At 40.1% G+C, this 72,089-nt stretch overlaps 1 long non-coding RNA gene across 2 annotated transcripts; it reads right to left on the reverse strand.

The window, feature by feature from the left end:
• Positions 1 to 29,894: 29,894 nt before the first annotated feature.
• LOC139704720 (uncharacterized) lies at positions 29,895 to 58,330 on the reverse strand. 2 transcript variants are annotated; one of them, XR_011706665.1, is made up of 3 exons: positions 58,258 to 58,330; positions 31,252 to 31,330; positions 29,895 to 30,766 (listed from the first exon to the last, which is right to left on the reverse strand). It is a non-coding gene; the product is annotated as an uncharacterized lncRNA (long non-coding RNA). The 2 variants fall into 2 exon arrangements; XR_011706666.1 differs by lacking the exon at positions 58,258 to 58,330 and adding an exon at positions 32,239 to 32,302.
• Positions 58,331 to 72,089: the final 13,759 nt, after the last annotated feature.

The following is a 72,089-nucleotide window of genomic DNA, read 5'->3' on the forward strand; positions in this document are numbered from 1 at the left end:
AGCCCACTCCCTAATTCTAGGATCAGGGCTACACAAATGTCACACACTATTCTCGTAAAGGAATGCATAAAGTAGGGTTGAAATTTAATTGAGAAACATAGGGGAAATTCCTCCTGTAGGGCTGAGTGGAAAGAGGGGTGTGCAGAATTCTAATACCATGTGTTAGAGTCTGTAAACAAGTCAGGATGGCGCCTGGCATTTTGCCAGAGAAATGTTAGAGTCTGTAAACAAGTCTGGATGGCCCCTGGCAAAATGCCAGAGGGAGTGGTTTGTGAAGTAACGCCAGCGAGCCATTAAGTGTGGAGATTTCTTATTGGTTGACTGATGTATCTAGTTTATGCTAATTAAGATAAGCTGTGTGGAATGTATAAATACCGCTCCTGTCCTACAATAAACGGTTCCCACTCCTGCTGTATCAACATACACAAGTTGTTCATCACCCACCCCCCCCCCCCCGGGTTATTTTGCCCAGCCAGCCGGGCTGTGGCAACCATGGTTTGGCCTATTCAAATGTATAACCAAAGGGGCTGGGGATGTGGCTCAAGCGGTAGCACACCCGCCTGGCATGCGTGCGGCCCAGGTTCGATCCTCAGCACCACGTACAAACAAAGATGTTGTGTCTGCCGAAAAAAACTAAAATAAATAAATAAATATTTTAAAAAAAAACACAAATGTATAACCAAAAATATACATAAAAACGATGGACATGAATGAAGCCCCCTCCCCCTTTTTGTTTAGTGGAATTACTGGTGGTATTTCCTTTTCTCTTTGTGAATTTCTTCTAATTTCTTTTTTTAAATATTTATTTTTTAGTTTTTTTAGGTGGACACAATATCTTTATTTTATTTTTATGTGGTGCTGAGAATCGAACCCAGTGACTCACGCATGCTAGGCGAGCATGCTACCACTTGAGCCACATCCCCAGCCCCTCTTCTAATTTCTTCACAAGGATGGAACAGGGTGGGATGGGAAATTTCCCATTGAGCTGAAGGATTTCTTGTGCACTCTGCCTGACCTGACTGTCCCATTAGCCTGTTTCACCAGTCACCAACCAGTGCCACTTCTAGGAGTTACCCAATGCTCAGCACTTAAGGGGGAAAATCTTTAAACAGCCTAGAGGCCTCAGGCACCCATCTCCACATATGTGAGTTATCAGAACTGCCCACTCACACATTTTTCCAGTTCTCCTCCTGCTTTGTGCAGAACAGGGCAGAGTTTATGAAGAATGCAGTAACATCCTCATTATACAGAAACTAGTCCTTAAAGGTATAGAAGGTCCAGTCCTGAGGGGAGAAATTGAATAGTTCAGTCAGATGCCCAGATTTCTTCTCTGGGATTTCTGCATGCCACTGAAGTTCTTAAAATTTGATCTGACCATTGGCACTACTTGTTGGGGAATGGTACCCTTCTTTAAATTGCACATTGAACAACTTCTCAATTACTGTCTTTAGACAGCTTTTGTTTTATTTTCATAGTATGATTTGTGCATGCATGGTTAATTAGAAGAATCATTTGGTCCAATAGCTCATTGACAGAATAGAGGCTTCCATTGGTGATATCTGAAAGACTGATAGCCAAATTAATGTTTAATCATTCATTCATTCATTCCTTCAAACACAAAATTCAACAACTGGTTACAAGATGCATAATGGACCTGGAAATCCAAGTTATAATCTAAAGGTGTTTACTCTCTGCTTTATTCAGTACTATTGCCCTTTGTTACTGCCAAAATAATCCTTTATATATATATTTCAGTTTCAAAAATAAGTCCTGTACACGCTGGCCAAATTTTAAAAGAGATCAGAGCAGGATCAATGGAAATTCTTGGTCTCAGTCAATTGAATTGTGAATGATTCAGTTCTTGTGAGTGGCTCCTTGAATTGAATAAATCAATTCTATCCAATTTATAACAAAGGAGGGAATCTATTGGTTCCCATAACTGGGAAGTTCAAGATTATAAATAAGAAAATCAAGTTCAGTTGGATCCAAAGTCTGGAATGCTAGCATAATGCCATCCTCTCCTCCATCTCTGTCTCTATCTCTCTCCCTATAGTTAAAACAATAGGGCAGGCAACTAAAAAAACATACCCTTACAGCTTTTGTTCCAAATTAAAGAGGCGCACACATCACTCTCAGCATTTGTATAGCATATCTCAAGAAAGATATTAACTTTCCTCACATAAATTAGGCCATTTCAAGTTTGGAGATGGAGGGTCTGGACTGGCCTGCCAGGATTTGGTGCCCTCTTCTGCATCTTGGATCAGGTAGGGTACTGGTGGGACAGGAAGCAGCTCCAGGATCTACAGTCATGTCAGGAACTCATGGTGTGGGGGAAACACAGGAAAGCCAGGAGCCCTTGAAGACCTAAAGAAGGGGAGGGAAAACCAGATGCAAAAATAATTTCTCAAAGCAACATTGTAAAATGTACCTTAAAAGGGATTAATTCTGTTGCAAATAATTTCAGAAAACTAAACCTGAAAATAGATAAGAAAGCTGAGCTATTTAACACTGCTGAAATCGAAAATCACCAAGAAAACCTAGTGACTCAAGAAATTTTACTCCAGAAAATACCTTCACAGCAAAAATCCAGGAACATTGCTGTAATCTTGGTTACAATGTTTATTTTCATAAAACAGGGTTCAAACAGACTTGAGGTCAAAACAATTCTTCCTGGAACTGAGGTATTTTAGTTCTCCCAAAGTAGTCCAAATTTAATTAAGATTGGAGAAAGAGCATCTGGATCTTCCTGTCTTGTCTTGACCATGATTTAGCCTCTAGGCCATGGTGTTTTCTCAGAAGATGACCCTTCCTCTCTTCCCAACTGGTTTTGTCCTTAAGTGGCAGTGGAGAGGGGGAGGGACTGGAATTTGTCATGGGTCCAATACCACCTCACATCTTTTCTCTCCTTGGGGCCTCTGCACAGGAGGCAAGAAAGAAGACCTGCACTCCACAGAAGTATCCAAAAGGTTCTTCACAGTCCTAAGACCCCTGAAGGGGATGTCTGTCACCAAGTGAATCTTGCCTGTCCTGTTTTACAGTTTCATAACTCGTAATGAGCTTCCATCAGTTATCTTGTTTTATGGCTGCAAATAATAACATAAATTGGATGTCTCTCCTCTTTCTCTCTCTCCTCCCTCTCCCCCATCCTCCATCACAGTTTAGAGGACTCAGGACTGGTCCATAAACCAAAGCAGATCATTACACAACCCTGCCCCTTCTGACCTTGTGTGACCTCACCGAGTAACAACCTATGCAGGAAGAATACTCAACTACAGAACCTGCCTCTGCTGCCCATTTTGAATCAAAGTCAGCAGAGCTGTCTCCTCCTCAGAGATCCGATCATGCCCCTTTGACAGGGCTGGTCTCCCTCTGGGTCCAAGGAGGGCAATTTCCCTGATGTCTTTTAAAGCCATTCATAGCATGACTTGTCCAAATCCCTTGGCCTCCCTGGGCTCATTTGAGATGTGATTTCTGTAGCCTTTCCAGTCCTGATGGCCCATGATGCTCCATCCTCCACCATGCTCTGAGGTATTTCCTATGGCCATGACTCTTTCTGGTGTCTTTTGGTGAAAGGCCAGGTCCTAACCCCACCCCCCGAGGGCATGTCTGCAATAGCAGGAACAAAAGCTAGGAAATGGGTGGGACAGGCACCAGCTACATCCACTTTAAATTGTTACAGTTAAATCAGAGCATCCTTAATAACATGGCCATTCCTTTCTCTTGCTCCCCTCTGGGATTAAAGCTTATGTGCTGACTGTCGAAAAAATCAGTCATTAACGGCCAGGAAATGACTTCCCCATCCATCAGAACAATGCTCAGCCATGTTTCAGCCTTTCCCTGTGTAATTATTCTCATCCACCACTGATTACAGTTTATAATAGCCATAATTCTCTTCAAATCAATCATTACTTTACTTTACCGCGGGGTTACCAGTGGAAACATGAGGGAATGCAGGTACCCCCCGGCTGGGTTTTAGTTTTTGGAAATTGCCTGCTTTCATCTGGATCTCATTTAATCATCAGGATGTTCAAAGAAAAGCGAAGATTCTAATTCAAAGGCATTTTTTTCCTACTCACCCTTAACTCTCCTCATTTTTTTTAAAGAGGAAATGATGGCTGGTTAAGGGAAGATAATATTGTGCAAAATATGCCAATGATGTTGTTCAGAGAGATAGGTGGGGGACACAGTGGGAATTCTTGTCACAAATCTGCATGTTCCTTTGGCAATTTACTTACCTGAATATCGTGTACACTACTCATTCTACGTGACTTCCTGGTAGACTCAAAAATTGCCTTTTCTCTGCATGAACTGATTAGAACAAAAATTCCTACCATGGAGTCAGAGTTTTTTTTTTTCTTATACATTTTGAAGAGGTATGACAACCAGTCATTTACAGCTTAGTAAGAATTTGAGCAAGTTTAGTTTTATTTCACATTTGCCAAACTATGTATCATATATTATGGCAGTGTTTTGGTGATTTATGAAAAAAAAAGAATATGATTTAATCCTTGCATCCTAGGGTTGACTGACACGGTAGCTGGAGGTGGTAGGAAGATAGATACATAAATAACCAATTCGGCATTCATTATGTGTACCTTGGTCTATGGAGTACAAGGTGCAGGTGCGGGGGTAGGAAGGAGGGGTAATTTATATCTCAAGGATCTTAGAATTCCTACAAGAAATGTGATTGGAGATGAACCTGAACACATGGTGGGAATGGGGCAGCTTCCTGACTTTGTGCCTGTCCTTACTAGCCCACTGTTGGTTTATTAGGGAACCCATGAACTCTTGTAAAGCACCTCACACCCTCATTCACCAGGTTAGCCTGGTACGAGACATGAAATACTTTATGCAGCAGAAGCCCAGGGGGCTGCAGTCGGGGGGAAACTTTCTAGGTAACTGCTAATCTGGAAGTTATTTTCATTCTCAAAAAGCCAGGGTGGTCCATATTAGTGGTTTCCAGCTTTTTATTTATTTATTTTTTCATGAGCCAGTAACGTGTTTTTTAAAGTTGGGTGGTAGATGCGGGGAATAACATGAGTTTGCCTACTTTTTATTTTTCCATGTTAGTTCATTAAATAAAACCACTCCAATCTCTTCTCTTCATTTTTCAATACCCAAGAGACATACTTTTTTTTTTTTTTTTGGCAGGGGGTAGGTGTGGTACCAGGGATTAAACTCAGGGTCACTTGGCCACCGAGCCACATTCTCAGCCCTATTTTGTATTTTATTTAGAGTCAAGGTCTCACTGAGTTGCTTACTGCTTTGCCTGTTACTGAGGTTGGCTTTGAATTCATGATGCTCCTGCCTTAGCCTCCAGAGCCACTGGGATTACAGAAATGCACCACCGTGCCCAGAGAGGTATATCTTTTTTTTTTTTTTTAATTTCTTTTAGTTGTAGATGGACACAATATCTTTATTTATTTTTATGTGGTGCTGAGGATTGAATCCAATGCCTCATACATGCAAGATAAGTGCTCTACCACTGAGTTACAACCCCAGCCCCATAGAGGTATTTCTTGATACCAAAAACATAAGCAAACCATAATCTCAGCTAAGGAAAATCCTTCCAAAAATCTTTGCTGATTTAAAAAAAAAATTAATTCTCCTGGTTCTTATGTTGCAACATGGTGCACAAAGATGTGTTCTTGAAGGGCATGTGTCACCTGAGAAGTTTTGATCCAGGGATTCCATTCTCCACCCTCTAGAAGAGAGCCCAGATGGATGCCATCCTGAGGTCATTTTGCTGAACACAGGTTGGAAGAAATGGAAAGAGCTGTCTCAGTTCCCAGCATTGCCCCAATTGATCAGGAAGCAACTGAGGACTATAGTCTTGACCCACATTCAAAGTGGGACATTTGAATAGCAGGAGACAGATGTTGAGATATCTGTCTTTTCAATTAATGATTTCTCCCTGTTATGGAGAGATGCCCAGTCTGTTAGGATTTTTGTAGAAAAGGACTCATGTGACATAGAAGGCCAGCTAACAACACAGAATTCAGACAGAAAAGTTTTAAAAGATTGAAACAGGAGCTACGCAGAAACATACTCTAACCTAACATTTTCATTAATTCCCAGATTAGGCTCAGAGGGAAGAAAAGACATTGTGGCTATTACTTACATGGAATATCTACTATGTGCCAGAGTTCTATGCTCAGACCTTCACTTACATAATCTCATTTAATCCTCAACACAAGTTTCTGAAATAGGTATTGCTATAGTTTGGACCTGACATGTCCCTGAAAGGCCCATGATTTGAAGACTTGATACCTGGTCCGTGGTGCCATTGGGGATTCGTGGAAATTTTACATAAATTTTATTTATGGAAGGAAGTCAGGTTGCTAGTAGGGACAAGGCCTTGTAGGGGATAATGGGAATCCTATTCACCCTCCCCTTTCCCCCTCTTCCTTTCCCTCTCTCTCTCTCCCTCATTTCCCTACTTCCTTGACCTGAGTAGCTTTGCTCCCACATGCTCCCTACCATGATGTTATGCCTCACCACGGGCCCCAAAGCAATGAAGCCAGCTGACCATGGACTAAAACTTCTAAAACTGTGAGCTGAAATAAACCTTTCCTCCTTATAAATTGTTAATCTCAGATATCTCAGAAAGCTAACAGTACTCAATGCAACTTTTTGAAGTTGGAAAAACCAAGTCTGAGAAGCTGAAATTCTTTGACCAGAGTCACACAGAGGCAGGGACTGAATTCACCTTTCTGAACTGAAACTGCACCAAGTACCTCCCTGTAGCACCTGTGGTCTGTAGTGCATAGTCACCTGCCTATACGGTATTGGTCTGCAGTTACATATTTAGCAAACTGTTTATAGCATGCTCCATAATGTGGATCTTCTCAATCTCAGTGAATCCTTAGTCTTTCAACCCAGAACTTCATAGAAATGACAATCTTTAGGTATTAGGGTCTAGCCTCAAGAAAGCAGACCAAGAAAGCAGCAGCTTTTGTTGAATGGGCACACTGGATCCATCCCCATCTGAGAAGAATGTCCTTGCCAGCAGAACTGGATGGCTAATGATTCTTAGGTTCTCAAGAAAGTGTCTCGGCAGGCCTGCAGTCACTGGTCACTGTCTGCTGTGCCTACTGGATTGGACACAAACTCCCAGGAACACCAATCACCTTCTTTCCCCTTGAGCTTTGCCCCATCTTTAGTCCCAAGTAGTTCAGAGCAGCCAGTGCCAAAAAGAAACCCAGGGAGAGGGGAAAGTGTGCATGTTAATTCCCGTGGCCACATAATGAGGATTCCGTTCATTTAGCCTGAATTCCCTGGTGTCCCCTTCCTTCCTTTGCTCATTAACTCTCCCAGACTTGCCTGGCGGCTGAATCTTAAGAGGCCAATGAATGCACCCGCTGTTCCACAAACACGTTGGCCATGGTCCTCGCTTGCTTGCATCGCCCCCAGGAACATGCATGCGCCTTAACACCTGCCCTTCAGGGGTCTTCATCCAGATGCAGTGGAGCACAAACTTCTCTAGAGAGGACGATTTTCTCAGTGTGAAGTTCACTCTTGAATCCGGAATCCTTATAGCTGGTGCCATGTTTCCCTTCTCTGTGTGTGCGCGTGTTTGCAAATATGTGCAGCTCCTCCATCTCACCCTCTCCCAACACAACGGACACACTTGTTTAACTTGCAAGAGACCTAACTCACTTGTAGTTGAAATATGTCATAATTCTTTTCAGTCATCTGAGTCTCCAGTTCCAGATAAAGAGCTAGAAGTGCAAGCAATTGTGTAGGGATGGGAGGGGGCTGTGACTTGGGGAGGAAGTATGAGCTAGAAGTTCAAATCCGTCTGAGCAAGCTTAGACTCAACAGCTGACATTTCCATTCTCAACTTAAGCAAACTGTGCTCTCCCATTAGGAAAAAAAAAAATCACATTTAATCTCTGCTAAATACTTCTGCCAGAGTGTCTCTGAAGCACCTGTCCCAGTGTGTGTATGTGTGTGCTGAGTTAATTGACCCCACTAACTAAACTCTATAGAGGGAGGCATGGTTCCTCTCTGTCCTGTGGACCTGCTCCACCTGCCACTCTAAGGTAACTGTAGCACTAAACGTGTTGTTCAGATTTTTAGGGAACAGTGGTGACTTCCAGCTAGCTCCTATACTTAGAAGAGTTCTGTACTTCTAAAATGTCACATCATAACATTCTTAATAATCTAGTTATGGGTGCTCTGTGTTTTCATTTTGCATAGTTAATTATGTAGCTGATCCTGTTGAAAAGTGTTTCAGGGGGAAAAAGGGGGAGGGGGCTAAAAACACCAAATACAAATTAACTGTGTGATCCTGGACCGGTTATTTTACCTTTCTGAGAATGGGAATCCTCTCTCTCTCTCTCTCTCTCTCTCTCTCTCTCTCTCGTTCCCTCCCTCCCTCCCACCCGTTCTCCCTCTCCCGCTGGGCTAGAATTTGGTGGTTCTCAGTCCAGGCTGCACCTTCAAATCAACCATAACGCTTTGGAGAAATACCAATGTGTTAGAACCTATTTGGAAAGAGGCCTAGAATCAGTGCAGTTTTGAAGTTTTATGTGGAGTTCTGTAGATGATTCTGATGTAACATCGGGTCAGGTCTGAAAATACAGGTCTAAATAATTTCTAAGATCTTTCTAAGCTCCATCTTTTGTGATCTGTGTTTATGTCCTTTAGCACTTGTAAAACTTCACATGGCTGCTGCATGCTAGTCATGCTTGTTTTAATTTAAAACTAACATTTTAAATTCGTTATTGTCTAGTAAAACTGACACTCCAGGAAGATATGTCAACTTAATTTAGTGTTAATTTGTATATACCTCATGGCTTTGTGCCCTCTGATGTGTGTGCAGCCCACTTTGAGAAACTCAGGACTAGACTGATATTTAGGACCTTTATTTCTTCATTTTTTTTTTTTTTTTTTGCATTTATGATCCGTCGCCCAAAGATCTTTATTCTATAGACAGCCATATCCATGTGAGAAGTGAATTCTTTGGAGGTGTGCAACCTGGCCTAACATCAGTAGCTTCGGGTTTGTGTGGAAGTTCAAGGTCTACCCCAGACAGGTCAAACCAGGAGTTTTTAGTTTAATTCCAAAGAATGAAACTTGAGTTCTCACTGTCTAGTCACCTTGGGAAACACCAATACTGTTGAATTGCTGATGCCAAGCTCTACTCTGGGATCACTCTACACCAAAACAGAGCTAAAGGAAGTTTGCCTAATAGATCCCTTATAATTTGAGGGAACCCACAAATGCTCAATGTGGCAAACTATATTCTACTCACCTAAACAGGTGCCCTCTAGAGGGTTAGTACCTTATGTGCGCAAGACCACCTTCCTTCTCTGAGAATTTTTGTGAACTGATTCTCTCTAGAGTGAGAATCACTCTATGATATGACAATGGCATATTCTTGGTTATTTCTGAGTGTGTCATGTTGTGAGGGAAAGAAGGGCAGCTCTGTCAGTGGCCTTCCCTCAACCCAAAGGAATATGACTTTAAGGTGGAATTTCAGGCAGGAGTGGCGAGTATGGAAGGGTATGTTAGAACTAAAGCTGGCTTCCTGGACCCCCTCAAAGAACACAGCCTTCTCTGACAGCTGGTCATGTTTATCATTTCAGCAACCAATAGTGCTATGGGCAAGCAAGTCTGTGAGCATATGAGTGCATGTATTAAAAAACCAACCAACCAAATAAACAATCAGAAACCCAAGGATGTCATTAGAATTCCTATTCACATTGCTCAAAGCCACAAAGATGAATTTAGGATGTTCCAGTAAAACCTGGCAGATCAACAAGGAGTTAAACATAAATGCTGTGAATAAGAGAAAAGAAGGAAAAGCGACTTGGCCCTTGGAGGGAAATGTGCACAAAGGGCAGGCCCCGGGTGTCCCAGGAGCACCTGAGCCCAAGGAAGAAACAGAGGGAGATGTGAAAGGTTTCAAGAGAGAGATGAACCAGGGTCCTCCCAGAAGAGGGAGGAGTGAGTGCTAAAATATAGTGTGGATCCTGGTTCTAGCCACATCCACCCAGAGGACAAAGTGTGTCCCACTAAAGGGAATGTCATTTTGTAATTAGTCTCCGAAGAGTTCTCTCCTGATTTTCACGAAGATTGTTTTACTAGACAATAATGAATTTAAAATGCTAGTTCTATGCCAGTGGTGGTCCTGGAACCCATCCTCCGTAATAGGTGGTCTCTCGGGAAACCATTTCCCAGGCTTCCCCGGTTTCAGGTCACCAGTTACTAGTCGACTCCTGTCTGGAACAGACAAGAAAGAAATGACCTGTCTCTCTTTCCTGCAAGGATCAGCCCGTAATTTAGAACACTGAAAGAAATCCGAGTGGAGGGCTTAAAGGGGATCTCTAGAAACCCACAAGCCAAGGAAGTCACCCTTTTTCATTTTGCTAATTTAATGTGAAAGTGAAATAGGTTCCTTTGCAACCTTGACAGCCAGCGTTGTGGGGAGGTGTCTAATGTAGGACATAAAATGGAGACGTGAATCGATGGGGCTCATTAATATTCATAGACAGCAGATTAAGGTTGGTGGAAAAAAAATTATTTATGAAACAGGGGTATTGTCTTCCTCTCACCAAAAGGATTTTGTTTAGAGAGGACAGAATTGGGTGACAGGGCGTTGACAGATTAGGTATGAATGTGCAGATTTCTTGGTTTATCTCTCCAGGAAAAGAATCTAAAGCATTTGCAAGCAAAGAATGTCTGGGGCTGAGCACAGTGAGTTCTTGGACACCACATGCAGTAGGTGTAATGAGGTGTCTCAAACGTGAGCTTCCAAAACCTCTGTGTGATGGAAAGCCCTGGGAAGGAAATGAAGCGAAGGGCTCAGAGTGTGGTTATGTAACAAAGGAACAGACTGGGAGCAAAATGGGCTTTGCTGATGTCAGAGAGAGGTGAGAGGAGAAAGCAGGGTAATGGCGGGGGTGGGGGGGGTCCTTTGTATGCATGTGGGGGAATGGGAGATAGCATACAATTGAATAATGTAATAAATACGTAATTTACAATTTCTTGTCTCACATTAAATATGTATTTGTTGTACCGCCTAAGAAACCTTTGTGCTATTTCTGACTGTCGTTAGCATGTGCTGTTTTACAATCTAATAAAGCTGAGGGTGAGAGTCAACTAATCAAGAAGTGGACTCAGATCCTCAAGTGAACTCTGTTCAGGATGTTTTGTGCTGACCCCATGTGAGGATTTATTGCTAGTCCCTTATCTCCATGAACCCTTACCCCTTTATTTTTTGGATCCTTTACAAGGTTGTGGAAATAAGTTTCTGTGATCTGCTGAAATTTTAAAATGACAAATGAAAATTATTTTAGAATTAGGCATCAGGAATGGCAGTGAGAACCTTAGAATGGCCCCTGAATTGTCCACAGGTCATAAAAATCCATGGATATTTAAAAAGGAGGTGGAGAGTTTTCTTTTCTTCTTCTTTTTCTTTTTTTTTTTTTTTTTTTTTTGTACTTCACAAAATCCAGCAGAATGTGCATGGGCCCATCCCAGAATAGTTGGGTTGGTTGCCCCAGTGTCCCAAAGATGACTAGATAAAGGAAGGGAACATCTCATCAAGCTTATCTACTTGAAAGGTTTAAATTAACTAAGATCTCGAAACCGGCTTTCATTTTATATTTTATGTTTTGTAAATACATATAGAATTGAAAAACACATGGTTAGGACTTTGATAGGCCAGTCTTGGAGTACAGGTCACTTAAAACTGAGTCTAAGCAGAGCTCTATGTAAAATAGCACCATAGGGACCAACAGGAAGGCACATAGTTTGACAGCTGGAAGAATCCTTTTCCATGATCTACCCTCATCTCTTATAACACATGTGGGTTTCCAAAGAAAACATATTATATTACAATACAGTTATCAAAATACTTTTCAAAAAAACAAATCTGTGGTGTAATCATGTATGTGCTTCCATAATAACATCATAAATACCAGCAACTAGGAGCTGGTCTAAGACCTTCTGCAATTTCAGAACTGTGATGAGCACATGTGATTCTGTAGGATACTGAAACCTGTGATTTCTATTCATGAATTCACAGATGCTGCTAATAACAGTTTATTGCTGGTACTCATGATTGAGAGGAATACAAAATTTGAATTAGAAGTCAGTGAAAATGATGATATGTATTTTCACATCCAAGATCACAGACCCTCCAATTCTATATGTGGGCCACATGGGGCCCCAGTGAAGAATCACTTCATTGTACCACTTTGGAGGGCATCCTGGAAAAAGTCCCAGGGTCTCAATGTGTCTCATCTATTGCCATCAGTTCATAATTTAGGATTGTTTCCAAACTCAACAGCCAATGAGCAGCCAAGTAATATCTAAGGACCATTCTCGTCACTCTATGAAGTGCGCATAGTGAATTGCCCTATTTCTTAGATAGACAAGAGCCTGAATGTAATAAGGTTCACTGTGTTTGTGTCAGCTGCAATCCAGGTATAAGAAATGATGGAGTGCTGTCTTGAGAAAAATTTGAGGTTCTTTCTCTGCTGGGAACCAATCTGCTACAAGTTAGCATGATTACACATGTCTGCTCATGAGCCTGGACAGAAGGACAGGTCATTTGATGAAATGAATGCCCAGCTCTAAATGCTGAGCTCTTCTTCCTGGACATGTGGTCCATCACTTGATTCCATTTGTGGTCAGCAGGTACCTTGGCTTAGGCAATCCAGGCCAGGTGGGTAAATATTCCAGCCATTATGTGATATTGACATCCTAAGCTAAATAAGCCAATGCAGACATTTCATGTGGCTTTTCCTTTTAAAACCCAAATCCTATTGTTTGTTAGATGGCATTTCACTGGTATCCTATTGTAATGCTATCAGGAAGCTAGTATGTGGGGAAAGAAATCCTATATATAACATATAGGATTACCTTTGAAAAGTGACACCTCTTGTTTAAAATTCCGTTAAGCTCTGCTGTTTAATTGACTGAAGCCCTACAGGTGCACATGGAACTAACTGAAATCCACAGAGAAGTTTCCAGACTCCACCAACATCCTAGGTTCTAATCTTCTCAGAACGAGACAAATTGTTTCCCCTGCCCTGTGGCTTACAGTCCATGGCAGCAGGACTGTTTTCAGGGGACTGACCAACAAGAGAGCTGCCCTCCGTCTTGGGATTCGGTTGACTGGGCTGACTTTGCTTTTAACTAGTTAGCAAAACAGCAACAAGCCTGACCTAGACCAGCAAGGGATGAGGACTCCTGGCTCTTTTCCAAATTGTCCTCCTCTGTGCATGATACAGAGGATGCAAATGTGACGTGTATGTTTATGTGTGTGCATAAATACTTCAGTGATGCATATAATCTGTATGCATGTCTGTACACACACATGAACCCCATATGTCTGTATCCACATAGATATTCATCTCCCTTGTCTCCTTGGACTCACTCTCCCTTCACTGTTCAAGATGCGAAGGTAAAGAGCATTTGTCTAGCTCATATCTGGTGGGCAATAACTCCAGTTTCCTGCTCCAAGGTCACCAGGATAACTTGACCCACTGGCTTCTACTTTACCTTTCTTCAAGATTCCATTCTTTTTTCTTTTTTTTGGTCATTGCATTTTTTTCTTTATATTTTTCTTTTACTGATTTTTAAAAAAATAAATGACAGCAGAATGCATTACAATTCTTATTACACATATACAGCACAATTTTTCACATCTCTGGTTATATATAAAGTATGTTGATACCAATTTGTGTCTTCATACATGTACTTTGGATAATGATGCCTATCACATTCCACCAAGATTCCATTCTTTTAACAGCCTTTTTAGCAGTGAAGCTGATTCCTGATGCTTCCAAAGCCTGAAATGACTGTGTGTTTTTCACGTTTGTGGGAAGCTGTCCTCCATCCAGTTCATCTCTTCCACTTGTGAATCTGAAGTACCCTTGGTTTTCTTGTTTGGGGCTTTTTTTTTTTTTTTTTTTGTACCTTGGATTGAACCCAGGGGCACTTAACCACAGAGCCACATCCCCACCCCTTTTTTTTTATACTTTGCTCCACTCAACAGGCAAACACCTCATTGAATGCAGGAGGTAGGTGGAGATGGTGCAGGGTGGGGACAAGTAGGTCTGCCACTCCCCTCCTCTTTCACCCTGAGTACATTTCACTCACTGAATGCAAAGCTCTTTCCTGTGACCCTAGATCTAGCCTCAGAATCCTGCTGAACACAGTGAGACAATAGATTGGACACATGAGTAAAGACTTACTTGCAGGCCTTTCATTAAACCCTTGACAATGTTGCAAAGGAATGAGGGTAGGCAACTAACAGACCACCAGCGCCTGGTGCAGTGAAAGGCTGGATCATCCCCTCCCGCCACCCTCACCTCATCCCAGCTAATGCCATAAGGCCAATAAGTGTAATTAAGCAACCAAGTTAGATTCTGCTGTGTGAGAGCTTCTCTTAGGCTGGGGCACAGTGGCACACACCTGTAATCCCAGCAGCTCTGGAGGCTGAGGCAGAAGGATCGCCAGTTCAAAGCCAGCCTCAGCAATTTAGTGAGGCCTTAAACAACTTTGCAAGACTCTGTCTCTAAATAAAACCTAAAAAGGGCTGGGGATGTGAATCTGTGATTAAGTACCTCTGGATTCAGTCCCTAGTATCCCCCCCGCCCCCCAAAAAAACCTCCTCTTGGGCCACATAAAATGTTGACACTGTCCTTTAACACATGTGGTGGTAGCTGGTGGTAAGGAATTCCTGGGAGAAAAGAAGCCAGAAGAAATGTGGGCATGCCCTGCACATCCCCTACACAATTCCCTAGTCTGTTAATCAGGTCCTAATACTGCAGGGAAGGGCTGGTCCACCAGGGTCTCTCCTGTTCACTGCATGGCCTCCAGGCCATGCAGTTGCTGTGCTGTTTAGTCCATAGGCCTGGCAGAGTCAGCTCTCCCATTTTCCCCTCACCTTCCTGCCTTCTCTTCCTGTGCATCATTTGTCTAACCTCTGTATTACCTCAGTCCATCCCATTATCCCAAGAGCTTCAGATGCCTTAGTTTTAAAGTACATAGACATTATTTTGACCATTCACGTTTTATTATATTGGTTCAGTATAACCAAGCTCCCTCTTCCCCCTGCTCTTCCTCCATCTCTCTTAACAGCATTCCTGCTCCATTCGGCCACTGGGAGGTGTTTTCTTGCTTAGCGGAGGTATCCATTTATAGTTCTTTACACAAAAATTCAGATTCCCTTTGTCATAGGCTGACTCTTCTGGGCCCAGACTTTTAGCTCCAGTCTAAACACACGGCATTGCCCACCTCCAGCCCCATAGAATCCTCCAATTGTCAGATATTGAAGGCTGCAGAAGTAGCCCTGTTGCTGAAAGCAAGGTGACTTGGGGTCAGCCCCCTAAGCTAATGCTGGTCATGTCAGTTGCAGCTGTATCTTCTGCTCAAAAATCTTCCCTCTCAACCTGGAAGCATAAGGGCTTCATCTTCCTCTCTCACCTCTCACTCAGCCAATGAGGGAATCTGAGAGGTAAGTTTCTATTCTCCATGAATCTTCCTGGACACCATTTGCCTGGGGCCTTCTGAGCCTCCCAGTCAGCAAGTCGCACTTGGGTATCTGCAAAATACAGCAGGCTGTGGAGCATGGGGTGGCACCTACCACTGCCCTATCCCTGGAAGCCAAGTGCAGTGAGGTCAAAATAATCAAGCAGAAGGATGAGGCCCGAACCCAGGTACAGCTTCTAGTAAGAGGTGCAACAAGATGCCAAGGTCCGGGCCATTAAGAAAACACAGATTGTCCTCAATGTTCCCATTTCCTCAGTATCCAAATTTTCTCGGTGTCTTTCCCATGGTTACTAATCAAACAAGTAGAGGGCCTGCTGGGAGATGGAAACAGCCCTGGCTTTCCTATGAGAAGAGCTGGGTTGAGTCTTGGCTCCTGCACTCTCTTGACAGTGTGACCTTGACAAAGTCCTAGGTACAGCAATCCTGCAATGGAGAGAGGAAACCAATAATGTACTGTAATTGGCATTACGAAAAATGACAACTCTTCCTTTCTGTCCTTAATTCAACAGCCCATGTTCCCCCCAGTAGCCCTCTTCCCACACCTCCCCTGCTTTGCTGTTCTCAGCATTTGCTGGGCCCACCCATGGCCCATGAGTGGGGTGCTCAGTGGGGTGAGCAGGATGGGGGCGGTGAGTTCTCGATGCCTCCATCTCACCCATGCAGATGGATAAGGCAGCTGAAATTAATGACATTCCAAGCCACTGCAGCGCTCATCTGCTTAACAATCCAATTTCTAGGACGTTTTAGAAGTTGTTAGCTGACTGCCAAAAATGAGGATCATTAAAAATAGATTCACAGCTGTTCAGGAAGCCAGAGATATAATTTTACCTTCATTATGCCTTATTGCAGATGTTATTGATTTAATCTCATTGCATTTTACTGTGTAATATCAATTCGCACTGTCTTTGACTTGGAAATCGGGAACTGTATTTATTCTTCTTATTCTCATAGCAGAAGACAGGCTTAGACTGACAGCCAGACTGACACTAGGTTCCCAGGCAGTGGGTACCATGTAAGCAAGACTCGATTGTTCGAATACACAGGTGACCTAGCACAGCTGCATGGGAGAAAAATAATCTAAAAATGGAACTACTACCTCTCTTAAGATTGTGCCTGTGATCATAGATAACTCAAATAAATGAATAAAAAAAATAATGATTTTGCTTGCACATTACCAAGTAAGTTGGTTCAACAAATCCTTCACTTGTCTACCAGTCATTTCATCCTTAAAAATCCACACTGAAAATTAGTAAAATAGAATTTCATCCAAAATAAATTAGAATGCATTAGGATATGGTTTTACAGAAGTGTTTCCTAGAACTTTTGTTTTAAGATGCTTCTTGAATTCAAAATTTAAAAAAAAAAAAAAGATTGCAAACTCAAAGTTTGGGAAGACACATATAAATAAATTTTCTTTCTAAGAAGTTATAATATATGGTAGCATATATTAAAAGCTTCAGATACCATATATACCATTATCTATATATGTTCAGATACCAAATAAATTTGGTTGATGCAGCATTTTTGAAACTAATTTGATGCAAAAACATTTGTTTTCCTCATCTATTAGCATCCTTCAGTGCCAGTGTGGGAATGAATGCCCTTTGGGAATCTTTGATTGAAGATAGATCTGGAAGAAGGAAAATCACCTCTTTGCTAGGGGGTCCTAGAGTTTTGTCCACCACTGATGGTGCCGCCATCTTGAATCTGCATAAACTGTCCTTGAATTACAAGATTTGGTGCTTGAACTTTTGCACCTGAGTGGGTGCTGCTGCATCCCCTACCCCATCCCCTGTTTCTCTGCCTCAGCTTCCAAACTCAAATTCTATCCCACTCACTTTCAATCTCCTGTGCCCCTACAGCCCAACAGCCCAACCACTGCCCTGATCCAGAAGAGCTGGGGCTCTGTTTGTCAAATGAACAAGTGAGGTGGGTCTCAGAAAAACCTACCACATTTCTACTGGTTTCAGTCTAGATGACATTAGGGGCACAGTTCTTCCATGTTTGTACCGTTTTTACAACATTAACATGCTTTGTGGTATTCAGCAAGTCACTTACTTAGCCACTCTGTCTTAGTGACCAGCTGACATAGCATGCACAAAAATGTACAACTGTTTCTGTCTGTTAACACCACTTGAAAATGCTCCATATGCACCTCTTCATGAGCTCACATTGGAGATTTTTCCAACTCCAGTGGGCATTGTTGAGGGTGGTTTGTCTTAGGGATTTTTATCCCCCTTTCTGTCTCTGCCCTGTAGACTTACTTAGCTTCCAGGTTAGTGAATGTCTCTGAACCTAATATATTTATAGCTATGATTCTTTTGTTTCATAGAAAGTATAAAACTATTGATCATGATGTCTAACATTTGCTACCAGCTGGTAAAGAATGTTAAATGTTTTACTTAGTCTCCCTCCCTATCCTTCCTCAGCTCTTTTATGTCCCAACTTGGATAAACCCACACAAACTCAGCCAATCCCTGTGGTGACTTAGCATCATCTCTCAGGATGACAACCAGGGGCCAATGTTTGGTCAGGGTTTAGGCCAAGAACACCGACCTGATTTCCCTTGGCAGTTATTCTTCATTATTATTAACCCTCTAATAGACAAACTGTGGCCCTCAGGGCTGTGATGTATCCAGTGCCTGGCCTTGTACTTCTCCACATATTCATCATGGTGTCTAACACCAAGCTCAGGGGCTGTTTGCTAATTAATGAATTGGCATCTTCCAGTCAGAAAGGGATGGAGCCAGAATTGGGTCCAAAGTTTCCCAACAAGCAGATCCAGCAAGTTCTCTGTGGTGTGATTCTGCCAGGGCAATTAACTTCATTCATACTCTATTCTCACAAGAACTATAGTCAGGTAACAGGGACTGAACAGCTAACTGGGGCTCTTAAACTGTTTGTGTTGAGCCACTGAAGACTACTTTGGTTTTTTAAAAAGGCATAGCTCATCTATATATGTTCAAGAATTGTGTTTGGGTCAGGCAGGGGAATGACTATAGATTTTGAGATTGGGAAGAGATCTTTGAGGATATTTAGAGGAACTGCCTTGTTTTAATAATCAGGAATTCAAACTCCAGAGAGGGCTGTAACTCACAGACACACAGCTATTCAGCTAAATAATTAAGAATGCTGGACAAATTCTACTTCACACAACCCAAATAGGAGAATTCATCCCCAGCTCCTTTATTGATAACTATTTTTCTCTTCTTTAGGGTTATGTTATAATTTTGCAGCTCTGATGAGATTCGGAATTGTGTCTTCTTTTAAAATCAAACTAAAATGAAATTTCCAGCAAAGCTCTAAAGAGTATGAACAATAAAAGACTAAAGAAGGAAAAGTTAATTTGGACTTACACTGAAAAATACTGCAAAAGCAAAATAGAACTAATTAGTCTGTATACTATAAGGAAAATATATTAAAATAACTAACTGGTGTCACTTTTCTTATCATACTTTCATAAAGGCATAATGACGGCCAGACATATTAAGAAGAGGAGAGGAAAATAAAATTCATTTTACACAGCTAAAGCTACCCCCATTAACTAAAACAAAGGAATAAAAAAAATTAAATTAAAAACAGACCTGAAGAAAACTAGCAGAGTGGCGCCACCAAGTGTCTGATTCCTAAAATAGCATCTGACGTTTCCGCCCTCTTGTGGTAGAATTTAGCTTTCCACCACAGAGAAGAAAACTGTTATTCTGTTGGGTTTCTTGGGAAGAAATAGCTAGCATTTCAACATATCTTCTAAACAAGATACACTTTTGTTTACCATGTTTAAGACAGAAAAAAGATACAATTTCCCTCTGATGTCTTCCTTTTGATGTAATTTCCAGTGATTCCCTAATCATAAACCTTTAGGATGTAAAGAAAGATACCTTTCAAAGCTTCTTTGTCTCTATGAAATTCTGTTCAGGATGAAAATTTTTCAATATTCTATGTGTATTGAAATTTTGTTAACTTAAAACCTAAAATAAACTTTAATTTTTAAAGAACTAATAGAAGAAGATCTAAGAGGATTTGAGCCCAAAATAAGTTATCTCCCATGTGCCTCAGTTTATCCATTGTTCTAGACTAACCTACCTCCTTGTGCACTCAGGAGGGAGTTGCTTTGGGCAAGATTAAATGAGATTAATGTCCATGAAAACTATTGAAAAATAGAAACCATACAATTTACACAAAACTGAGACACCATGCTATTTTTTATTAGGCACAGATTGAGTTGAGGGGGAAAAAGATCAGTGAATGAAAAAATTAAAAGAGCAGGATCATGTCCCATTACTTATCCTGGGATGCATCATTTAAGTCTGGGTATTGGCTCTTTTGTTCAGTAAAATGAGGATAGTGAACTAAATGGTCCATAATTCCATATAATCCTATGATTAGATAATACAGTCACATTCTCCTTGCACTGGCCCAGCATAGGTCCTCATCACGTTTTCTGGAGATGATTGTGTCTTTCTAACACTTCTCTCCCAGCTCCAATCCATCCTGGCAGGTTAAGTGGGGAAGATGTCTTCCTACAATGTGAGTCCAATCACCCCATTCTCCAGCTTAAAGGCCTAAAATGTCTCCCCAGTGCATTTTGCAGAGTAACCGGCATTTATTGGCATCTGCTCTGTGCCAGGCAGTATAATTTGTGCTTTGTGCCCAAAGTAATTTCATCCATGCAATGACACTTCAAGAGAGGCAAGACGGGTCCTGTTTTCATGAAGGATGAAGCTGGGGTCTGAAAGACTCAAAGATCTCCTTCAAGTCCCCAGGGGGATGAGTGTAGATCCTAGAATACAAATCCAAGTCTCTGGTTGCAAAGTTCATAGTCTGTGAGTAACTTAAGAGGTAGATTTTGGAGATAGAAATACTTAGACTGGAATCCATGCTCTGCCATACATTGTTTAATGATGGGAATTTTCCTAATGTCTCTGTGCCTCAGTTTTTCATCTGTAAATGGTAACCATATTAGTACATATCTTATAGTGAGTTAATGCCTATTAAGCACTGGAACAGCAACTGCTACCCAGGAGGTGCCAACAGAGTGCTCTGTCACTATTTCTACGCTTCTCACTGAACTAGGTTTAGAGTTTTTCCTTTAATACTCAAGGTGCTTATGAATTTGATCCCGACTTGCCTTTCCACCTTTTCTTCTTGCATTTTTCTAGGAATTCAACCACGAATTGTTCTAATCCCCCAAAATACAAATGTCCTTGATTTACAAGGGTATGGCTTACAATTTTTTGACTTTACAATGGTGCAAAGCAAACAAATACCACCATTCCGTTTTTCACTGTCAGTATATATTCAATAAGTTATGTGATTTTTTATAAATTAGGCAATGTGTTAGATGATTTTGCCCTTCTATAGGCTAATGATATTTGGTAGGTTAGGTATATTAAATGCATTTTTGACTTTCAACATTTCAATTTATAGTGGATTTATTGGGACAAATCTCCATTGTAAGCTAAGGACATTTGTATTTCCAAATGCATTGTCCATCCTCCACCCTTCCGCTTTTACACTTGTGGCTGCTGCTCCCCCATTCGGAAAGTCCTTGTCCACCTCTCTACTGCCCTCTAGTGGTCAGTACAGTAATGACCCCATGGCGAGCTTGAAATCTATGTTAATGGTACTAGGGTTGTCAATGATAGTAATGCTATCTTCCAAGGTCAATTCCAAAACACTTTATTCACAGAGTTTTTCCCACCCCATACACATCTGACACCCCTTCTGAGCTCCCTCACACTCGTGGGATGATAAACCAGATAGTAGTCACCAACCGCATGAAGCTCTGGGCACTGGAAATGCACCAAGACCAAATCAGTGTCTGCTCTAAGTGTAAAAAATGCATTTGGACACATTTCAAAGAGTTCGTGTAAATAAAAAAGCATAAAATACTTCATTTGTATTTTTACTTTATTTTTAATATTTTAATTTTTACGGATTACACTTTGGAATATGTCAGATTAAATTAAATGTTAATGAAATTTTACCTTTTTTATTTCTAACTTAAAATTTCATGTGAAATTTGCATTATATTTCTCTTGGAGTTACTCTCCCCATACCACCCCAGCTTGATTAAAGTAAAGTTGATAAATATAAATTGTACATAATTATGGCATACAACATGATCTTTTGATGGATGTTATACATTTGAAGTGAGTAAATCAAGTGACTTGACATGTCCATCACTTTTTAGTCTTATTTGTGTGGTGAAAAACATTTAAGAACTCTGCAATTTTCAAGTATACAATATAATATTATTAATTAAAATCAATTGTATTGCTGTACAATAAAGCTCCAGAACTATTTATCCTATCTGATACTTTGTACCTTTTGACCATTATTTCCCCATTCCCCTTTTCCAAAAGTAAAGTTACTTTTAGCAACTGTTTCTGATTATAAAATGTAATGTGTGTTCATGATGCAAAAATCTGGAAAATATAGAAAAGCACAGGGAAAGATCCTTTGTATCTCATCACTCAGGAAAGAATATCAATGTACATCTTCCAGGATTTTTATTTGTAAATATGTATTTTTTTTACAAAGTCATGGTCATATTCTAAATGCTTTGTTATCTGCCTTTTCATTTGATATATCATAAATTTTCCTAACTCATTAAAATTCTTCCACAGCTTCATTTTTTTTTTCTTGTACCAGGGATTAAACTCAGGGGCACTCAACAATTGAGCCACATCCCCAGCTCTATTTTGTATTTTATTTAGAGACAGAGTCTCACTGAGTTGCTTAGCACCTCACTTTTGCTGAGGCTTGGCTTTGAACTCAAGATCCTCCTGCCTTAGCCTCCTAAGCCACTGGGATTACAGGTGCACGCCACTCCACTCGGCTCCACAGCTTCATTTTAAATAGATGCATAAGCATCATGTTTATGAATGTACCATATTCTATTTAGCCAATCTGCATATATGCTGGCTAGACACCAATCTTGTTACTCTTCCTAAGCATATTTGAAGATTATCCTTTCCATTATTCTTTGCAGTTTGTTGTGATCATCTGACCAGGTTCTGGCCAATAGAATGTGGTCAGAATGATGTAAGACATATCCAGCCCATTACTAATCCTGGTATTCCTCTTGAATCAGTCGGATAAATGCAGAGGATCCACAGGGGGTCTTTGAGGTTCAGAAAGATAGTGGAACTACAAGGCAGAATGAACCAGGATCTTTAAATCACTGCATAGAATGTCACCAAATAATTCACCTAGAACTCTAGCATAAGCAAAAAAAAAAAAATAGTTATTATGTTATTCCACTGAGATTTGGCATTATATGTAAAAGCAAGCTAAGTTTAATTCCCTTAGCAGCTAATATGGGATATTTGGATTACTTCCAGTTTTCATTGTTAAGGTCCATATTTTGAGGATAAATTTGTAGAAGTAGACTTGCCAAGTCAAAGAGTACACACCAGTCTTTTGGAAGCTATTGACAAAATTCCCTCCAGAAAGTTTAACCTTGTATCTTTATTCTTTTATTCCTTACATTCCCTAGATTCCTTAGATGGGATGCCACTCAAGACATTTTGGTTTGATTGCTTCTAAGTATTTTGTAGATAATAGGAATGTTAAATAATTATTCAGCTCAGTGAGTATGTGAAGGGTGTAATGACTTTGAAATGTAGATTTCAGAAACTTCAAGGATTATATAGGTGTTTTCAAGGAATAAGGGTTATAGAAAAATGGTAGCCGGTAATGTCTATGTGTCTGGCTAGGAACTTCTGCTAAAAGAAGGTGCTCTGTTCTTCCCATACTCATAGTGGAGCTTTAGATATACCTCACAACCACAGGTTGGCTGCTTGAACTTGAGACCTCAGCAGGATTTTTCTGGTTATCCAGTTATTCTCTGTATAAATCTCTTTGCGTACATCTGAGCTCGGCACTTTTTATGGATCACAAACCAGTTTTTATTTGTACCTGTGTTCAGTCCTTTAAGAGATGAAGATGTTCAATTTGGGAGGGGTGAAGATAAGAAGAAAAGAACATTATGATTCTTTCCAACTCTGAAATTCTGCTTTGAATTTCAGAAGTTGGAATAAGATGGTCTGATCCATGGGTCTGCTCAGAAAGAAATCACAGACCAGTCTTGGAGGGCAAATTTCAGCCTATTGGGAATTTAGTTTCCTAGAAGCCCAGGTAGTGAAAATATTGCATATTTCTATTTAACCACAAAACTAGAGTTGTCTTCTCATGTTACAGATTGTTGAAAAACCTCAACCCTTCATTATCCAATTTTATCCTAGTTTATGTCCAAAATACTTTTAGAAGGGGAAGAAGAAAATAGTATGTGGTAACCGAACCTCACGTCTCTTGGACCAGTGTGGAGGAGATAGGCTTGAGGGGAGCAAAACGCCAGTATAAACATTTCTGTTGTATTTTGATCTTTCTACTCTTGCCATGGTTGTATGGTCATCTCTAAATTGTAAACCCATTGTCTTCTCAGACTATCCCAATGGCAGGGTTCTAGGTGGGCAGTGACATCCACCAACTTCCTTTGCAGTGTATGGTCTATATGCATTTACATACATATGTACATATATACATTACATTCAGGTAAGGCCAAAGCTAAGAAAGGCCTCTGTGGTAGAAGAGACCCCAGCAGGTCAAGCTTAAACATGACACTTGTGAACCCAGGGGCCTCATTCTCCAGAGCCTTGAAAATGCCTGGTATATAGAAAATGCTCCAAACATATTTTTTTTAAAGGAGAAAGAAGAGGCAAGCCATAAAACTCTTACTGAGAAACTTTAAAAAAAAAAGAATTTACCAGATTTCCTACCACTTGGGTAGCCAATAGTTATTGACTACCTCTAATATGTTAAATGCAGCACCCCAAGTATAAACAATAGCAGAAGAAGTACCAGAAAAAGAGTCCAATTTTTCTTTTTTTAGAAAGAAGATTTCTAGCATATATCGACTTATATTTGAGACACCAGTATCAAAAATGGGCAGGAAAATACTGATTGGAAATAAAATGAATCATAAGCCTTTGGTCAGGAGCTTGTTCTGCTTGAGCCACTTCCCCTATCTCTGCATTCATTTGTGTATGAGAATGGCTACCCAAAGTCACATTGAATGACACACTCCAAATTTTCTTTGCCATCTTTGCAATTTTTAAAATTACCTTTATTTTGTTTATGTGGTGCTGAGGATCGAACTCAGTGCCTCATGCATGCTAGGCAAGCGCTCTACCACTGGGCCATAGCCCCAGCCCTAGTATGTATTTTAGATAATGTAATAGGTGCATACTTTTTTAAATGACAAAAGCTTCATTGGAGCCATTTTGCATTGTGTTAACCATGGCTGGAATGGATAAGGGTGGCTTGGTGGGATGACAGTGGGGACAAAGGATCAAGTAGAATCTTTCTCCTTTTCTATTGGAAAAGGGTTTCACTCACAAAAATATTGCCATTCTCTTGCTCATGTCATTGATGATTCTTCTTCATTCTTGGCAAAGCATCAGTGTTGGTCCTTGGTAAGTATTCAGTAAACACAGCATTTATTCAGTTTAATAAAATCCTCCACATTAGGGTTGAGCAACTATCTCAAAAATGCCTTCCTTACCCTCCATTCTGAAGCCTGTTGCTCTTGAGTCTCCTTTCTTTGTCCTGGACACCTTTACTTTGGCTTTAGCTACATAAGGTACTTGGGAAAATAACTGCCCTAATCATAATCATTAGGATCTCTACATAAGGTGTCTATAACTGGAATTTCCTCATTACTATAATGTCGTTCTAGTCACAGCTTCATGGGCCTATTATGTGTAAATTAGAAACACATTATTCCACCAGCGAAGCTTTTCTTTCAAATGCACAGAATTTTATAACCTGTCACAATCTATTAAATTCTGAATTGTTTGTACTGAAACTGACTTTTTTCTGTAAGAAGATGTCAAAGGATCTTAATTTCAGCTAATTCTGGCAACCCAAACAAGTCTCCTCTACTTAATAGTTGGCACTGGTCTCCGCAGCAAAATGCTTCCAGGAAAAATTGGAAATAACAAAGATAATAGTATGTTTCTTTGGATTAGCATCACCCTCTGAAATGCGAAGTTTTTTTGCCAATTCAAAGCTGCTTTGCTGTCTTTTTAAAACTGAATTTCCTGAAAAGCTCTTAAATATTAAGAAGGCTTGACATAAGTAAGCAAGAAAACAGAAAACGGGAAAGCAAGTGGACCAAATGCGGGTGACCTGTACTGGGTTCTAGAATTTCATGTGGGCTACTTCCAAATAAGGGAGACTTGGCCAGCATGAGTTTGGGCATCTTTAGTTTGCAGAGCCTTTTTGCAGAGCCCAATATAATGTTTATTACTATTTCTTTTTGGATTTATGGCCATCAACTGGAATATTTCTGGGGATGATATATTTTGGATGGGAAAGCCATTGTTTCCTTCAAAATTAACTCATAAGGCATGATGTGATCTGAGTATCGCAGAGAAGTTTATCTTCAGACATCACTTTCTCTGGCTTTGGATGTAAACTCAAATATAACACCAAGGCATTGTTGGGCCAACTAGGAAAAACTCCATGCTTGATGAAGAGTAACTGATAATAATAGCCAATATTATTTAATATTATTAAAGGGCAATAAGTGCTTCTTGTGCATTATTATATTCAATCCTAAAAAATTTGCCTGTTGGGTAGAATGCATTATTATTCCCATATTACAGGGGCTAAAGAGAGAGAGGCAGGATTTGAACGCAGGTCACCTTGGGCATTCCCTCTTTCTGAGCATCTCTGTGTATGATGCTAAAGAAGATCTGACAGGTAGTATAAGAGATTGCAGTGAGGTGGGGGAGAAGCTAAAAAGTGGTCTGTTCCTTTCAAATATGTTAAAGTTTAACTTTGAAAACCCAATTGTGGGCTTGGTCAAGATGAGGACTTAAGTCAATTTTTGTGGAATGCCCTATTCATTGACTTCAGTTCAAAAATTAAAAAAATAAAATAAAAGAGTTCAATAGGTCCCTAAGACAGACATGACCATTTCCTTTGACTGGTACTTAAGGCTCTAATAGAAGAAATCTCACATCCTTGTTGCTGTCAGCTCTTCCCCCTGCCCAGCTGTTTGAGCGGTAGTTCTCCAACCTGGCATGCATCCTCACAATCACCAGGAAGGTCAGTGAAAGTTTAGATTGCAGGGCTCTATCCCCCAACTTTCTGATTCCTTGGATTCCAGTTGAGGCCTAAGAATTTGCATTTTTATCTAGTTCCCAGATGATGCAGCTGGTCCAGGGACCACACTTTGAGAAACCCAGAGCCAAAGAAATGGTACTTAAAGTGTGACCTGCAGATATGAACTATTTATTACCGGTCTGTGACAAAATTTGTATAGGAATTGAAAGTAGGCCTTTAGAATTTTTGGTACTTTGACATTTTCATGGCATCCAAAAGCATGACCAGTGAGCATCTCTCATTCAGTAGGGTATTGATGAGTTCAGGGCTGTTGACTTGGCATTGTACCATGAGGTATGAGGTACTGTTGGAACTCACATTTCATTCTGTGATAGACTGAAAACATTAAGCATGGGATATTCACCACAGATAGTGTAAGAAGTACTGTTTTCTAAACTTCCATGCCATACTGCCTCATAAAAAAAAATGCTGAGCCCACAAATTGATCAAGTTCACATCTTCTCATATAATAAAGGATGGGTGGGAGGAAGGATGCCCAGAGAAAGATACAGGACTGTAGAGACTGACCCAGGGTGTGACACTACACAGCATGGGATAGATCAGCCATGGGTCCAAGCAACTTAGACTTCTTTGGGTTTGGAGGCTTGGACAAAGAAACTGACTATTCAGAATTTAGGGTGCCCAAACCTGTGTGAGGAGCAAACTGGTTCATTTGGGAAAGTTAGAAGCTTAATTACATGCAGTTGAGGAGACTCGAGACTCGAGACTCGGTACAGAAGGTCTCAACTGCCAGTCACTCGAACTCCCGGGTGGTCTGGGAATATGGCTGGATGTCTGGAATCAGAAGCTTTTTGAGGCATGACTCAGTCTGCACGTAGAGACCAAGGTCACTCCCACCACAGAGCACCTAGAAAGGCAGAGTCCAGCCAAAGAAGAGACAAAGTCATCCCCTTAGTCTGAGCTGCTTGGCTGGCATTCTTTGATCTCTTTAAGCATTTTTATTAAAATTCCCAAGGATCTGACTCCTAATTATCAGTATTCAACTATTAACTGACTTAAATTGCAGGATTCTCTTGGGCTGGCTAAAAGGAAGCCCATATGAACGGGGCCTTCTCCATGGTTTCAAGGCTTGATGAATATGCCTCAAATTTACTTTGCTAACTGTCTTTTCAAATGGATCTCCTGATAGTGCTACAATTTTACTAGCAGTGATTTATTTTTTAATATTTTAAACTTCAAGCTCTGATAAATTCAGTGTTCTTTCTAAGCACTTGTACAAATTAAATTGCAGTCAGAGGAGTTTAACATTTTTACATGTTCAGTACATCAAGATTTGATAAGCAGTCATCAGAGATGTCTGTTTATTTCTCTGGTCCCCATTGAAGTCTGCTCTTTTCAAAGCCCTTCTTGGTCAGAGTCATTACAGGGTGAGGTTTTATATAACAGTCTCTCCTTACATGCAGATTCATGCTATATGATTTCAGTTGTCCACGGTCAACTGCAGCCCAAAAATATTAAATGGAAAATTCCAGAAATAATTCAAAAGTTTTAAATTGCACACCGTTTTTAGTAGTATGATGAAATCTCTTACTGTCCTGATTGGTCTTGCCCAGAATAATCATGCCTTTGTTCAGTGTATCCACACTGTATACACTACTCACCTGTTAGTCACTTAGTAGGCATCTCAGTTATCAAATCCACCATTGCAGTGTCCACGTTCCTGTGCTAGAGTAATCCTTAATTACTTAATGTTATTTAATTAATGTTACTTAATAACATCCCCAAAGCACAAGAATACATAATGCTAAAGAGAAACTGTAACTTGCTCTCTTTAAGTGAAAAGCTATATTCATTTTAAGTAAAAGATATTTAATAAGGAAATACTTAAAGTATTTTCTTATTTTTACTTAAAGTAAAAGTATTTAGTAAGGAAAGTAAAAAATCATATACATATGCATAAGTCTCAAAATATACAAATATTTTGAGAAAGACCTCATTCATATAGATAACTATTATTAAAATGTTATAATTTTTCTATTTTTATTATTAGTTGTTAATCTTGTACTATGTCTAATTTATAAATTAAGTTTCATCATAGGTACGTATTTCAGGATTTGGTACTATCCACAGTATCAGGCATCCATCAGGATCTTGGACTATCCCCCAAGGTAAAGGAGGACTACTGTCTCTAGAAAAATATAAGCTTATTCTAATGGCCACCAGTCACTAATTTGAAAAGTGTCCTTAAATGTTCACCATCTACCTCCTGGAAACTTGACCTTCAGCCAGAGAATGAACTGCCCAGAAATGTTGCCAGCTGGCTGAGACGCAGTGAGGCTGTGAGCTGCTAACAAAGGTGAGAGTTTCAAGCCCATCATTAGGGAAGCAGAAGGCAGTGTGGCAGCTGTTTTGCACTAGGGTTAGAAAGAACTGGATCTGAATGTTGCCAGATGACGTAGAATGCTTTGGAGTTCAAGGAACAGAAAATCCAAGTTACAACAGTTTAGTAGTAGAGGGAGGTTAGTGGCTGGTATCAGACCACAGCAGAGCAGGCTCCTGATTTGCTTATTCCAGTGGTTCCATGCTGGCAATGGCTTTCTCTCCATCCTGCTTCATCCTCAGATGGATTCCCCAGTTTCCCTCAAGGCTGCAGGTAGCAATCAAGGCTATCAGATTCCTCATTAGGGGCTAGCAGGGGAAAGAGAGGGAGAGCCAGTGATCTCATTGTGATTGGCTAGGGGGAATGCCCTGCACTGATGAGCTATGATCTGGTTTATCTGAACCAATCACCACCCAAAGGGCATAGGATTACCAGGGTTGGTTTAAACCAATTGGAGTCACTCACTGGAATTGGGGAGTTATGCCTGTGCTAGGCCTCACACACTGTAAGTGTGCAATAAACATGAGGGAGAAGAAAAGTACCACTCTATTTAGATATGACATTCCTTTCTGGGCTTGTTCAATTGGTTCTTTTTCTTCAGTGTGTGCAAATTAAATGGTGAAGAAAAAATAAATAAAGCTACAAAAGACTTTGTGTTCCAAGAGACAATGTATACGAAGATTTATCAGGATATGATTTAGGTGAAGAAGCTCACACAACAGTGTCCAAACACATGCAAGGACTATTTCTGAATAGTGAGTTAAATAATGTTAAAATCAAAAATACAAAATGAAGAAAAATAAAACACACATAGCAGAAGAGGAGCAATTACAATTTATTAAGCATTTATGAGTGTTATGCTGAGCACTTCACACAAGTGCGAGTCTTTGCCGTTGGTTTTATTATATTTGTACATGAGAAACCGAAAGCTATTAAATGACAAAACCAGGATTTGAACTCAAATTACTATGACTCCAAAGTTCATTCCAAGTTCTTTTCAAAACAACTACTTGGGAAGGAGGTTACCATTCATTCATTCATTCTTCACCTGTGCTCTCAGCAGATGGTCCTGGAGTCCCTTCTGTGGGTCAGAGGCTGCTTGGTGTTTGGGGAAAATGGACACAATGGTGCCTTCCAGGACCCCACAGTACCAAGTCCTGGGACTCCAGGTATATTTAGGAGTTCCCAGGCCAAGGTTTGTAAGCGGCATGAGGTGTGCCCTTTTCTCAGTCCAATAAGAACTGTTGAATTGCTAATGATGATGGAGGCTAGCAGTTGAGGGGCAGAGTATGCTCCAAGGCCTATGAGACCCAGGGGGCTGCTCTCTCCCTGCAGCCCCCTCCACCATCTGCTCTCCTCAGTGCAACAATTTATTCTTGATACATCTCAGGGTAGAAGAGGGCAGATCTGATCGTCAGAAGTCACCTTAGTTCTTCATAACTCTGCTGTAAAGAAGTAATTGTTTCAAGGGAAAAATGGCTGGGACCAGATTCCTCATCATTCAGAATCTGGACTAGAAAACACAAAAGAGTCTCAAGGTTTAAATTATTGTGTTCAAATTGTCCAACTTCACTGAGACAGCTGGTGTGTGGCAGACTGTACTGGGTGCTGGGTACTCACCACTGCACACCGTGTCTCCGGGCTCTAGGCTACTTGGTCTGCCGGGCAGAAACATGCAGAACATGATACATTTTTTCACTGAGTCCTGTCTGGCATACCCCAATGGGGCTTAACAAGCTGTTAAAAGTTTAGAAAATAAGTCAAAACTCATCAGCCAACACTCGCTGTCCTGACTGCCCCCAAGTGATTGCACCCAAGGGAAATCTTTTTGACCCAAGCCCTTCTCAAGAGTCTTCTTCCCTATCAACTATGCCCCAACTTCCCCATGATCCAAAAACTGGGGCCTCCAAACCTCTGCCCCAGTGCTACAGCAGCCATTGGTTTTGACTGGTCTGCGTCTGAGCCAGTTGCTCAATATTTTGAGAGGTATCCCTAAATAAAGGCACACACTCCATCCCTCCTGGGCCCAGGAGAATGAGGAGGAAAAGCTGGGACCAACAGAGGGAGAAGGCCCCAGAGACCACGCATCACAAGAACATCTGTTGCTTCCCTGGATTTTTGAATGACCACACTTAGTCATGCTCCTGGCACTTCCCAGAAGTCTCCTTCCTCTCACCCCACCCTGCAGTCATACTGCTTCCCATCCTACGGCCACTACTTACTGCTGAAGTCAATCACAAGGAGCCAAGATGGGTCACAAGAATGGGGGCAACCACAAATGTCTGTTCCCAGAACCTGTAACTGAAAAGAGAAAGGTAGAATCAAGCATATGGTGCTGGCGACCAAGATGCACAAGTGGGATTGTGCTGTGAGCAACTGGAGGTTAAAAGGCAAAGAGCCTTGGAGTAAGGAAACCTAACCTAGGTTATTGTTTCAGGTATTCACTGCTATGTAACAACCATCCCAAAACTTGGTAGCTTGAAATGGTAAATATCTATCATGGCTCACTGGTCAGCACATTAGTTTGGAACTTCTGCCAATCAGATGAGATTGTCTGGACTCTCTCATGTGCCTGCAGGAGCAGGTTGATCTAATATGACCTCCACTGGGACAGTTCATGCCTGCTCCATGTGGCCTCTCATCCTCTAGCAGCCTGGTAGGGGTCCAAGAGAAAGAGCAGAAGTGTAGGTGCTCTCTTGAGACCCAGGCATAGAACTGGGACACTATCAGCAAGGCCTCATTCTATTAGTCAACAGTAAGCCCTCAGACCTTCAAAAGTTGCAGAATCATATTGCAGAGTGTGGAAACTGGGAAGAATGAAGAATTATGGTCACTTTGGTGGTCAGTCTACCCCAATACCTTGGAGATGCTTCCCTTCTCTGAACCAGTTTCATCATTATTTGAACAAAGCTGGTAGTAGTACGTGCCTCAAAGTCTTGCTAGAATTGAATGTGAAATGTATAAAAGTACACCATGTTGGGTACACAGTAAGCATTATGTATTAGCTTTCATTATGCATGTATTTATGATTGCAACCCATTCTATTACCATTAGTTTGTATATTATAATGACTATCATGATGTTGGTTATGAGTCCCCCAAGATACAAGGCCAGTGAGATGGTTTCCAAAAATTCAGACTTTATGGAAACCCCAGTCAGCTCACCAGAGAGCTGCTTCTCAGAGAAAAGTGGTCCCCCATGGTTCTCACCTCCCATCACACTGCTGGTGAGGGTCACTGTCTTCAGATTGTTGCTGCACTGACTACTTGGTGTTCCTGGGGCCCAACGTCTGTCTCTCCATTGGAACCCTCCAAGGGATCAAAGTTTCATTGTAATTTCAGCAGAAACTACTAATTTTGGCCAGCACCGTCCCCTGAAGAAGTGATCAGGCTTCATTCCAAGGACAGTTGAATTTCTCATTTGCTCCCCGTGCAGAACCCTCTCGAGGGGATGATGTAATTCGGAGTGGCCAGGGTGGACTGTGAGTGAGGGAAGAAGTTTCCTTTCTTCTTTCACTACTCCAACCCAAATCTCCAAGAATTCAAACCAGTTGGCAATTTCTTGGAAAAGGGAATTAGTGTAATAGTTCTGCAGAGAAAGGGGGTGTTTGTTTTAAATGACCATTTTGTTCACGATGATCCTGGCATGGTACTCTGAATGCACCACAGAGGGAAAGCACAGGAATACTTTCCACGAGGCAGCATGTTAATTTCATTTACCACCGCAGTCTTCCCATCTGCTAAGGGATGCATCCGGACAATTTTCCACATATAATTCACAGTTCTTTGTCATTGAGGCTCAGACAGAATAAACAGCTTGATCAAGACCCCATGGCCAGGATTTCAAGGGCAATACTGCCATTTTTTGCCCTTGCTTAAAGCTAAGGCTGGTCTTCTGTGAGCACATCCTCTGACTTGTCTTTGAGTTTCTGTTTCTCTCTCTCCTCCTACCTTGTTTCTCCGCCCCTCATAATTTTTCTTTGTCCTTCCCTTTTATCAAGCATATATTTCTGCTTTGCAAGTGTGCAGTCTAACCAGACACCTCCCATAGATTATGTTGCCACAATAACCATTGTCAGGCCCAGACTGGCTAATTGTAGCCCCCGCTCCCGCTTCATCTGGCCAGGGCTAAGATGGATGCTCAATTTGCATTATTTATGTCTTTTTCTCTGTGTTTCCGTGGTGTGCTTTTGCATAACATGTGTAAAATTTTGCTGACGTGGAGAATTCATTTGGCTTGAAATGCTCAAAATAGTTGCAGGTAGGGGATGAGGAAGGACCTGGTTTGCATAAATTCATAGCCATCTGACAGCTTTGTGCGCATCTGTTTGAAAAAAAAAAAAAATGGGCATTTGCTCCTAGCATGGGAAGGTGGTATTTCATGAATTACAGTGGACAATGAGGTGAGATCTTCTGCTTAAAGAGCTTTGGTTCCACTTGGATTGTCAGTTTCCTGCCTTCCGACTGAGGTCCATGTGAAAGTTCAATTGCAAGCCTGTTGTTACATTGTATTGACAAATAAAGAACATCAGAGTGAGGAGATTGTACCCTACATCTGACTGAATCTCATAGAGGAAGAAAGTGAGACTCAAAAACTTCAAATGCTAGCCTAGTTCATCCAACTGCCACCAGCTAGTTAGAAGGTATGCAGCTGGTCCTTAAATTCCCTCCAATAAAGTAGCAACATTGTTACAAGGGACCAGGCAGTATTCACTAGGACATGTTATCATCACTTTCATTTCATAGATATGAAAGCTGGAACACAAAGAGGCTAAATTATTTGTTTTTTAAGTTAATTGATAAAGTTACACAGCTCTAAATAGCAGAGCTGAGATTGACCCCGGGTGTGCTGGCTCAAGAGTCCCAGATCTAACTAGCCTCCTCCTGGGCTGCCCCATTTCCCCACAGACTGGTGCCCAAAGTCCTCACTCTTATTCTGCCACAGATGGCCTTCTATGATCCTGCTTCTGTTAATTTTCTCACTTCATTTCTGCACAGTGTAACCTGGTGCTGGGAAAAGCAGTCTCATTTGAGCAAGTGTGGGCCATCTTTCTGCCCCCACTTGGCCAGAATATGCCTTGGGCCAGGAACACTTCCTTACCAAAAGGCATGCACAGCCTGTGCTAGGCTTGTCATCTTTCCTGGGAAGAAAAACCTTGTTTTAGATTCTCTGAGTGTGCCTTTGTTCTGCTTAGATGCATGTATCAATGGCCTTCCGACAGGCCACCCCCACTTCTGTAACTCAGACTTGCACAGAGGGTGAGAGAGGACTCCTTCTAGGCCCACCAAGTGGGGTGTGTGCAGCCACATCTGATCCAGAACAGATCTGCTGGCCATCGGGGTCCAAAGCATTGCCCAAGGAGATGTCATGCATGCTCTCTCTCCTCTTGTTGGCAAACCCTGTGCCACTTGAACCTAGGGTCCCTGTGTCTTTTCCTAGCAGCCTTGAGTTGTGCATTCCTCGGGTGGCACTCACCTGCCTTTGACTCTTGACTGTGCTCATGTCCTATTCTATCTGCTGCCCATCCTGACTGCCCAGTGAATGGCAGGGTGAAATCGATGTACTGGGGACTGTTTGTTGGCTATTCATGTGCATTTGCTCTTCCCTGGGGACATCAATGATTTTTTTCTTAGGCAGAGAGACTTCTGGGCTCCAGGGCACGGCATGTGACTCAGGATTGGCCAATTAGAGCATCCTGTTCCAGTTAGGAGCCATGCTGCAGCCCAGCTGGCTGGGCAAAATAACCACCGGGGGGTGACGAACAACTTGTGTAGATTGATACAGCAGGAGTAGGAGCCGTTTATTGTAGGACCGGAGCGATATTTATACATTCCACACAGCTTATCTTAATTAGCATAAACTAGATACATCAGTCAACCAATAAGAAATCTCCACACTTAATGGCTCGCTGGCGTTACTTCACAAACCACTCCCTCTGGCATTTTGCCAGGCGCCATCCAGACTTGTTTACAGACTCTAACAGAGCCAGGCAGGTGATCCCATGAGTCTGAGATGTAGAAAGACATTTGCTCTTGAGAGAAGAGTAAAATTCTCTCCTTTTTCACCAGAGGTCCAATAGAAAAGGACAAGAGGCAGGAGTTCTTGGCAGTTATCTTGTCGAATGGAACCCTAGAATGAAGACAAGTTCAAAGCCAAGAGGTAGAGACACATAGGTCTTCTTGATACTGCATGAGCTCTTAGTTCGAGCTGTGTCTAGAACCAGCTACACTCCAGATTGCTAAGTTCCCTAAGCCCCATGTTTCCTTTTTGCTTAAGCCAGTTTGAACTGGGTGCTGTTATCTTGCAGTGCAAAATTCTGCCTGGTTACTGAGCTTCACCAGACCCCAAGTCCTTAGTCTTCCAACCTTGTCACACTATCCTGAACACTGTTGTCTTTGAACTTCCTCTTTTCTCAAGCTGAAATATCGAGAAGAGAATGCAAGTCAAGCATCTTGTCTTATTGTGTCTACCTCTATCCTCTAACATGTAAGCTTCATGAGAGAAATAAATATACAAAAACATCTCAGCATCTTTCAATGCTGAATCTACAGTGCATTGAAACAGGTCCTGGGACATCATAGGCAGTCACCGATAATGTTAAATAAATGAAAAGTTTTCTCTTATTCCCCTAAGTAGCTTGGTTTTCCCTCCCTACTTCCTTTGTGCTAAGTGATTCATTCTTATCATACAGAGTCACTATTACTAGGTAACATGGTATCTTTTCTAAACTGTGAGTTCCCTAAGGATACTTAACTCTTTGTATTCCATATGCCTAACAGAGTTCCTGGCATAAATTAAGAGCACTAAATAATGGTTGCTAGAGGGACTTAATTGATAGATTTAACATAATATTATTTTCATTACACCAACTCAAGCTTTCTTACCTCCCTGGTTGAAGTCTTTGCTGTCATTCATAATCCCCACATAGTGCTTAGGTATGCTCTCTCTAGTGGGCAAGATAGGAACCTGCCTCCTTCATGGATCAAGACAGGATCAAGACACAAAGAAAGGGCCAGCCTCCCCTCCCTAGATTAAGGAGTACTCAAGCTAAGGGTGCTGGTTCTTTTAAGGAACTTCTAAAAACAATAGGAGGAGGTAAAATGCAGTTAATCCACACTATGATGCCTTTTGCAGGAACAATTTTTGGTTTCTCACAAAAAAAGGAAACAGGAGATCAAGAACTCTTATCTAAGGACTTGTCCAAGCCTTATTCAAATTATAATCTTCACATATCAAAGTTATTTAAAAAGTAAATATCTATTATTAAAAATCAATGGTAGAATTTTCTAATACAGAACCTTAGAGAAATGATGAAAACAAATATCAATTTCAGATTATGTACATATTTTTACTGCACAGAAGTAAAACAAAGTGTTCAATAAAATTTCTTGGGCAAAAAAAATAAAAATAAAAAATAAAATTTCTTAGGCATAAAATATATCCCATAGGAAGAAAATTATATAACAGAAGTAGAATATAAATAATGCATCTAATGAAATAAAGAAATAGCATAAAATTTCAGTAGCTTTTTTGCTACTTTCTTAAAAAAATAGCAAGAATCAAATTGTTGGGATACTTACATTCTATGTCTACTTTTTAAAAAGTTGTGTGACTTTTTAATGAATACGAGTTATGTGACTTTTTAATTGTTTACTGTCAGTACCAATGCCAGAAATCATGTCCTTTCTAACTTTTGAAACTTGTGATAAAGAATATAAACATCAGCCTAAAAGTGTGACAAGGTACATGTGCACCAATTTTTTAAAATGTGAAAAAAACAGAATATTAAAAAACCCTTTCAGGGAAAATTCAAATAATAAAGTGTGAAAACCCTTGCTAAGTTTACCTCTGCTCAATGATTTTTTAACACAAATTTCCTTTCCTTATATAATACTGTAACCCCAGTCCACCACCATCTGTGGATTCAGTTATCTGATGGTCAGCTACACACTGAAAATATTAAGTGGAAAATTCCAGAAACAAACAACTTATAAGTTTTAAATTGCACACCTTTCTAGTAGCATGAGGAAATCTTGCACCATCCCACTCCATCCTGCATGTGATGTGAATCAGCTGTTTATCCAGCATATCCCTGCTGTCTATGCCACCCATCCATTAGTCACATGGAGACCCTTTTGGTTATCAGATTGATTGTAAGGGCACAGCTGTTCTTGTGTCCCAGTAACACTTATTTTATTTAAGAATAGCCCTAAAGTTCAAGAGTAGTGATGCAAAGGAGGCACCAAAGCACAGAACACAGAAGGACAGACAAATTCTACTTCTATGTGGCATTGATACAGTGCACATTTGAAAAACATATTGGATCTAGGGTTTGGTATGATTAGTGGCTTTAGGCATCCACTGTGGTCTTGAAATGTATCCCCTATGAATAAGGGGGGATTGCTGTATTTATATACACTCTTCAGATTGTATTTTGTAAAACAAAATTTAGATAACTCCAAAAGCTTCTAGTTGCTATGCCATCATACCAATAGACACATGCTTCTCAGTTTCATTTCTTCATCATTAATCTACTTAATAAACATTATCTGAGTGGGTACTAGACTCAGATACCTATGCCTGGCCCTAGGAAGGTGACTGCTGGAATCAAATACAGATGTTCCAGTTAGAGTCTAATAGTGATCAAGTTCTCAAGTTGCATTCAGTTGACACAACTGGATGAGAATAGAAAGATTCTAGTCATATTCTGAGAACCAAACTGGTTTTAGGAGGGTCTAACACAACCATTATCAAATATGAGTTAAGAGTTAAAAACACATTTCACTATTCCAAGTCTATATTTCTACTCTTAATTGAAAAGTCTCCTTGGTTCTCTCATTGCCCTCTAAAAAGAGGAACTAAGCCAACCTACAAGGAGGTCAGTGTCAGACCTAAAAAACCTCCAGCAGAACGGGCTATGTAGGAATATCAATATTCCAGATCTGTCACTCTGTGCCCCTAGATTTTGCAAATGCTCTGAAGATTATGGACTTCTGATCTGTAGATGATTTATGTGCCACAATGTGACCAGCTTTGTTGAACAGAGTCAGCTATATATTTGGGGGCTAGAAGATGACATTAATATTGCCCATATTTATCACTGAGAGGAGACACACAAGTTACAAACTGTGATTCTGAGATCTGTGGGTACAGAGTCACCAGTGTGTGCTGTTTTCTGATGTATGAATGATGCATGTGTTAAACCCAGCAAGCTTTTCTAAAAAGAATTGTTTACTCTCATATTTCTATCTACCTGCCTTCCTTAACCTACACATGCACATTTGTACATTCTTCACACCTTAGTGTGTTTCTTGCACACCAACAATCCCTTCTTTGATTGTTCAGAGGTAAGTGCCTATTGGGCTGGAACTATGGTGTAAAATCTCACTATTCCTAACTCCTCTAGGATGGGCTGGCAGGGTACAGTTCTGCTATCTCATTTTGTTTGTTGTTTGTGTTTTGTTTTTAGCAATCGGAGATCAGCTGATGCTGTTTTTCTCAGTGATTAATTGCAATATCAAGAAGAGCCCTGGCTCACTATTCTCAGAAATCACCTTTAGTCATTAAAAAAAATAGGTATTTTTGATTTTCTTCTTTATTCATTCAGTCAACAAATATTTATGGGCCACTTAGAGTATGCAAAGCCTTAGGCCAAGCTGGAGAGAATATTATCTACATTTCTTGGATTCTAAACACTCATTTTTATACATCTTCATGTCTCCAATGTCTCTGAATTTGGGATGTTTCCATGGCAATGCTTTTTTTTTTTAACCCTGCTTGGTACCTAAAAACAATGCTGTGTCTTAAAACCAATGGCCTCTTAGGGTTGATGAAATCCTGCATGGCCCATATCATCTCTGCTTCCACCAAAAGAGGGACTATACAAAATAAGAGGAGGTAAAGAAGCAAATCAATTATCTTTTCACTTTTGGAACTTTGGGAGCAAGAGAACCTTTGAGCCGCCATGGTTTGAAGATGACCTGTGAGCATCATTTCCTCATGCTCTCCCTGGCCACAGAAGCATATCATACAATGTGGCACTCAACAATGGGGAGGGGAGTAAATCACTTGCAAATTTTGCATTTTGTTTTTAGTAACAGATTTATGGAGACAAATCAGTTTCTGGACAACTCAACTCTACCTCTACCCCTGTACCTTCCAGGAGATCTTGTGAGCCACATCACCCTAGACCTAGAAGTCCAAGGAGACGGAGACTGTTCCCTTATCTAGTACCCATAAATGGTTCCATTTTTACTGTTTAACCTATGAAACACCTGCAAGACCTGTCAACAAAAGGAGAAATATTTTTAAAAAATCACCCATTCTAAATAGGTCCATTTATTTCAAAACAACTCATAGAAACAAAAAGCTTTTTTTTCCCCCCCTAGTATGTTTATGCTGCCTAATATTTAGGACTTCAAGTGTTGGGGCCTTAATATTTTTCAGGTAAAGAAACTAGCTCATCACCCTTCTTCCTGTGATGTGGAAGTATTTGTAGTTTATCTGAAATTCAGATTGAATGGGGTGTTTTGTATTTTGTTCTGGCAATCTAAACCTTACAGACCATTGCTTGGGACTCTACAAATACTTTCTACCCACTGTTTCTTCTGATCAAAGAGATTTCAAGAAAATAAGTAGGTACTGATGATAGCAATTCAAGTATTGGGCAGTGTATCAAAGAGGAGGATCTCTTAGCATCTCAGAAGTCATAGTACAAAGTCTATTATGAAAGGAGGCCTATATAGACATAAGAAAGAAGAGGAGGCAGCCAGCAGCAAAATAAAACATCAAAGGGAAACAAAGCATCTTCAAGATCCAGTGGACATTGCATGCTGGTCCCCTGTGCTAGGTCAACATGTGCCACCCCAGAGAGCTGACTCTGATCAGTCTTCTTCACTCTTAAGCCTCGGAGCAAGTGGAAAATGAGACCTTAATTCAGCACTTTGGAAACCATGACACTCTAACAAAGGCCAGCTTATTTTCTGTTTTGCATCCCAGCCAGGACTTTCATGCAAGTTCTCAAAGGCAAGGTTAATATTTATAGGTGGAAAATGGTACTAGGTACCTTGATAAGCTCCCAGAAACAGTTAAATGTGCGTGTGGATCATTTATTCACAGTATCTGGAATATATAAACATAGCACATATTATCTACCCCCCCCCACCCCACTTTTCTTTTCTTGACCTCAAAATTTGATCCAAGTCTGGGAGTTAAAAAGTCCCATTTTGTGTAATCAGGTTCTGGTTGAACATGATTGCTGAATTATTTTAAATTGAAGACACATGTCTGGGGGTTGAGCCATATGTATTATTTCAGGATGGTGTCCATTAGGTCTTATCCACAGGGGCTATCTTCAACTTTTGCCATATTCAATGCATTCTTTATACATCAGTATTTGCAAAATGGTGAATCATATATATATAAGGGAAAATTGGAGGGAATATGGTACTCATTAAAGGGTGATTTTTTTGAAATTATCTCAAATGCATTATTCAGACCTGTTTCCAGTCTCCCCTGCTAAGGGTTCCAATGCTGGTTAGAAAAGTTCCAGGGAAAAGAAAGAGAGATTATTTTACAGATAATAACAATGCATAAATAAATACAACTTTGCCGTTATGTAAGCTCCTTTTGCAAGACTCTATCTTTGAAGACTTTACAACTAAATCAACATTTACTTTAATTCCTTCTCAGCCCTCAACACATTAAATGCCTTAATTGCAAATCTAAATTGCTGCCATCTCTACAAGCTTTTCACTTTGAATACACGTGTCCCTGAACCATGGCTTTGTCAGACTTCACCCTGTAAGGGAAACAAGTTTACTTTATAAATTGTTGCATCATGTCAAGGGCCCCTGCCCTGACTCAAAGATTGCTTGCTCTCCATGAGGAATAGCCAGGGTAAGGGAGTAACTGGAAGATTGAATCAGCGCAGTGACCCAAGCACACCTGACAGCGCTCCACTCCAAAGGTCCTCCTCCCCTCAGCAGGAGCTGGGGCTTCTATCTGATGGCTGTTCATTTGTGAAGCTTTATGGAAGTATAATTCACATACCATAGAATTCACTCTTTTGAAGTATACAACTTGACGGGTTTTTTTTTTCTTTTTTTTTAATTTTTTATTGTTGGTTGTTCAAAACATTACATATTTCTTGATATATCATATTTCACACTTTGATTCAAGTGGGTTATGAACTCCCATTTTTACCCCATATACAGATTGCAGAATCACATCAGTTACACATCCATTAATTTACATATTGCCATACTAGTGTCTGTTGTGTTCTGCTGCCTTTCCTATCCTCTACTATCCCCCCTCCCCTCCCCTCCCCTCCCCTCTTCTCTCTCTACCCCCTCTACTGTCATTCATTTCTCCCCCTTGTATTATTTTTCCCTTTCCCCTCACTTCCTCTTGTATGTACTTTTGTATAACCCTGAAGGTCTCCTTCCATTTCCATGCAATTTCCCTTCTCTCTCCCTTTCCCTCCCACCTCTCATCCCTGTTTAATGTTAATCTTCTTCTCTTGCTCTTCGTCCCTACTCTGTTCTTAGTTACCCTCCTTATATCAAAGAAGACATTTGGCATTTGTTTTTTAGGGATTGGCTAGCTTCACTTAGCATAATCTGCTCTAATGCCATCCATTTCCCTGCAAATTCTATGATTTTGTCATTTTTTAATGCAGAGTAATACTCCATTGTGTATAAATGCCACATTTTTTTTATCCATTCGTCTATTGAAGGGCATCTAGGTTGGTTCCACAGTCTTGCTATTGTGAACTGTGCTGCTATGAACATCGATGTAGCAGTGTCCCTGTAGCATGCTCTTTTTAGGTCTTTAGGGAATAGACCAAGAAGGGGAATAGCTGGGTCAAATGGTGGCTCCATTCCCAGCTTTCCAAGAAATCTCCATACTGCTTTCCAAATTGGCTGCACCAATTTGCAGTCCCACCAGCAATGTACAAGTGTACCCTTTTCCTCACATCCTCGCCAGCACTTGTTGTTGTTTGACTTCCTAATGGCTGCCAATCTTACTGGAGTGAGATGGTATCTTAGGGTGGTTTTGATTTGCATTTCTCTGACTGCTAGAGATGGTGAGCATTTTTTCATGTACTTGTTGATTGACTGTATGTCCTCCTCTGAGAAGTGTCTGTTCAGGTCCTTGGCCCATTTGTTGATTGGGTTGTTTGTTATCTTATTGTCTAATTTTTTGAGTTCTTTGTATACTCTGGATATTAGGGCTCTATCTGAAGTGTGAGGAGTAAAGATTTGTTCCCAGGATGTAGGCTTCCTATTTACCTCTCTTATTGTTTCTTTTGCTGAGAAAAAACTTTTTAGTTTGAGTAAGTCCCATTTGTTGATTCTAGTTATTAACTTTTGTGCTATGGGTGTCCTATTGAGGAATTTGGAGCCCGGCCCCACCGTATGTAGATCGTAGCCAACTTTTTCTTCTATCAGACGGCATGTCTCTGATTTGATATCAAGCTCCTTGATCCATTTTGAATTAACTTTTGTGCATGGCGAGAGAAAGGGATTCAGTTTCATTTTGTTGCATATGGATTTCCAGTTTTCCCAGCACCATTTGTTGAAGATGCTATCCTTCCTCCATTGCATGCTTTTAGCCCCTTTACCAAATATAAGATAGTTGTAGTTTTGTGGATTGGTTTCTGTGTCCTCTATTCTGTACCATTGGTCCACCCGCCTGTTTTGGTACCAGTACCATGCTGTTTTTGTTACTATTGCTCTGTAGTATAGTTTGAAGTCTGGTATCGCTATACCGCCTGATTCACACTTCCTGCTTAGCATTGTTTTTGCTATTCTGGGTCTTTTATTTTTCCATATGAATTTCGTGATTGCTTTCTCTATTTCTACAAGAAATGCCGTTGGGATTTTGATTGGCATTGCATTAAACCTATAGAGAACTTTTGGTAATATCACCATTTTGATGATGTTAGTTCTGCCTATCCATGAACAGGGTATATTTTTCCATCTTCTAAGATCTTCTTCTATTTCTCTCTTTAGGGTTCTGTAGTTTTCATTGTATAAGTCTTTCACCTCTTTTATTAGGTTGATTCCCAAGTATTTTATTTTTTTTGAAGATATTGTGAATGGAGTGGTTGTCCTCATTTCCATTTCAGAGGATTTGTCGCTGATATACAGGAATGCCAAAATAAGAACCATATGATCATCTCGATAGATGCGGAAAAAGCATTTGACAAAGTACAGCATCGCTTTATGTTCAAAACTCTAGAAAAACTAGGGATAACAGAAACATACCTCAATATTGTAAAAGCAATCTATGCTAAGCCTCAGGCTAGCATCATTCTGAATGGAGAAAAATTGAAGGCATTCCCTCTAAAATCTGGAACAAGACAGGGATGCCCTCTCTCTCCACTTCTGTTCAACATAGTTCTCGAAACACTGGCCAGAGCAATTAGACAGACGAAAGAAATTAAAGGCATAAAAATAGGAAAAGAAGAACTTAAATTATCACTATTTGCAGATGACATGATTCTATACCTAGCAGACCCAAAAGGGTCTACAAAGAAACTATTAGAGCTAATAAATGAATTCAGCAAAGTGGCAGGATATAAAATCAACTTGACGGTTTTTAGTAAATTTACAGAGTTGTGTAACCATCACTGCAATCTAAGTGGAGAACAATTCTGTCATCCCCCAAAGGGACCTTATGTTCATTTACAATTCCTCCTCATTCCCATCTCTAGTCCTAGACAGTCACTAATCTACTTTCTGTCTCTCTAAATCTGCCTTTTCTGAACATTGTACAGAAAAGGCATCATACAATGTAGTCTTTCTGACTTTTTCCACCAAGCAGAACTTTTTGAGATTCATCCATGTTTTAGCATCTGTCAATACTTCATTTACATTGCCAAGTAATAGTCTGTTGTATAGATATACCACATTTAGTTCACCCAGGCATCAGGTTGATGGCATCAGTATTTATTTGGGTTGCTTCCACTTTCTATCTTCAGACATTTGTAGCTATGAAAAATGCTGCTGTGGACATTAGCGTACAAATAGACATTACCAAATGAATTTGAGGTAGGATTGCTATTGTGATTCACAGTAAACTTTAAGTTGAGTTTGATGTGTTTGTTTTAAAAGGTTCCTCATGCTTTTATTAAAACTGCCTGATAAAAGGAATATTCCAGAGTAAGTAGGCACCTGAGAGTTTTAAGAAATAACATTTATCAGAATGAGAAGCTTAGTGATTTTATGACATGAAGTGGTTAAGAGTAAGTAAGGAAATCACTGAAAGGAAGTTTCAAGAGGAAAGGCAACTGGAGGAACATAGAGAGACTCTTCTGCACCAGCTTCAACCTGGAGTTTAAAGAGCTCAGACCCACACGCATCCACTGTGCAAATACTCTTTTTGACATCTTCAGCACATACTGCCTGATTTCTGGAAGTCCCGCTCAATTAAATAACATGGAAGCTACTCGGGGAGAAGTGAAGTTGGAAGTGGCAGGGAGGTGAACAGGTCACAGCACAGGGAACAGAGTTGTCAGGCTTTGTTTACTCCCAGGACTTCTAAGGACTTCAGTAGCTGATAGGAGATGCCAGCAATTCCATTGTCAGGGAATGAGTGTTGTTGCAGTTGGCAAAGTGGCCCTATCAAAAACTGTCCTAACACATGACCCCAAATCCCCCTGCTAGAGCCATGAAACATCCAGCTTGTGGAAAATCCTCTCCCCAGAAAGCATCATGGAAAAGCAGCCATAGAAAAAGCAGTGAAGCTGATGGAAGGAGATAGCAACCAAAGATCAAACCCCAGCATCTTGTCCTGGCTCTGCTCTAACCCTGACTGGAATCTCTAGGCCTCAGTTTCCTCCTTGTGAAATGAGTGGAATGCAAATTGGATTTCTTCTTGGAGATTCTTCCATACCCAGGGTTCTGTTTCTCTGACAGTTTTGAAAACTTATGCTTTTGAAACCCACATTTAAAAGTGAAACCAGTATCATCATCCTGTTAGCAATTAACTTACTTATGTCAAGAGACCGGGTCTGGAACACCAACTGGTGAGTAATTAGCATTTGGAACACAATTTTTTAAAATGCCACCCAAGGTCCCAGTGGCACCCCAACTCTATTTTGCAGATAGGAAAATTGTTGTTGATTTTGCTACATATTCTCTTGCAGGTTGTTTAGCTTCTTTGTGTAGGAGTTGGGAATTGAATCAACATTTTAGGGCTTCCAGACCTTGATTATATCAATTAATCCAGATTTCCTGAGTGCAAAGAAAATATTCATTCAAGGGCTTGAAAAAAAAAAAAAAAAAAAATATATATATATATATATATATATATATATATATATATATATATATATATAATAACAGAAACAAACAAACATACAAACAAAAACCCAACCACCATTTGAAAAATTTCTCACTCCCTGCCTGCTCCCACCCCCCAAAAAAGTCTTTTTCTTCTTCCTGTTTTTACTTTATGGTTTAGGTTCTTATTGGAATGGTGAGATCCTGATAGAGAAAGAAAAGGGAGGGTAGTAGCAGTGTGGAAATACACCATAAGGCCCATGGTCTCCTGAGAATAAAGAACGTTGTCACTGAGGAGAATGTCAACACATTTCCTCCCTTCTCTGTTGCCTATGTCCTCTCTCACCCATGGAGCAAGCTGACATCGCCTGGCCAGCTCTCAGACACAAGCCAGCCCCTGAAGGCTTAACATGCTTTCATGAGGACAATTCAAGTACATCTCATGCTGGAAGCCAGCCAGGTCCATCCACTTCCCGGTCACAAGAATCAGCCACGGAGTCCCCAGAGGTGCCTGTTCTGTTGAGCTTCATGCAAAGTATTCCAGGGCCTTGGCATCAGGACTATCCTCCAAAGCCAGTGGCCAGCCTGCTAGTGAAAGAAATCTGGGACAGATGGTATGAAATTGAGATCCCATCATCACTACCCTCTCCCAATGCTGGCCTGTTACTTTGGCAAATCTCTGCAAAGCTCTATGGCACACATGCTGGCCTTGCCAGAGGTCTGTGACTTAAACATGGATGCCTGAACATCACAGCTGATGAAGAGGTGGCCCATGAAAGAGGAGACTGCATTAAGTCATGTGGTCAGAACTGCATGTGCCTTTGAAGAGGACCACATGCTGCTGGACCAGTGGCCAGGTCTCTTTCCACATATGGACCCATCTGTTGCCAAGAGACGAACCTGTATTACTGAGAAGCAGTTCTGTATGGGAAAGGGAGCCTGGTTCTTTAAGAAAAAGAAAATGGCTGCAAAGTTTCTTTTTTTTCTGATTTTTCCATTTGGGATTTAACTAAGAGGTAGTTCTGTAGAAAAACCTATCTGAAGCAACTGCATGGCATCATGGGAAGATCCATGCATCCTCCTTTGATTTTTCAGTGGATGTTAGAAAATCTCCCTTTGCTTCACTTTTCTCATTTGTGAAACAGAAAGCTCTGAGTGGGATGGGAGAAAGTGGGAGGAGGAGGAAGAGCACCGTGGAGGGATGGTTGGTACGAGTGCCAGCCACAATCCACACGAGCCCAGTCCTACTTCTTCCCATCGCCAACTTTCAAAATGCCAGCAATGGTACATGAACAATCGGGATATTTTGGCTGGCACTGACTCCCAGCCTGCTGGTGTTAGTTTATTTTCATGGCAAAGAATTATATTTCCTCCTTTCCTAAATATTTCAAAATGGTACAAATACTATATAAGTCCGTAAACATAAAAGTACTTCAGATTCTTCAAACAAAGCCTTTTTAGGGATTCATAAAATGGCATATTGCATTTCTCCAAGCTCTTATTCGAAAAAGCAAACAGAATTTATTAAAAGATGCTTATCTTATTCTATCCCACTGTCATCCAAAAGGAAGAGAAGAGGAGGGAATCTGCAGTTTGATCATTTGGATTTAAAAATTCCTGCTCCACTGCTTTTGACTCAGATGATTAAACACAACCGGAGCTTCGGTTTTGTTCTGTATAAAAACAGCATGATAGCAGTAATAAAGACAATAACAACTTTTAAGGATTATTGTGACCATTAAATGAGCTACATGCTTTTCAAAACATAAATCCCTAAAAGAAAGTTAGTTATTGCCAAGCCCGGTGGCCCATGCCTATAACCTGTAATTCTAGATACTCAGGAGGGTGAAGCAGGAGGATCATAACTCTGAGGCCAATCTGGGCAATTTAGCAAGATCATGTCTCAAAAACAAAAATTTTTTTAAAAAGTTGGGAATGTGGCTAAATGGGTAGACCACTCATCTATTACCAAAGCCCTGGGTTCTATTCCCCCACACTGAGAGAAAAAGTTATTATTACCTGAAGAGAGGGGGGCATAAATTCATCAAAACATCTGGAAAAGGTTTGTTTTTTGCCCAGGTTTTTTGTTAGGGTGGGATGCAGAGAAAAATTCTGAAAACAGCTAGCTGAGAATGGAGCTAGTTTGAACAACTTCCTCATCTGTAGTTTTCTCTTTCCAATTATGTCTGCAAAACTTCCTCGTTTCTTGAGCGTATTTCTGCAGGCTTCATAATCAGGGAAACATTGCTGTCAAAAGAACTCAAAATTGTGTTAGGAAATGGCAGGAGGATTTTCTCTATCTTTTTCCAACACCCTTTCCTTAGAGATCAGATACATTTTCCTGGCAAGATGCTCATCATTTGTAGGTTGCTTTGCAAATTTCCTTCAATTTCGGCTCACGTGCAAGTTAGACTACGCTTTTATTTTAGGATAAAGGAAACTCTATGAAGGATGAGAAAAGAAGTCTAATGTGGTCAAGTCTTAGAAGGGTACCAGCGAATACTGGCTTTGATGGTATCTTCTCCATCATGGTCAATTTTAAATGATTCATCACTTTGTTGTTCACATTGTTTATTGTTAGAAAAAGTGGAGTTTGGGGTTTGTAAAATAATAAATCCCCTTATTAACAATTTTCCTTTCATGATTCCTAACACAGATGCACTGTATGAAAAGATATCGATCATATTTTTAAATGGATCACAGTGCTGCAGTTTTACCCATGGAATGAGAATTATCTATTCCTCTATTAAGTTGAAAAGTGCCCTCAGGTTTTGCTGCTAATTCAAAGGGAGGAGAGAGAAGTCGGAGCAGGAGACAAGATGGTATGATGTTGAAAGGAAAGGGAGGCTGCAACAGCATGTTGATTAAAAGGCTCTGCTGCCTTAGGTTTACGTACATCTCCCAAAGTCCATATGAAAGGTATAGACTTTGGATTGCATTGAGTAGGCTGTCATATGAGCAAACCTATAAGACATCTTTTAAAAAATCTTCATCCAGGTGTTGTAAAGACAAGTAACAAACTATCAATCCTAAGAAGATTTAAACATTTTTTGAGGGGCCAGCCCAAAATACTTTTGCAACTCTGATAAAGATCCCTTTCTAAAAAGACAAAACAAACAAACAAAAAAAAACAAATATGAAGCATGTCCTCCAATTTCAAGCATTGCATGGATAACCTGCAGCCCACATTACAAATCCTTGAGGTATTCTGTACCTCTCAAATTTACCCCTTTCTTTGCTATCTGGTTTACATGAATAATGAACATATCAACAATGTTCTTCTGGCATTATGAAGCTGTCTGTATGTATGTCATAAATAGTGGTGTTATTCATATGGTCAACAGTATTCATAAATAGTAAGAGTCCTATGTGATAAATAGTAACTGTTTCCAAACACTTTTAGCTCAGAGTATAGCAGAGGACAAACACACCACCCTCTTATTAATCTTTTAGATATCTTTGGGTTAATAGAAAGTGAAACTATTTTATGGAAAAACTTCCACAATTCTTTGCTCTCAGAAGAATCTATATCTTTGCCTCTATCTGTTAATTTAATTATCAATCATCACCAAAACAACACTTTCTAAAAAAAAAAAAAAAAAAAAGTAAAACCAGCTTGGTAGGGAAAATCCTAATCAAGGAAATCTTAGGTAAAGAAAGAGCTAAGAATGCAGTAATTCTCTTTTGTGGAAAATAGGTCAGAACTAAAGCTCTTCCATAGGAAATAAATTTTCCATGCAAATGAAACCTTGGTTTTATTTTTAAAACAGTGTTCTATTATTTTTGAATAATGGTGGAAGACTTAATATGTCAGTGTTTCTTCCCATTTTATGGAGAATTATGATACACCAAAAGCTTTTTATATGATACATTAAAATCTCAAAGATCTTTCAAATTTAGCCAAAGGTTTTTATTTAATTAAATTAACTTCTTAGAAGAGAATGGTATCTTATTCTGAAATAAGTGGTATAAATTCATGCTCTTCATATTTAGCAGTTTCTAAAAGCATTTAATATACAATAGCAAAAGCAACAATACCCAAGTAAAACTTTTAACAATTTCTAGCTGTTTGAAATTAATTTTTGAAGTTTGATTTGTAAATGTGTTTGATATTTTATATTAATATGTATTTTGGTTTTCTTGATGATATTCCCAAGTAAATTAAAAATACGCGAGTCAAGAGGTATATTTGTCACAAAGCTTCTACATGTTATTTCCCAAAGAAACAAGAATGAAAATTATTATATATGGGTAGATTATGTAAGGAAAATGTTTCATCCGTATGGACTCTTCTGTTGTAGAATAAAGGTTTCGTTTTCAGAATTACAGATGTATAAAAATCATACATCCGTGCTTGTGGGAGACTTGTAAACTTTCTCATGTTCTGTAAAAACTTGAATGCTGGAGGCCAAAACTCACAAAACTTAATGATCTTTCTGCTTTAAAAAGCCAACAACGTTTTGGGTTTTTTGTTTTTTTTAAACCAAGAAAAGAAACAAAACATACGCAGCCTAAGTGTGGTATTTTCAAAATTTTTTAAAAAGGAAGAGTGTTTGACATTATCAACGCTATGTATTTAACTTGCTTATGTTTGTTGAAATCACTTCTGTTCAGAGAAATAAATGGAAATGGAAAATAAATCCCTATGTGCCTGGCGCATCTTGTCTCACCTTACTTTTAAGGAAGCCAGTTCTCTTTTGGAAAAAGACTACAAGGTAAATTATGAACTGACTGGTTTTTTAATACTTATAAGACAAACAAACAAACAAAAAAAAAACAGTAACCATTCATTTTCTTTTGAACATGTGTGACATTATTCTGGAGAGATTTTATACAACTGGGTGTTTGATCAGTATCCATGGTGCACAACTAAGGAATGAGTTGTAACTTAAGTTTCTTTTTTGTTGTTTGGAACTCAGCACATTTTCTCTTAGAATCAAGGGTTCCACTGGCTAGGAAGATTCTTTAGCTAGCTCACAAAATTCAGAGTAACCCACAATTTAGCTTACTTTCTATATGAATAGTATTTAAGTAGCAATCAGTTCTCAGATAAAATACTTTGTATAGAAAAATGCACTCTATATTCCATCTCAGTACCAGGAAGTAGCTCAACCACTGGATCCTGGGGAGTGGCCCGGGTTGGAAAGAGAAGGACAGGACAGTTAATCTGGACCATCATGAACTCCTAAATTCACTATTATTGTGTCTTTTTTTTTTTTCTTTTCTTAAGGTAAAACTGTGACCCTCATACAAAAATACAATGAACTCATGTCAAAGACTTTAATTCATTAGTTAATGAGGGACAAGTAAGATGCTGACATTGATTCAATAAAGCAATAAGGAAGGCCAAAATGAAATTTATGAAGAGATGCAAAAAGGGTCTATCTGCAAAGCAATGATGTATTATATTCCAAAAGATACAAATTTTCCTTTTTATAAATGAGTTGTTTTCATCATTATTAGTTTTCTAAAACCTACAGAACTATAAAATAGCTCAAAACCCAATAAAAGGTAGAGCTACCTCCAAGAATGCATTAGACAAGACTCATTACTTTTATCAATTTTAAAGTATTTCATCATTTTCCCTGGAAAGTTATACAACAAGAGAGTCAACTCAGGGCAATCACATCCCTGAAGTTGTGGACTAGGAAGAAAATACTGAATTCTGGTGACACCCACACCATCTATTAACAAAGACTAGGTGAGTATTCTCTGGTAGAAACAGTGCACATTGCAAATGCAGTCACATAGGTAATTTAAAATTTTCTGGTAGCCACATTAAAAAAAGCACTTATAATCAAACTGAATAAAATATTTAAATAAATATATTTAAAATATCTCAACATAATTAGTATGAAAGAACTATCAATGAGATAGATTACATACTTTATTCATTGAGGGTCTTCAAAATCCAGGGTATATTTTACATGTACAATACTCTTAATTCAGACTAGCCTCATTTCATGTTTCCTAGCCACATGTGGCCAGAAAATCAAACATCTATGAGCTAGCTAAGTTTTGCATTGTTTGGAACATTAATTAGAACACTGTTGGTTCATCTCTTCCCATTCCATATTTTTTAAGGTAGTCAGTTTCTCAAATTTCTTCATTTTGGAATGATGTATGCTCAATGCCCAAGAAAACTATAATTTAAAGTGGCTGTCCTCTGTGGCCCCTTGAATGTTCTCATTAGCACTCTGTACTGTTGCCTTTTCCCAAGGAGACCATACTTACTTACCCATGTGATATGAGAGGGAGTGATGAGCCTACAGGGAGAGAGACAGCAAGAACCATAATAATAAACATAATATTGCTCTGCCTATCAACTGAGTATGACAGCCACTTCAAATTATAGTTTGGCCCATCAAAATATTAACTTTTTTTTATTTTCATATCACCCTTGTGAGGTAAAAACAGAAGATACACTTCTCAAAACTTCTCTTTCACTACAGAGTAAGAGGAGACGTTTTGCTTCTTAGTAGGGGACTAATATATCCAACTCACTGTCCCAGATACTGCAAATGTCTGAGTTGGCATCAGCAGTTCCATATCAAAGCTCTGGCCCTACGAGAGAGAAGGGCCCCCTCACCACAGCATGGCTACCACAGTGCCCACCATGCGGCAGTACAACATAGGCAGAGCCAGGCATATACTCAGGAGGAAGGTAAATGGAAGTGATCCTGGTTTATCTGCAAGAAACAGGGTGGGGGTGGTTATGGAACCCTCTCTCCTTAAACCAGCTTGATCATTATATCTGTATTTATTTACTCCTTTTCACTGTGTCCTCTCCCCACAGGGCTCTCGGAGAGAAGGATACAAGTCCAAGTCAGACGGTCAACTGGGATCACTCATAAAATATTATTCCACAAAGTTCTAGGGTAACGCTTGGAATTTTTCTTACTCATCATAGTTCTGGGGGTTCACATAAGATAATCTGAGTTAGGTGAACATAGGTTTGTGTGTGTTTGTGTGTGTGTGAGATCTAGAAAGAGAGAAATGGTCTAATTCTAGCCCTCAGACCCAAGACATATCCCCCACTTCTCATTTTCCCAGGACCCTGGCTAAAATCAGTGCTCCAGAGACCAGTGGTCTATAGATTGATTTTTGGTCTCCTCTGTAACCCCTCACACCTGCTCTTGAACTTTCATAAGAGCAAGGAAGTCACTATGCTCCCCACACATCCAACTATTTGGACTCTGGTGGCTGCCATTTGCAATCACCACCTCCTATGCATGAATGGTACTTTCACCGCCTGAGCGACACAGGCATCCCATTCAATCAGCAGCGTCTGTCTGTATTTACCATTAGCTGGCCAATAATAACCCATTGAAGGACTAGGCTCTATAATGTTTGTGTAAGAAGGGGAGGAGGGAAGAAAAGACTACATGCACTGAATACAAGAAGGGAGATATTTCTTTCCTACTGTAAACAGAAATGATTATAAAACCAGAACCCAGAGAGAGTTCCTCACCCTTCACTTTGGCATGAGGGGTTTCAGTTCTGCAAGGCCTGCTCTTTGCATGCTGACTTCCCCAGGTTTTTACTACATTCCAGGGAGGGAGATAGAAACCAAAGCAAACAATGTGTCCCCATAGGACCCTCTCCCCCTCTCAGAAAGGCTTCTATGTTTAATTCTCTGCAGCTTTTTAAACAGTTGAATAGGGAGGGTTTGACAGTCTGTGGTAGAAGAGAATGCCTGTGCTCTCTAAGGACACCCACTTTAGATAATCCCAGCTGGCAGCGGGACCCAAGGCTTGGGCAAAGGGATTTTCTTGGCAGTTTCTTCTCCACACATTCTGTCATCACACAACTGTTTTCCTCTCCACAAAAGAGTAGAGAGCAGATTGAGAGCTGGTTGCTAACTACCTGCAAATGAACCAGCTTCTCCCTCCTCCCCATCCTGTAGAGTGTCTGATTCTAAGGTTCTGATGCTACAAACACATTTCACTGGTGAACGGTACTTTCTGTGGGTGCTTGCCTTGAAAACAGGGGTCCCTAAAAACTCTGGGCTTTCTCACATTCTCTCTACATTCACTTCCAGAGACTGGTAGCATTTTCAAGTGTGCAAACAGGACAGACTCAGAGTCATCTTCCCCACCATGTTTTGGATGGAGAACATCAACAACAAAGAGATATTCCTTCCTTGGCTCTGTTGGATTTGTGACCTCCTGATGACTCTCTCCCAACCACACACTACAGAATATCCAGTGACCATCTGGTGGACACTGATTGACCACATTCATTTGGCAGGCATTTGTTGACCTCTGCCACGTACTCTGAGTCCCATAAGCCAGCTACACCCCCAGACAGGTCTCCTGAGGTGGAAGCAGCCTTGGATAGCCTTTGCACCAGGAGCATGCCTGAGAATGGCCTAGGATTTCCTCTACTTCATCCCAGGCTGCCTTTGCAGAGCTGTCTGTATACCCATAGGGCTCAGGTCCAAAAGACATATTTAAGGCAATTGGCCATAGAAAGCACTAGACCCAAATAACCTCCCAGGGTTCTTAAGGACAGAGCTTGAAGCTCACAAAGGAAGCGCCAAATGAGCTACAGGTGTGAAGGAGATGAGCCGACTCCGGCATGGTAGAGAGCGAAGCAGCCCAGATTGCAAAGTTATGTCGACCTCCTAAGGTTACAGCCATTAAGTCAAGAATTTAAATCTGTAGCCAAATGTACCCTATTTCCTAATAGAGAGTTCTTTCTTGGCAAAAACCCTCTTTATAAATGTCTCCTGCTCATTCCTCTTCTTTCCAACTTCCAGAGCTCGACCAAAGCCCATTTTTATATTAAAGAGGGAATAAAGCAATAGAAATAAAAAGAACAAATGTGTCTGGGTCTTTCTCTTGTCCCATTATTTCTTATCAACTTTGAATCCAATAAAACTTAATCATAATTCAGCCATGAACTTGCGGCATGAAGTGAGGAAATTTGGAGCCTATGTTTTCAATTCATTTATACTTGACTCATCAAAATATTTTTCTTGGTTTTTTTTTTTTAAAGCTATTTGATGTTTAAGGAATTCTTTCCAGCTTTTAAAGTAAATCTTTTAGAGCCTTTGTCAGTTCAAAACAAGAAGCTGCAGGATGCTAAGAAAATAGAAACTACGATACAGGAAGGTTCAGGGACGGTGCAAAACTCAGAGCCATGAATTTGAGAGGGTTCAAAAGTTGGCAAAGTGAACCATTCTCATCCCTACCCACAAATAATAAATATCACAACAAGGAAAAAGAGAGAGGGGAAAGCCACTGGAAAGCCATAACTTATCCTGTCTCCAGTCTTACAGTTCTTTTCAATAAGCCAAGAGTTCTCTGGAGAACTTAGGCTGTGCTGCCTGCAGGGAGCTGAGCTCGCCTGGGGTCATAAATTACCTTGCTTGGGAGAAGCTTTCCTCCAGGTCCAACAGAAGGACAGCTCTGCAAGACCCATCACCCAGCTCTGTGCTTCTTAAATTATCCTTCATCTGGTTGTGACATCTGAAAAGCTAGAGGGAAATGATCACCCCAAATCTGACCTTCATATATATATATATATATATATATATATATATATATATATATATATATATATATATATATATATACATACACACACACACACATTACTATTTATTTGGAGAAGCCTATGAAAAGCTCTATTTCTTCTATTTGTGCTTGCAAATAGGGTATTGTTGTGTCTTTTTCTCAGTGTGTGTATACACATATACACACAAATATATATATTATATATTATATATTCCAAATAAATAGTACAATGTGTTCAAATTTGTCCACACTAAAGATTATTTTTTTAATTGCAATGTGACCCTAAGTCCTTTCCCCAACTGAGGTAGCCATAGTGAAGCTTAAAATTACTGGAAACGAGGGCTGTCAGAAGACAACTTTTCCCCTTCACTCTTACTTTGTAATCAACATCCCTGCTCCAGTTTTTCAGCTGCATTCAGATGTGTAAACACACAGACACAAGCATGCAAACATCTCAGGATGCAGAATACTTGAGTAAACGGCTAGAGTGCCTTGAAATGTGATCAAGTCTCAGAGAGCAGGTTTCAGGCCAAGAGAAATAACTCTTATTCGTAAAAAGTTCCATAATAAATCAGAGAACCTTTTCCTCCTCATGTCACCTGACATGTTTAATTTGTCTGCTTTGACAGAAACGTGGCAAGTAGAGTTGACTATTGGCACAATTAGAATGGGCCTTTGTGATGAAGAGGCAGGATATCAGGCAGAGAGGGGCACAAGAAAGGGGCACACACGGTAGGCATCCTGTAAATGCCGGGGGAGGCTGGCTTGGTGTGGTGGAGGATGAAAAAGAAATGGACAAAGATTTCAGGCTTTGCAGATTCACAGTACGTCAAGCCAATGGGAAGCTAGTAACCTGTCATACCATCCAAGAGATTTAACTTCTTCCTTTCCTTGTTTACTTCTCCCTGGAATCAAGCCTTATCATAACCTTTAGGGAATAATACAGACCCACTCATTTTCATGTCAGCATTTTGCTTATGGAACACAAGATTTACACCGAAGACAAGGAAATGTACTCTTAGGAATGTCTGCACCTCTGAACTAGGGCAAGCCAGTGGATTTATTAGTGTCAGTTGGCTAACCTTGCATCTGGCCATACAATTTGTTTTCAAAGAAAAATCTATATACCAAGAGAAGAAATAGGCCTGATTCTGCTAACAAAATAGCTTTTAAATACCTATACATCTTTTATTTGAATGAAATATATATTTTTCATATATTTTTTCCATCCAACTCATGAAGATGGATCATGGCTCCTGTCTGTGATGCCTGATGCTCCCTTTCCTGCACCAACAACTTGCCCTACCTACCAAGGCTCACATGGCCCCCAAAAGAGGAGACTGCCTTACTTCACCCCTAAATTCTTATGCAAATTAGCTCAATTCATCCTACCTTACAATGTGGAAATACTCTATCCCCAATTTTATAGATGAGGCAGCAGAGGAATGGACAGAGATCAAGATATTCTCCCCAAATCACCCAATGGCAGCACCAAGACTCAAACCCAGAGAGTCTGGATCTAGAGTGTACATTTTAGACCACTCAGCTGGGCCACCTACACGTGAGCTAAGTTCCATTAATTTGAGATGTTTTCTACAAGCAGATTATTATTGAATATCTAACAGAAAATCAACTTACCATTGGTTAAGTAGATATACCTAATTCTTTACTTTTGTTTATTTACTGATTTCCATCAATATAATTTAAGTGCAATATGCATATACCAAAGTACTTACACATTCAGTCCCATGCATTTTCTAAAAGGTTCACACAAGCCAGCATTCAGATCAAGAAAAATGGATCATTTCCAACACAGAAGCCTACCCCCTTGCCTGCCTTGTGCCTCCTTCAAGTCATTACCCTCCCATCTCTACCCCAACCACTGTAGTTGTTTCCATTTTGGAGGTGAGGGGAAGAAGCGGGTCTAATATTTGATTACAAGCACATGCTTTGGAAGCAAACTGCCTGGGTTGAAACCCATTACCCCTTTTACAAATTTTGCTTCTTTGGACAAGTCATTTAATTTCTCTGTGCCTCTCATTTCTCAACTATAAAATGGGGATATTAACTGACCCTGTTCATGAATCTTGGTGAAGATTAAAGGGTATAATACATCTAAGAACCTGAGACCAGGGTAAATAGAAAAGCTCAGGGTAAACTTTCAGGAAGTCCCAGCTATTGTTATCACTGGGACACTTTCACCCAAAGAAGACACAAAGGGAGTAGAGCAAGGGAGATGGCAAGGGAGAAGACAGAGGGATTCCAACCCGGAGTGTTATCTTTCAATATAAAAAATAAACCCATCTCTAGGCTGGGGACAGGATCAGAGATGAACAGGTTGAGGAAGAGCTAACCAGTTAGTTTTCTGATTGCACAAATTCAAGTTTCCAAAGTAAAACTGTTATTTGCAACATTATGCAATTTCCCATCATCCTATCTACACCCCATATACTCACACATGCCAAAGCTGAGTAGGCACCAATACTATTTCAGGTCACCCATGAGCTTCCCACCAGGACTCCTAATCATCTAGAATTGGATGTATATGTTTTAATTTCCGTCTATAGAAAGAGAAAGGGTATATATTTTTTTCCACCCAATTCATGATATAATTCCTTCTCTCTATCATACCAGGACGTTTTGACCATAAATGTAAAAATCTCTATTCAGCATAGATTTTAAAGAATAGATTCCAGCATTTTTCCATGGCACATTTCTTTACATTTTTGCATCACTCAAAACATTTTTTTTACCCATTTCCTTTAGAACTTCTCAAAATTCTCTGCAGCGTAAATCAAAAGTAAATAGCTAGTTTAAAGCACTGATTCCAAGAATCCAGAAGCCTCAGAAAAATAAAAACACAAAACAGAGAACTTGTGGTGCAAATTTCCTTTTTTCTTTCCTGCCAGAGGAATGCATTTACTGCAACTTCTTTTTTTATGTCTACATATTTTTATTGTAACTGTCAAAACAACTAAGGTAAAGTTTAAAAAAAGGAGAGAAGCATAAAAACATTTTTCAAGCAATATTAAAAATGACAAGTATATAATACCAATTTTAATAACACATGGACTACAGTGAAGGATTAGCGTAGTTTAGATTCTCAACAAGCATCAAATAGATTGAGGCCTGACATATTGATTTGTTAATTTATAATTGAGTTTAGGAAAATTCAAAATGGATAAGAAAAAGACCCCTGCTTTGTCCTTCCCTCTCTCTCTCTCTTTCTCTCTCTCTCTCTCTCCCCCACTCTGTGTGTGTGTCTGTGTCCTTACCCACCCTCTCTCTAGCCTCTGTATTTTTCTTTGCATATTTGTTGTGAGATAAACAGACCAGAAATGACTATTAAATTCTAACGCTCTGTACAGTCTCAAGTTCTAATAGATCTTTTTAACGCAATAGAGATAATGTTACTTACAGAGCTTTCAATCGCGTGGCCATATGGCCAGCCAGGCTGTCTGTCCAAAAGGAACAAAATGCTTCCTTCCTGGGTGGCTGGCTGCAGGCTGGAACAGTACGTGATGTTTGAGATAAGAAAACGGAAGTTCCAAGTTCGGAGCTTGTGTGGTTTAACCAAATGAGGTAAAATAAGAAATGGACAGTCAGTCAGAAGCCGCCTTATTTGCAGCATGTGTCAGAGCCAGTGAGGGGATCTGGAGTTGGACAGCGTCTCTCTCAATCACAAGCAGGAAGGCCTTGTTCCAGCACCTTCGCTCTGTGCAGATATAAATATGAGATGAGACTGCTTTGTTACCTTTTAGGGATATTATACATACCAAAGACATCATAATAAATGTCCTTGAGCTTGCTGTGAAGGATAAAGTAAACTAAACCTGTAATGTCTGATCCAGTGGCTTGAAGGCTGTGTCCATCCATTTCTAAAGCTAGAGATCCCGTTTGATGGCTTAGGTCCCTCCAACCCTCAGATAGTTGGGCGCATCCTGGGTAGGATCTAGTGATCATCTCAGCCATGGCAGTTGGCTTCCGGACTTTATCATGCACCATATGCTCAGTCTCTGCCCAGAACCACCACAGGTCACCAAAGCCTTCTGCTGAGCCTTGGATACCTCATCTGTGAAACAGAGATAACAGTATTAGTTTCTGCCTTTGGGGGCATTTCTGCAGCTTGGGCACATAAGGAGATATCTAAAGAGCAATAGATACACTTGGCCGTAATTAGCTCTATGACCTTCAGCAAGTTACTTAACTCTCAGGATCTCTGTTTCCTCATCTGTAAAATGGGAATAACAAGACCTGTTTTATAACCCAATGGCATATAACTTAACAAATTGCTATGACTGATGACTCCTCTTGTTTTGCCACTCCTTTTTAGTCTCTTTCTCATGCTGACAGGACCCAGTGACGCTGTCAGCTTTATCCATTGCTCTCCTCCATGGAAGTCATTTAAATGACCCTGCCTATACATCATGGGACTCCCATGAAATCTAGCCCTGCCTATCTGGGCCTGATCATCCTCCCCTAGGATGGGTGGGGTGCTGACTAGCTCTGGGCAGGGTTGTATATTCTGTTTCTACTTTCTACTCAGTTCTTTCTCTCGGGAAGCCATTGCTAAGTGAAATGGGGCTCTTCCTCTCCTGGGTCCTTAGACCCTCCTCCTTATCCCTTTCCTTATGCTGTCTTCTAGGATGGTGTCCTCCAGATTGTTTTTCAGGCTCTCCCTTCAGTGATTTTTTTTTTTTGGCACAGACACCAATATATGTTTATAAATTATATACAAAATTTATAAGTCTCTGCTAATATGATTTGTGCATTCTGAAAATACACATGCACTATACAGAAGTTTTAAAAGAATGTGCTTACATATTCAGTGGAAAAAAAAGGAATTCAATCATTTACTTCATGCACCCTCAACAAATGATTTGGGGCTCCTTCTGCTATCTAACCTCCCTAGCCAGCAGGAAGAGTATTCTTCTGGGGGATCCTGGACACCCCACCTTTGTGAGAGATTTGCATATACCGTAAACTAAGAGCAACTCCATGGTCCAGAATGAGCTTCTGATCTCAACAAAGTAGCTGTTCCTTGCCACCCCATTCCTGTATGTTTAGAGTTGAGGATGCTTCATGAGCACAGCAATTGTTATGGATTTGGAGTCCAGCAAGATGCAGAGTGAATACAAGGTAAACATGCCCCAGCCACCTTTTTCTAGAATGTGGTAGAATGTGAACATTTCAAGAAATGAAATAAAGAATGCAGCTGGTTTTGTGCAGTGTTAACACCTATGCCTGCACAGGCTGTGAAAACATAACTGTATCATGTCAGTGATTCTGCACACAGGCTCTTATATTTACTTTTAAAACTGTCATTGCACCATATAGAGATGAGTGGAAATATTTGTGCTAATAATTTAAAACTTTAATTTTTCTTTAATTAGGATGATATCAGACAACTAAAAAGTACCATCACAATTTGAGAGAGAGAGGGTGACTAAGGAAGACAGGAAAAAGTTTTATATTTTAGTACTTTTAGTTCACCTTTTTTTCATGCTTTTTGAACAAAGTCCCCTGCATTTTTATTCCACACTGTAACCAGCTCTTTCCCTTGTTCTCTGATGTCTCCAACATGACCAATCTGTTCTATCAGGAGTGAGTCCAACCACGTGCCCTTCTCTTGCTAGAAAAAGAAGACCCTCCATTCTACCCTAAGAAAGGAGCTGACCTTCCAAGACCATGGCTACACATTCTGTTGGCTCATGCTTCATATTTTATTCGTTCATGCAACAAGTATTTGTGTATTTTATCAACTTCAAGTGTAAAAATAATAAAATGTTAGACATCGTTCAAGGGATTGGTTCCTATTTTTCACTGTTTTGACACAGCAGAAAACTCCTTTCGAAATGTCAAGATCTCAGTTCAAAGAACACTGCTATTGAAACTTGAGGACTGAGCTCTGAAGCAACTACCCTTCCAAATTCTTCACCCACACCCGGAAACTAATGACTTCCAGAGGGAACCACGGTAAAGAACACTTTAGAACACTGGTCACTCTGTCAAGGATCATGTCAAGAAGAGAAGGTCACCAATTCGAAATATTTCAGAGGTGAAAGGTCATTCTTATAAATACCATGTCCTCCACATTTAGCATACCATGGTGCATATTTTTTGTCACAATTTGGGGGCCAGCAGGCATCACCTAAGCAGACCCAGTCTAAATGAAATTCTTCAACCTCCTCCAGCCACATATCACTCTTACATCTTGGATGATACTTTCTTCTGGGAGTGGACCTGGTCAATATTTTTGCCTTTGAAATGGATGAAATCATCAGTTTACAAAGTATAGTCTGGGGACCACTGGGGATTCCTGAGGCCCTTCCTCCAGTGGATTCATGAAGTTAAAACTATCTTCATAACAACAGTGACAAGTTATTTGCCCCTTTGTCCCATTCTCTTGTGATTTATTGTGTCATTTTCTAGAGGCTCCACAACATGAAGATTTCATTACCCGGATGGCTAATGCAATGGGTATTCTTGTATTTTGAAAATTTCTCAGTTTTATTGTCTAAAATGGTTAATATTCATAGGCATAGCCCAGATAAACATAAGCCATCTGGAATCATCAATAATTTCTTAAGAAAGTAAAAGGATCCTAAGACCAGAGAGTTTAAGAAGTGTTAAACTAAATGAAATAGGCATTATCATCTTTTACATTTTTCAAAGATGGTTCTACCCTCTTCTTTTACAGAATTCTTTCTCTTAGTCCCAGTAACTACTCTGTTATCTCTAAAGAGACTGCCATATCAGCAACCCATGAGCAGATTATTGCAGGATTTAGGTGAAAAGTGGAGAGTCATCTTGTATGTAAAGAAAATATCATGACATCTAATTTAATTTATGTCTTATTTTGTGCAAGTTATGATATAAGCAATGTATTTACTTAGTAACACAGGCATCAGTTATAAGTATATAAAAATGCACATCTATTGGGAGTAAAACCCCCAAATTTTTGCTGATGAAATGGGCAGTAAAAAAAAGGCAGAACTGCTAATTGAACCCACTCTATTAGGCTTTCTAGTTTTTGGGTTTTGTTTGTTGTTTTTGCTTTTAGAGGAGTACTGGGTATTGAACCCAGAGATGCTGACCCACTGAGCTTAATTCCCAGTCGCTTTTTAAAATTATTTTTAGACAGGGTCTCACTAAGTCATTGAGGTTGATCTCAAACTTGCAATCATCCTGCCTCAGCCCCTGGAATTGCTGGGATTACAGGTGTGCACCACCACACCCAGCAGGCCATTTTGTTTTAATAAAGGATCCATTTGGTCATCCTCATGATCCCTTCCTTGGTTGCTGAGCAGCTGCCTAGGAGTTCATTAGAAAATTAGAATATGCTATTAGTAGGTCAAGCTGTCAGGGAACTGAAAAGTAACCAACTCAAACCTTTTATTTTACAGAAGAATCAAGGCCCATTGATTGTCTCTGCCAGATTGGTCAGTTTAGTGAAGGGATTGTAGCAGTTTTGAGACTGTGATTCTGAGTTTGCATCATAGTGGGTAGAGCCTTGGAAAATGCAGAATTCTGGGCTGAGGATATAGACAGTTTGAATCACAATCCCCTGGCCTATTATTTCCAACAAGCTTCCTTGGTGATTCCTAAGCATTCAGAGGTTTGAAAACCCTGGGGATTTGGAAGATGGAGACTTGGCAAAGGCTCAGGTTTCTCTCCTTCACACACAGTGTCTTGGCTTTTAGAGCAGGAACTATGGTGTTCAGTACCAAGACAATGCCCTCAGGGCTTTCCAGATGTGCAGTGTTGTTGGACCCATTACAAATGGCTGTGGATAGTGATTTTGCTAATTCTAGGACCACTTTCTAAAGGCTTGTTTTTTATCTCTTCCTTTGATGTCAAACTATTTGCCATCCTTAGGGCCTGCAGTGTGATCACTACAAATCTCTTTCCTCTTTCCTTGTCCCCCTCCAATTTTCTGCTTTTAATTCACTGTGGGGCAAGAGACTAAATAAATGGGCCTGTTAGGAGTATGTGTTAATTAAGAGTCAATTAGACCTAGTTAAAGTGCATTGCTTTGTGACTGGTGCTTCCGCTGTTTGAGCCTCTTTTGCTTCCTTCCTGCTTTGCAAGCTGAATTCCAGAAGTCTGAGGTTGAGGGAATGTCTGACCTCTGGTTAAGTGGGGCACAAGGATATTTACTTTCTTGTCACATTTCATGGCTGTCAAAGCTCAGAGGGTCTGGTCAGCCCCCAGAGGAGCTGCTGTACTTAATGATTCAGGACAACCTGGGTCTGACCTGGTCCTCTTCCATTTCTCCAGGCTTAGAGTGATTTGCAGGAAGAACGGGAAAAGGGGACAGGGTCCAGGAAGCAGGAAGAAGGGTGCACTCCCCAAGATGAACCAGGGTATAGGAATTGGCTCCTCTCAGAGATGCACCAATTTCTAGTTGCAGAAGGGTCTAGCTCTGTCCCTTTCAAATAGCTGTTGGGGAGTCTCAGCCATGATATCCACAAGGGTACATTTGACTAGCAATGGACAGCTAAGCGATGGGTATGGGAGTGGGCATCTCTTACCTAGAAGCCATAATATACTTAACACTGAAGTTGTAAAGTATTGCTATTAAAATTTTAAAAAAAGTCAGTATATAATAATATCCTTTGAGCTTAAGCTTTGTCTATGATGTGATTGTTAAATGATGTTGGGTGAGTAATCATGTAGATCATAAAATTTTAATCTTCATCTTGTATTAGGAAATGAAACTAAATTGTCCTCACAATGCCCCAGGATACTTCACCCTTTCTTCATCTTGTCTAAACATACAATCTTTTGATAGAGGCAGCTCTTCTGTCTTTCCAAATTTATAAAATGACAAAAGTAAAGCAAACAGGAACCCAAAACCAATGTTATTTTATTTCATGGGGTGTTGTACTGCATGTGAGCTAATGCTATTCCCGGGGTCGGGCGGGGGGGCGGACGGGACAATGTTCTTTGCTAACATCTAGGACAGGACATGCATGATTAAGGGTGAAGTGTGTTTAAAAAAAAAAAAAGGAATTTTAAGAAGCAAAAGCAAAAGGGATTTGTTCATAGCAAGAGATCATACTGATCCATTTTCAATGCTTAATTACAAATCTGCTCCAACTAATTTCCTTATTGGGCCCACAGCTGCTATTCTTTTGTCACCAGTTTATTTTTCTTTGAAAATCTGAAAGGCATCAAGACTCGCCCTGAAAGTCATCAGAAGCAGAACCGGGGTCCCAGATGCCTCATTACTGGTCTCATTTGCGGGCCTGTTTGGTTGTTTATGTCTTGCATTCAAATCATTTATTTTGTTCAAACCCTCTTTTGCTTTGAAAATGATTTTAGAACACTGGACTGCTTTTATCACTGAACCCTTTGCCTCCCTGGGTAGCAGGAACATCCTGATTTAATCAACATCTCAATTTCCCAGTCATCTCTGGGCAGGCCTTGTTTAGTAAATATCAAAAAGTTTAGAGCTCCAAAGTCTTTTTTACAATGACTTTTTTTTTAGAAAGTGAAAAATGCTGCTCATATGAAATCATAGTGATTGTAAAAGATTTTCATCTGTAAGTCCCAATGTCATATGGAAAAGTTTGGAACTCACAAAGGCTTTGCTTTCTCAGCCAAGAAGATTGGCTGCTAGAACCAGTCAAAGTACTTGGTGGGCAGGGTTACTAGGCTATTTGAAAAATTAGTTCTACTACCAGCAGCATGGCAGAAATCTGAAATGCTTGTTCCCAGGGGCCAACGACACCTAGTTCCAATACTGGCTTAGTCAAGTTACCTTAACTTCCTGAGGCTCAATGCTCCAAAATATAAAAGAGAAATAAGTGGTATCTGACTTCTAGAATTAAAATGAAAATTACATTAGCTAATGCTTGGAAAACTCTGGACAAGAAAGCCAGGCATGCAGTCAACTCAAGGAATGAGCTTTTTATGACTATTATTTGGAAGAAACAAAGTTAGTTGTTGAACTGAATACTTATATTTCTTTTCTGGTTAATAACAGTATTGTGGGAAACAATGTAAGCTGATTGCAAGTGAAAACTGTCATATTAACTGCCACAGGTAGGGTGGCCATATAATTCGTGGTCCAAACCAAGGCACTTTGAGAATGAAAATATGTACTGTCAATAGTTATTCCAGAAACGTTGGATAACTTTAGATACTGTCTGGTTCAATGCTCCAGTTTTACAAGGGAAGAAAATGAAGTCCAACACAGGGAAGTAACTTCCCAAAGGTCACACAGCTAATAACTTCAAACCAAGGTCTGGAATTCCAGTCTTTTTATAATAGCTCCCGGCAATTCCACAGCATGGTTCTGTTTCTGAATATCTTTAGCAAGGCTGGGAACTATTCTCCTCACCTCACCTTCTAAAAGGGTCCCAAGTCATCCTACTCTCCTTTGTTGACTTCACTTTACACCAGAACAGATGGCCGTTTGTACAAAACAATCTTCCAGAAAGGCAGCTTGTCATTTTTCTAACCTAAATCCTTCATGCTGTTGTTTGAAGCCTTTTTTTTTTTTTAATTCGCTCATGCGTTGAGAGAGTAAAACAGTAACTGCTACCTCCCTTCTATAAAGGGAAATTCTTAGGTCACTTTAATTATTCCTTTTCAGTTTTCTTATAGAATCAGTAAGTTACCTGAGTTCCTAACCAAGATGCCTTTTCAAGCAATTTTCCAAAAACATTCTACTTTGTGTCCAAGGCACCTGGGAATTGCTCACATGAATATGTATTTTTAATCCCCTTTAAGTATATAAGATACAGAATTGTCATGAAGATCTCAGAAGCCCTCATTTCAGGTGACTTCCTAGCATTAGTTAGACCAGGCAAATATTCCATGTTCAGTCTAGACTTTAAAAAGCCAAGGGAGCCAGAGGATCAGAAGTCACATGTGTCAGGCTCTTAGGTACAGGCCTGCTTCTCTCTTTAATGAAGACCACATTTTATAACAATGCTCTCATGCAAATGCAAATTTATGTAGATCATTTATTTAGACTCGTGCTTTTGAACATCAATCTCATTGTGCTGCCCTCCTCTCTTTTTTGCCTTGAAGGAGAGATAACATGGTTATTCCTGTCATATCTCTCTGGGTTTTATGGTCTAGAGTGCCCATAAAGATGACAGGCGGCACATTTCCCAGGCAGCAGCTTTTGTTCCTCAGGCAGTTTTGTGTAGAGGTAGAGGAGGCAGCAAAGCCCCATGCTGCCAGATAGGTCACCTGCTTTCCTCCAGGTGCAGAGTTCAGTGACCAGTGAGGCACCCAGCCAGGGAGCATGAAACTCCTGAGCCTCCTCAGGGACTCTGGGTGGACACCTTGGAGGTTAGCCCCGCACCCATCCTCTTCTCCATATGTTGGTTATGCATATAGATTTACCTCTAAGTTTTAAAATATGAAAGGATCTTTCCACATCTCTGAATGAAAGTCTATTTTTGGAAGAAAGGTCTGTGACATGAAATAGCAAACTATTTAGTCAGCACCTGTTAGAAATGAGTGAGAATTCAAAGCCACATATGCAGAGGAGATGCCAGCTTCATGATGCTATTTGAGGAGGTGATACGAGTCATGATTAAGAGCACAGATTGATGTCAGGTAGACTTTTGAGTTCAAATTGTCTCTATCGTCATGTGACCTTGAGAAAGTTACTTGACCTCTCTGCCTCAGTTTCTTCATCTGCAAATTAGGAATAATTTGAGTATCTACCTGATAGGATTACTGTGAAGATGGAATGTCATGCACACAGATTTATCTCTATGGGTTAGAAAATGGGGGGGGGGGAATCTTTTCACATCCATATGTAAGCCACTTAGCATAGTGATGGGCATATTGGAAGAACAAAAGAAAATTTAGCAATGATTTCATTTTTCATATAGTACAGTGAAAAAAGTATACGCTATGTCCATCTACATATATATTTGTCACACATATAATGCACATACAGTATATGTCTACACTCATATATGTCATATATGTATAATATACAATTTTTAAATAAAACACAAAGATAAGGTAGCCAAGAAATTCAGGCTGTGCATTAAGCCTGCAGATTAAGTTTGCAGATAGTAGGACAAGGACAATGATTTGGGGACACAACAGAAGACAAAGACAAAGGATGCTATAGACAGGGGACTCCACCTGGCTACACAAGAGCAAAAGGGCAAAAAGAGGGGAGAATATAATAAAAATATCAATCAGGATCACATCCACTCCAGGCCAGGCTTGCCTTTGGTTTAATATAGTAACTGTATTTCTACAGCAAGATCTTATAGCACATCTGATAAAAGATGACCTGAGGAGTCATCGTTGACCTCAGCCTCTAGAGCCAAGGAGGAAAGGAGTCTTCACCCAGGGCTGCCAGGTGACCCTCCATAGTGATGTGAAGAATCAGGAAGTATTGATCCGGAGCATCTGACATTCGCATGGCCCCCTCCACCCTCAGCCCCAGAGAAACTGAGCTCTGTGTGTTTATAAAAACCCCAGGGCCTCAATGCATCTGGTTTCCAACTAAGGAGCTGGAAAGCAGAGACAGGCCTCGGTCTGTACTCCATCGACAGCTAGCAGAGGCAGGCAGGCTCAAGTTTCATGGCCGGGCACTGAGGCCCTCCAGGTACATTCCAACTGGTCCATTTCATGTGAAATCTTCCAGCTTGACCAAGAGTCACTGACCTCGAGAGCAGCCATTTAACCTCCATTACTTGGTTTATATTGGTAATATTTACATTGGGAACTTGATTAAAGCTGACCTTTGGAGAAAATGGAATCCAATATGTATTTGAAAACCTCCGCCTTCTCCAGCCAGTGTCAGGCGTCATCTGTTTCACTTCTCCCCTAATTGGCCAACTGGCGTCCGCTTTGCCTGCATGCACCTCTCTCCCAGAATTTCTGTAATACTTTCCATTTCCTTTGTCACCCACCAGCATTTTTGAAAACCAACCAGGTTAGAAGATGCTGTTTGAAGACAGAGTTAAAAGACAGGTTAGGAGATGCTGGATGCAGACAGAGTTAGTCTGTCTTAAATAGATCCCATTTAACAGAAGGTGTACAAAAAGCCCCAAATGATCCCCTGTCCTTTCTGCTACAAGGAACTTTTCCCAGTGTGCTGTGATTCAGATATTTCAACTCCTACCTTCACAAGGACAACTGAGCCCCCTGGGAAAGAAGCCAGTGGCTATGGGGCTCCTCTTCCTACATGAAAATTTTATCTGTATTGCTTTTCAGATCAATATGTCTGTAAAATTGAAGGGGAGGCTACTTGATACGTTTGTTTGCTGACATGTCCAGAAATCGCTCCTTCCCTCAACTGACTCAGTTCAGCAAGTATTTGTCAATTACCTCTTTAAAATGCCGGACAACCTGAAAACCAATAGGCCTGCATGGAACTTTTCATCTAAGGATGTATGTGTGTGTGTGTGTGTGTGTGTGTGTGTGTGTGTGTGGTGGAGGCATGGGTAGGGTTCCTATGGATACACACAAAAGTTCCATAACAGTATGAGACTCTGATGATAAAAAGTCTAGTGGCTTGTCCATCAGGATCTGCCACCTCCATCTGCCACAAGCTAGCTTAAGTGTCCTTAGTATGTTACATAACCTCCTGGACTTCCAGGACCTCCCCAGGCAAGTGGAAGCCCTGGCCTAGAAAATAAATTAGGTAAATTTCAACTTGACAATATAACGACTCCAGCAAGAGGAACAACCACCCAAGGACTGTCTGTTGCAAGACTAAATGTGATGACATTGCAAGGGCATGGTTGATTCAGATGTAGAGAACAGAGCCACTAAGAAGTGGTCATAACCCAAAGCCAAGGGCAACTTGGGAACCCTGGTCCTATAGCCTTGGGTTAATGACTCCTACTGAAACTGTGTGGTCTGAGGCACAGATGGTGCAATATCTCCCACAGGATGGTCTTGCTTTTGCAAAGATCAGGGCAAATATTTCAGTGTTGGAGTGTTTTTCCACATCTCCAGCATGCAATTTATGTCCTTATCATAATGCTGTGAGCTGGGATTATTGTTCCCATCTTCCAGATGAAGCTGGAGGCAGAGAGGGTTAATTTCCTCTGATCACATAGAGGATGGAGCCAGGATGTTAGCTCAGCTTTGTCCACTTGAAAACCCATGCTCATTCACTTAAGCCAGGTACAGGTCCTGGCCCCCAGAGTTCCCAAAGCAGCCACCCAAATTGACCCTAGTTTGCTACGTTAAGAGATGAGCAAGGGGCTTCTGCTGTCAGCCTCATTCACATTGAATACCACCCACTGAGGAAAACAAAATCAAACTCCCCCTTCAGCAGGCACAGCTCTGCTTTGCATCCCTGAGGAAGCTGAGAGCCCAGGGACAGACTGTGTGTCCTGGGTCCAAGACAGTGCTCCCACAGGGGTGGGATTCAGGCACTGGGCCACTCCTCCACACAACGAAAAAGAAGATCAAACCTTGGGAAATAGCATGATACATTTAAAGTTCTTTTAGGAAAATAATGTTCTTTTTTTTTTTTCTCTATTTCTAGCCAAAGAATCTCTTTTCCCTTATCTAAACAATCAGAGGATTTGGTTCTCTCAAATCCCAACCTTCTCAGTCTGTGAAGGTTATTATTGGCTTGGTTAAACAAAGTACTTGTTTATAATAGATATAATAGATGACGGAGTCATTTTGAAATTACACAGTTGGTGTAATAAAACGAGTTAAAACCTTATTTAAAAAATGTCACAGTTGGTCAAATGTATTAATGGCATATGGTTTAGTTTTCTCTTTTTTTTTTCCCCCAGAACAATATGTGCATTCTCATTTCACAGGGTGAGGAGAGAATTAATGGAGCAAGATAAACTTTCTGCTGGCTTACTACTAGACAATCTACACTTTCATTAACTGACTCAAGTTTTATTTATCCTTTTCTATGTCTCGTCTCCCCTATCTTGCTTCTCTCTTCCCCATAGCACCCAATTACACAATTCCTAAAATTCTGGGTAATGCAAGAGATAAATATTATATCATATAGAGCATGTTTTAGAAGGAAAAGTTAATGCAGAAATTACACACTACATAAACAAAATGCCCGCAACTGGCAGGCGTAATTATTTTCTCTCCTGTTGATATTACCAACTATAATAATAAAGTAAAAAATGTGCCCCAAAACATAATATTTCAGCTGTATGTAGTCATCATACCAGCAAAGAATATAATTGCATTATTTGTCTCCTCTGAAATCTCTCACTCATAGCTGTACCTTTTCTTAGATTTCCCATTAGATGATTATTTGTTTTTTTCCAATAGTAATGCAATCACAGAGGTTTGGAAATCCGGACTTGCCTACCTAGCTGTCTCTGGTCAAGCGGGTCATCTCAGAACTGCGCCTGGACTTTGCCTGGAGCTCGAGATGCCATCTCTAATCTACAGCCCTGCCATGAATTTGTTTTTTGTCATAAATGAAGCATGAGGCTGTGCCTTAATTTTCCTCACTGCCCTCTGTCAAGTAATAACCATAAATATTGTCCTGAATCATTAAGTCACAACCTGAAATGTGATCCTGCCCAGCTCCCAATCAGACGGCCATCTGGAAGATGAAAGAAGTCTATTTGGGTTTCGGAATGATCCAGACTCTAATTTGTAGTAACAGTCTTAACAGGCTGTTTCAGAGACATTAACCAGCAACTTGTCTCAGGTTCTCAAGGAAGGTACATTGTCCGCAGTTGGAGGCATTTGCTTCAAGCAGAACTGTGAACTGTAACTGCTGGAAAACTAGCAGACTCTCTGGCTTTCAATCAAATGCCACATTCTTTCATGGACACTAGATTTCTACCCAAGGGCAAAAATATATGCACAGAGCAAATGCATGCATAATATATCTCCAAATATTCCCTATGTCATAGGGAAAGCAAACATTTCAAGGGAGGAAAACAAATTGCAGCTTCTACAAGCAAACAACAATGTAACATGATAGATACATAATTTTTCCTATCACCCTGAGGTTACTTTTGCAGAGAAAATAAATTGTACTCTTATTTGGCTGTAGAAATAATTTTGTAAACACAAAAAGAAAGATATTATCTAAAGTCTGGAAGTATGCTTAAACATGAGTACACTTCTGATTAAAGGGACTACTAGCCAAGCAATTGTTTTAAATATCTAAACTTCTTGATCAACAGAGGAACAAATGATCTCAACAGGAGCTGCCTTTCCATGTATACTCGACCAGATTGGAAAGCCAGTTAGAGGAATCAACACTGGAAGACGATGTTTCTTTCTCAAGCTATACTTTATACCTAGCATTAGTCTTTCTAAATCTAGCATGTTGACTTTAACTTCTAAGCATTGCAAATGTACTTAAAAATAAAATGAAGGTATTTATTTCTAAATAAATGTTTTTTAGGTAGTGGGAACATGTTAGGATAGAAAACTTCATTCCAACTTGTAGAAACCTTCACCATTTGCTTCAAAAATGTGATTCAAAACCACTCACTTTCAGTAAGTAAAAAGATTTATTAATTATTTATACAGATAAATGGCATGAAAAAATAGATTAAAAGAAATGTAAATGTATTTTCTGGCCTTATTTGATCCTGATATGAACAAATCCATGTAAAAAAAATTCATGATATGGAATCATCATTGGAATCTGAACAGGAGTTAGGTATTAACTCATATTAAGGAATTCTTGTTATATGTGATGGCTTTGTGACAATGTTTTGTTTTTGTTTTTTATGGTACTGGGGATTAAATCCAGGGATGCAATACCATACGCTACATGCCCAGCTCTTTTTTCTTAGTGAGACCCTGCCTCAAAATAAAAACTAAGTTGCTGAGGCTGCCTCAGTCTTCCAAGCAGGTAGAATTACGGGTGTGTGCCACCATGCCTGGAGGGACAATGTTTTCTTAATTATCTTTTAGAGATAAATTCTTAAACATATTCATGAGTGGACTGACATGGTGCCTAAGGTTTGCTTTAAATTCCCACAGAAAAATAGTAGGTGGTAGATATAGTAGAAGAAATAAGTAGATGAAATAAGTGATATTTTAGGTAGATGAAACAAGATTGTCAAAATATTAAAAATTATTGAAGAGGAGTGGTAGATATATATGGAACATTACCCTTTCTTTCTACTTTTATTAATGTTTGAAATTTTCCATTAAAAAAAGACTTTCAAGGGCTGGGATTGCGGCTCAGCGGGAGCGCTCGCTTAGCACGGGCCGGACCGGGGTTCGGTCCTCAGCACGACATTAAAAAAATAAAATAAAGGCATTGTGTTGTGTCTATCTACACCTAAAAAA

The sequence above is a fragment of the Marmota flaviventris genome, chromosome 1 (assembly GCF_047511675.1).
Source record: "Marmota flaviventris isolate mMarFla1 chromosome 1, mMarFla1.hap1, whole genome shotgun sequence".
NCBI lineage: Eukaryota > Metazoa > Chordata > Mammalia > Rodentia > Sciuridae > Marmota > Marmota flaviventris.